The following is a 72,089-nucleotide window of genomic DNA, read 5'->3' as shown; positions in this document are numbered from 1 at the left end:
AATAAATATAAAAGTTTATTTCTTCACTTATGTAGAACTTGATTTGTTTGTTTAATTAATTACACATCTTAATATAATATCCTGCATGAAATGAATTCATGATATTCAATAGATAGGTTTGCCATTAGCCATTAAATATAAAATATTTATTTTCTTTTGTACATTCCGCTATGAATATTTTTAATCTGTGAATTGTATAAATACTAATACTACTATTACGGAGAGTGGAGATGTTACAAGCTACCATTATACTATAAACTATAAATCAAGATGGCTTTCACGAGTGAAACCGTTTTGACCAGTGGTTATCTCAGACCTTTTATTATTGTGCTAACTGCTTATAAACAGTCGTTTAGATTGTTACTGTTATTTCTGAATTTAATGGTAACGTGGAATCACTATTTCTGGGAAAAGAAAATCGTGTTCAATTTAGTTCTTATGAAATGGTTCCAACGTTCACTCACCTTTCTCCGTATGTCTAATTTGCGAATCTCAAGTGCTAAGTGTTTTACCTAAGTGTTTATTTTGTGGGTCTATTAAATTCAAGTTATTTACTGCAAAACACATATGTATATAGGTTTTAACCCATTGAGCCCCGAAAGGCCCGATCGGACCACGACAAAATAGATTTTCTATTGTGTCTGTGATTCCGGGGGCTGAGTTATATATTATAATTTTCAATGTGTTCGTCAGATGTACTTATGACAAGCAAATTTTGCATTAAAATAACGAATACATAATTACTAATATAGATTTCTGTAGGTTGCTTTCGACCGGTTTTGGTAATTCTATTTTGATTTTATAATGAAGTTTATTGATTGATTAAAAACTAGAAATGATTCGTTTTATTATTTAATAAGTTTAAGCGTTTAAAGATAATGTATAACTTTCGCTTTCGAAGTTACGTTCAGTTTCAGGAACGTTCGCTTTATTATGATTATGCCAAAAACGTATTTTTATTACTGCTCAGAATAAATTAGTAGAATGGCCTTGGTGTTATAAAAATGATATAACTATGTTAATAGATAATTAAATAGGTGGCTAATATGATGTTGCGTGAAAGTAAAATGCAGGCATGTAGATAAATCCTAGGAACCTAGGAGCTATAATATTGTTTGTAAACTTATGTTAGATAACCATAACAAGTAGCTACCAATTCTTTGCCCTTACGAACTGAAGGTTTAAAAAATAATGTCTCAATAAATTTAAATTTTATGCGTAATGTATGTCACACGCTTTTACGTGAAGTAAACTTGTAGGTTGTATACGTAACACGCATAATATGGACAATGGGACTGATACGTATTCGGAATAATTATATCATTTTATTACATAAGAACTTCAGATGGTTTTAAATTTAACGGTTTCTTTTATTGAGAGATTATAAGCTTTGTATAATTTTATTAAACTAAATACTTATAAGGAAGGAAACTTGCGCTAAAAATATCTACTAATTTTCGCAAGAAAGAAATTTGCAGCTCTACTTTTTATTTTTTTACGAACACGACACAACCTATTATGTTTCTAAAATAACATATTACACAACAAAGTGTTTTTGCGCTCGTTATTTCACTTTCGACAATATTGCTCACAAATTATGTGTCTGTGCACAATGGATAACAACAAAAAATTTAAAGTTCACACACGTTATGTTTCTTTTATATTTAGAGACTTGTATAATATAATAATCGACAATAATCATCTATGAATACAAAACGGGAAAATTAGTAATAAATTTTCTTGGTTTTTAATACTTAACTTAACTACTAGACTTGTTAATAATTGAGCTAAGATTAATTAAAAAACTAAAATATTTTTCCGCTTTCTAAAGAATGCCACGTATTAATGTTACCAGTTATCATGCTGTACCCACACTTAGGAAAAAAGTTTAAGCGAATCAAAACAATATCTCGTCATTAATTGTTTAGAATTATTTGTGTATTTTCTACATGTTTTGCCCTATATTCCGTATCATATACCTACAGTGTTTATGTTTAGCCTCTAATAACACACATATTAGATTATATCTTTGATTTCTCAATAGAGCCGGCCAAGCGAATCAATCACATTTAAGTATAGGTGTACCTAATAATTAAATTGGTATTACTCACAGACATATTATATTACTTTTCAATTGGTGTGATTGCAGTCTGATGGGAGCATAATATGTAGGATGGGAAGTTATCTTTGTTATTTTTAAACGGCAATTAATTTTAAAGTTTGTGTTTGCAATGTTAACATTGGAATTGTAGTTTTATATTTGACTGTAGTCTGTAGTGGTGTGAAATTGTTTTTTGTGAAGATAAGTTTCGGAATATAAATTATTGTTGAACACTCCTTCCCGACATTATGTTAAAATAGTTATGCATTAATTATTATTATTTTTCTTATACTGTTCTTTTATATTGTATTAATATGATATAAATCACATTCCAGAAATAACCGGCGACCTCAAGACGCGACGCCTGGCTGAGCACGCATCCTGACAAAGGCTTTTGCTAAAAAATATACCTACACATTAGCAATGCCAAAGGAAATCCAGCTTTAATTATACAATTTTATTATATTATCTTGTCATTAAATACATTATTTTATACGACCTTTGAAGTGCATTGTTATTTTATTCGATATAATTTACATTGAATAAAACAAAGTCGCCCTCCACATCTACCTGTACCTTTGTAAGTCTTCATCTAAACCACGCAACGGATTTTGATGTGGTTTTCACCATTAGATAGCATATTTCTCAAGGAATGCTTAATAATAAATACAACAGCGAAGTGATTAGTGAGGGCGGTGGCTTATAATTTATTTATATTGTATTATAGGTAGCTGCACGCCGTCGCTTATATTACTGTAAACTATATAATATTATATTAATGTATGTATTATACTACGGAACCCTGGCATTGTACGGGCACAGTTAAATTTATGATCGCAAGTACCAAGGACTGCGACTATTTATCCTACTGACACTATTTATTTTATTCTTACTAATTATCCTCATTAGTAGTAATTGCAGTAGCATTTAGAACTTTTAAACATTTTCTAGGTACTAAAATTATTACCCTCGTATTCCATATAACAAGACGATTTCTTACGACTTCCCACGGATTTAAAAATAAACGCCCAATGCCCATTCGTAATATAAGGACTTTCATTTATCATAACATAATGTAACACTATATTTAGTAATGGTATTATGAACTTGAATCAAAGAAATACATGTATGTTCTCTCGCTTTACAAGATAAAGGTAAGATTATAGTGAAAGGCGTAGCGGAGGCGGGAGCGGACCGAAAATATATTTTAAGTAAGTTCTTAGAAAACAAAGAAAATTTAACTCCACGTTCACGTAGTGATTAATGAATAACGTACGTAAATAATTTATTTCTTCCTGATATCTTGTATGAATCTACACACTTATTTACGAGATTTATCCAAGCTGATCATTTTAAATTAGTGTAGGTTATTTAATTTAAACAGTTTATGTGACACTCATGTTGATGAAGCAAACTTCGAGAACCCTCCTAAAGCAACTTTTGAATTGAGATAATTATGTAGTACCTACATTTCGACAGTCGCATAACGCATTGTCGGGGTCATCGCTGTCGCTGCCTGTGAACGCAGCCAAAGCCTACTGTCTAGTGTCTACAAGCAGCTCTAATGAACATAAACATGCCGCATGTCAAACTAAACATATTGTTTGCTTTTCGGCTGTTCGGGAAAGTTAACAATGACTCTCTTTAAATTACGGCTTAGGATACAAAATATGATAGCGATAGATTAGATATTATTAAATAAATTAAAACGACGCTCTTTTGCTTTCAAAATGTAACTAAAATTTGCTTTCATTTTTTTAAGTGAAACTTATTTAGGTGCGTTGAGAGTAAAATTTCGCGCAACGCTTCGCCTCATGGCAATACTCCATGGAGTAAGGCGACGATTTTGTATCTTTGAATCTTGCCAAAGAAGTTGCACTTCTGACACGTGTGCTCGGCACACATGCTGTATTTATTTTAACAATGTATCTTAAATCATCTACAGCGTTAACTCTTTTTAAACTCCGAATAAAAAGCATAGGTATTTAGATAACTTCAAAGTAAGTAAACAGTAAACACAATACATGAAAAAATTCTTCACCTTACAGTGCCAGTTCACCAAAAGCAGCCATTTCATTAGCATCACAATGGCCATTCCTGTTTCGTTTGACAATCTTTGTTATATCTCCTTGGGTGGTCTAATGGTATTTCTGAGTGTTTGCTTTATGAGTTCATTCTTTAATCTTTACATGTGTATTTGATATCTATTGTTATAAGATAAATATGACATTATAAAAAAGATTGAATTTGGTATATTTATTTACTTTGAAAATTCTACTACATGTATCTATACTATCTAGTCGTACTAAAAATGGCAAAAACATACAAAATAACACATGAAACATTTGAAAAAGCATGCAAAAATAATTATATCCATATTTTAATAACATTTAATCATCATTTTATATGTTAGTAGTAGTATGTAGTTTGTTTATTTAAAATTATACTATAAAACAATCAAGACATTGCAATATGTTGCAAAATTCATGAAAATGCTGAAACGGTGATATCCAGAAAATGGTATTAATATATGTGTGTATGCATATTCATCTTTATTTATTCTGAACTGTTATTTAGTCTATAGGTACTCTATATAACCTAATTTTAATTTATTACGGTTTTTCATATTCTGATAAAGAAGATATTACAGTAGTTAGGTATGAGTTCTTTCTCCAAGCTTAGCAGTTAGCACGTCCTCATAAAAAACAAGCAATTCTACGAATTATCTTAATATATATAAATCTCGTGTCACAATGTTTGTCCTCAATGGACTCCTAAACCACTTAACCGATTATAATAAAATTCGCACACCATATGCAGTTCGATCCAACTTGAGAGATAGGATAGTTTAAACATGTAGGTACCACGGGCGAAGCCGGGGCGAACCACTAGTATTTTTATATGAACTTTATTCACTTCTAAACACCCTTAAAGCAAATTTTTCAAAATTTCTCATATCTTTAAATTACAATATTAAACATTATACGACATTCTCGATACTCAAACGAGTAAGTTAGATAAAGCACAGTTTCGCAAACCGTCGAGTCTGATCTACATTGTTCGGAATTTCGCTCAGCTGGAGCCGGGACCCGTTCTAGATGAAATTACATTATCTTTGGGTAATTGTCAATAAACTGAGACCTGAATAGACTTCAAACTACGAGAAACTAATTAAAGCCTGCAAAAACTGTAATAATGCTCTGTGAGTCTATTCAATTTTACATTACACATACACATTACCTACAGCAAATTTCTGTATACATAGTAATGACAAATGACTTTATAGATAGGAATGATATGAGCAATAGTTTCACTGCTTCTCCATCATTCAAACTTACACGCTTTACCTCTATGTAGTCCGAAGTCGATTGACTTTCACGAAAAAAGCTTCATAAATCGTGACGCATGATTTAATATCACTAAAAATACAACTACTACACTATACATCGATTACATAGTAAACCTTTTTATAGTATAAATGACCCAATTCTTAGTACTCATATTGAACTATCAGTATAACAATTAAATGAAGTGCATAATCGGCAGAGCAAAACCGATCGCTTGGTCGCGGTGTCGGCTTCGAACATAGAGCTATTAGACAACTGATTGAACTAACTGCGTGGGAACCTTGTAAATAGACCGATGGGAGATGTAATTCTCCTCCGGTAGATGATCATAAAAGAAAACGCATGAGTTGTAGTGATTATATATCGTACCTACTACGTTCTTCGTACCTAGTACTATGGGATAGCATGAAATTCTTATTGTGGACTAAAAGTTCGATTTTTTCCAAACTTCTGTCAACGTGCAGAATTTTTCTATTTTTTTTTTCGTGATCTTACCTATCCTTATTTACATGCTAACAAAATATAAAACATAACATTATTGTATTTATCAGGAAAGAGAGTTATAATTTGAATTAAAATTTTTATTTGTACCTATTGGTTTTAAAATATAAGTTTGTACACCTTTAACTTGAGTCATATGAAACGTATGAAATAATTTAAATTATTTTAATAATAATCCATACTAATATTATAAATGCGAAAGTAACTCTGTCTGTCTGTCTGTTACTCAATCACGCCTAAACTACTGAACCAATTTGCATGAAATTTGGTATGGAGATATTTTGATACCCGAGAAAGGATAGGCTACCTTTTATTGCGAAATATGTACCACGGGCGAAGCCGGGGCGGACCTCTAGTAATAGATAAATGTACGTCCGCGTCGGTCAATAAAGATCACGACCTGCAATGTCAGAATATTATCGTTTATTCACTCGTGTTTATTGAAAGGATAAGCAAAACCTTTCAAACTTGATAACTAATGCAGTTTGATTAAAACAGTAATTTAATTATGTTCCAAAGTAGAATTGCCTGCATTTACATATTATACAAGGACATATCTGTAAGTAGTCTAAAGGAGAATGACCACGGGTGGCATCGGTAAAATTTTAGTTGTATATATATATTGTTAATTCCTATTTGTATTTATAATGATCATATGTATCACTATTAAGTCTTAATTATACCGGATAAATTGAAATAATAGTAAAAGTTTGTGTTTTGAAACATGTATGACGTATGGAATCGGTAAAATACTAGTTGTGTCTCGTGTTCGTGATATTGTTAATTCCTATTTGTATTTATAATGATCATATTTATCACTATTAAGTCGTAATTATACCGAATAAATAGAAATAAAAGTAAAAGTTTTTGTTTTGACACATACATATCTATCTCTTTTGCAAGCGTCATGTCATAGTTTCTGTTTGAAATGAATGTATTCGACGCATTGTTCGACGTTATTTATTTTGAAATAATGTTTATTACGATATTACGATTTACTTTTCACATTTGTCTTGTAAATTAAAATATTATCTATAGTTTAAACTCGATAAAGTATTTTTTTTAAGTGTTGAATAAAACTATTGTTTTATTTTTATAGTCGCGAACTGCGGCTTATTTACATAAAAACTTTAATTGTTTCTAAAAGTACTAACATCAAGCTTTAAATTGAGCTATATTTCATCTTGACACAATAAGTTTGATTGCGATACCAAGTGCCATAGTCACTTGGGCAATCTCCTTTCAATAAAGCCATTTCGGTGCAACATATTTTTTTGCATATATTTACTGGAAGTATTGTGAACTCTTAATAAATTGATTACCATACATAGGTAGTAACTGTCTATACATAATACTTATCACATAAAACTGCCAAGATTTAAGCCAATGAAAAATGAATAAAGTCTAGAATAATTTTCTAGAAAATAAACAAATTGTTCAAAAGATAAGAGTGTAGGACGTAGGTAATTAATCAATTATCACATTATCGCCTTGAACATGATATTGTACTTTGAAATATCCAATTATCTACATCACACTTTGATATTTATAATCGGAACCTTGTAAATGACTAAAATTCATGCAAATAGTATTGAACTTTCAGCGCTTATTGAGTAGTTATATTATTAACTAGCTTCCGCCCGCGACTCCGTCCGCGCGGAAAAATTAAGAAAAATTAAGATTTTTTTTTTCTACGCATTTTTCCGGGATAAAAAGTATCCTATTTTATGCCCAGGATAATAAGGAATAATTATACCAAGTCTCATCGAAATCGAACCGTTAGTTTTCACGTGATGCTGAACATACAGACAGACAGACAGACAGACAGACAAAAATTTTTTAATCACATATTTGGGCTTGGTATCGATCCAGTAACACCCCCTGCTATTGATTTTTTCAATATTTTCAATGTACAGAATTGACCCTTCTACAGATTTATTATATGTATGTATAGATTAGTACATAATATGTAGACCGTACTTCATATAATACATAAGGAAAAACAATTGACAATTAATATCAACAGAATATATCGAATTGACCAAGTTTTAATACTTAAATTAAGGTTTACTGAATGTTGATGCTTTTATTTTTGCTATTTTTTTATCGTTTTTATTTTTATGAAATATGACACCACAAACAACCATAAACGACATTATATGCAATAAATTATTTCATGGTCATTTAAGAAAAATTCGAGATCCTCAATAAACACTAAAGTCAGCTTGTTATTTGTTACATTCGTAAGGAGGATATAGTTAAGTCTAGTGTTGCCCAAATTCAGTCTTGGTCTTGCAGTCTTGGTCTTGCGTCTTGCGTTTTTGCAAGACCAAGACCAAGAACAAGACCGCGTATTTTTAGCAAGACCAAGACCAAGACTGACCGTGCAAGACTTGAGCAAGAACAAGACTTAGCCTGCAAGACTCTTGCGTCTTGCAGCTAGGAATTAGCGCTATTTCACTGAGTAGTTAGGTGTAACAGTTCGGTGTATAATGTATAACTAGGTAGGTACGCTTAGGAATTCTATGAGACGCAAAAAACTGTATCAAAGAATATGAAAAACTGAACCTATGCGCATTACTACCATAAACATAGCGAATAAAAAAAATATCTATTAAAATCAAACTGAGTGCATGCATAGTTATGTTTTAACCATCGGCACTTTGATAATGCGACAACAAAGGTTTTGTACTTACTTCTCAAAGAAATTTGCCGCTTTTCGGAAGTACATGGTTATGATACATGTACTTCCGAAAAACTTGGCGGCTTCTTTTGAAATCTAAAACAATCGTGGCCGCCACGCCGAAATCATAACATTTGACACTATTTGATTGCCGCCATAGGGCGTAGGTATACTCATGCAAAATAATTTCGAATTTTTTTAAGCGTACCTACAGGTGTTCCATAGAATAAATAAGTTTCAGAGTGCTTAGAATGAAAATGAATACATTATACTGATCACGCAAGTAGTATTATGATTAGGATAAAATGGTAAGGATAGGTAGTAGATGTCATATTAATTCATTCTAGTAAGTATATATTATAATATTGATTACTTGTATGTTTTTTTTTTATTCAAATAAATGATAAATCGTAAAACTCTTTTATTAAATTTCTTATAAGTTGAGGGTTCAATCTCTTTCTAAACAGATAAGTATTGTTCTTTAAAATACAGTCAAGTTATTGTAATTAATTTGTTTTTTACATGTTTTAGCAAATGTAAGCTTAAATGAAAAAAAAATCAAATGTTTAAATCATAAATGTTTATTAAGAAACAGTTAATTCCATGGAAAACGACATATAGGTCAGTTGATTTTTCGAATTTCTTATCAAATCTTCAGTTATTTATTAATCTGCTTGATCTTTACTATGGCTATGTTAATTCAAGCTCACAATGTTCCAATTCTAATACGTTTTTCTAAGACTTAAAGTAAACTTTAATAAATAGTAATAGACTAATAGGTAATTGCAAGACTTGCAAGACTCTTGCTGCAAGACCAAGACCAAGACCAAGACTGGGAGCGCAAGACCAAGACCAAGACCAAGACCAGATGTATTGGCGCAAGACCAAGACCAAGACTGGCTAAGTCTCGTCTTGTTCTTGCATTTGGGCAACACTAGTTAAGTCTATTTTCAGTTTCATGAAACACTGTAACATTTAGGGCCGATTTTTCAATCCTTGGTTAAAACTTATTCGTTGAATAACGTATTTAACTACCATTTCAAATATGTATTCTAATTACCTGTATTTGACAATGTGGTGACATTTTAATAATATCGTTGAATACTTTATTGGACAGATAAGTTTTAACCAAGGATTGAAAAATCGGCCCTTAATTATATAAAAATACTACTTTATAGGCACTTAAATTAAATCAACTGAATTGTTTTGTTTTACACTACATAATTGACAATTTAATTGGACTACATTTATATTACTGCCATTAATTGATTAAACATTTACTTTAACTTAACAGTTTATTATCTTCAAATTGAAATCACACTCTACGCAGTTTACCGTAACAAAAAATTTATTTTTCAAGTAAAAGAACCCCTAGCTGTTAGTAAAGTAACCTTGAGATTGGACACTGTCATGTCATTTCGCAAGGTGTCACGTGAAGGTCGAAGGAATAGGGTCAGAAAGGGCTGGTGAGGGGCGCGCCGACCCATTTCCTCGCCCATTGCAGTACTGCGTCTTTGCCGCCCTTTAGAATTTGTATTTAGGTTGCTGTATATTATAATTTGGTTGTGGAAATATCAAATGTTAATGGGTCAAGTATTCTTATATGTTTGATAATGAATGTACAAAATGTTGTGTATTAGATATGACTAATAGCTGAAAGTCAATTGGGAAGTTTCTTTCCGTCTCTTCTCTGCAGAATCTGTATTGATTTGATTCAAAAGTCCTGCTGCAGGAAGTCTAATTGAATAAATAAATACTTAATCAGATTATATTGTAGATAGCTACTTACTTATAATCGTGAACTAATTATTTAATATTTACCTATATTTTGGGCAAGATGAAGGTTAGTCAACATATTATGCTCATCAGTTTTTATTTTTATTTAATTCTAGATCATCTTAGACTAATCCAATTGCAAATTATTATAAATAAAAAGAGCCATAGTTAATACTATTATATTTTAAACAAGACACATTATTATGTATGTATATAAGCAAAGAGGTCACTGGCTAGTGTATAAGTTTAAGTAAGTAATTAATCTAATTATTTCCGTCTACAATTATGATTTAAACATAAAATCATTATGTCATATTGCGCAGCTTAACGTGGAATATTATAATATGACTTCATTACTTCATTACTTGAGTTTTAATTAAATGTTATGTAAATCCAGGCACTGAATCACAGACTGAATCATTATTTAAATGAATTTAAAACATAGGTAAGTCTGTTGTCTGCGATTACATTCGTATTTATATGTTTAAAAAATTAGCACCCTCACACAATAGCATTAAAAAATATAACTGCAAACTTTTTCTTCTAACCATTTGGAAGCTATTCATTTATAAATTTAGGATTAGAGTTCGATTCTAACGATTCTTACGTATCAAAAGGCAAAACTATATTTATCTGAGTATAATATTTTGGGGTCACATTGCTTGTAACATATTATTTAATAGATACATTACGGTATATACGGTAATAATACGGTAGTCCTTCTAGAACAAACCTTGGTACAAAATCATTTTATTATAATATTCTTCGGTCTTGGATACGAAGCCTTTCATCTTATAGAGTTGAACCATTAATTTTCAGACGAGTTGCAATTATGATAGTCGTTGAACAATAAAGAAAGTGCGAATAAAAAGTGGTCGCGAAACGGTAAGAGTGCAAACCTGTTCTCTACTAAAGGTATTGTGTATTGTGAAGTACAACATAAGATAAATATGACGCGATATAAATATATGAATTTTATTGCGCAGCGTAATTTCAATTTACAACCAAATTACCAAACAATCTTAAAACATTATATAACTATGTCCTTTAGTAAATTATGTAAGTACTAAGTGTGGTAAGAGATTTTGCTAAAGCTATATACTAGCTTACCGCCCGCGGCTTCACCCGCTTTCTCTGACGATTTGAGATTTAAACTATCCTATCTCTCAAGTTGGATCGAACTGCACATGGTGTGCGAATTTTATTATAATCGGTTAAGTGGTTTAGGAGTCCATTGAGGACAAACATTGTGACACGAGATTTATATATATTAAGATGTACTATAAGTACAATACTACAATATGTAGTAGTAGTGAGTCTGTGTTTTAAAAATAACGTTTACCTACATGTAGAGATGTCGAGGCTCTACCCAATATTCTGCTCGCTTTATTATATCCGCCATTGTGTTGATAAAAAAAGCTTAAAATTTTTCATGGTTTATTGTTATTCACAATGATTCGACAATCTAATATAATCTGTCTTGGAATTACGAACTAACGGTTTTCAGTTTTCACAATAGCATTCGTAGTTAAAGACGTCGTAAACATTAACTATTGTTGCATCCGTTTAATCTTTTTTCTAAGGTATCTTCAATAAATTCTTTAAATTCTCCTTTTTGTTTCAATAAAATTGTATTGAATTGTGATTTATACTAATAGTCTTCATCTTGATTGCGATGTTTTAATATACAGGGTGACTTGTTATAAGCATTGAGTTACTATGTACTACGTAGTATCTCAATGCTTGTAGGTGTAATATAGTTTTAGAGGGATCAAAGTATTATTTATCATTTGAAGTAAAAAGAAAGGAAAAATAACGTAGCCTTAACTTATTAGTTTCAGAAATGTTTGAAATTTTAACTTTTTTTTTATTTGCCAAATTCTTCGGTAAAATGATAAAAAGTAATAGAAACGTTTTAAATGTTTTTGTTTTAAGTTTTTATAAAATATGGTACTCGCTACACAAATGAAACTACAGTTGAAATCTGTAAATAACGCAAATGTATGAATAACAATGATTACATTTATTACATGTCTGTTATTAGCGAGGAGATTATTACGATCGTTACACTTTTTCAGAGTGAATGTGTGTCGGCGCACGCAATTTTAATTGAGATGTTATTAAGAAAATAAGCAATTACTGTTTATTATCAAATGCACTCGACTCTTGAGGAAATATTTTTAATGTACATAAGTAATAGGTAAGTATATCATATCATCCCAAAGAATGTAATTTTTTAAATAAAAATGTACCTAATGGTTTCTCTAATATTGCGATATATTATCTATTCAATATGTAAATTATAAATATAAGGCGATAACTTAAAACTAATTTAATATATAACAAAAAGAAAAGATTAGTAGAGAATCTATCCTGAAAACAAAAAAAGCAAAAGTTAGTTGACACTGCAGTCTGCATTATAATCCTTGTAAGGTCTTTCTCATCCGTTCCATCAACAAAATTTTACTAATCACAGACAATACCGCGGTATGAACTAGTTAAAAATTTATAACCAGAATATTTTATATTGACCAGTTGATACAAAATTGAGTCAAGTAAAGTATTTTTATATTTCACGAACCGGATGTGTTGGTGCAGTGAAATTGGAGCCAATTTCGGAAAGTGCAAATATTTATTGTAATAATTCGCGTAAGCTTTATGTAACTGTGCTGGCGATGCTATAAAAATGTGTAAATAAAGTACCTACACTTATTTTAGTATAGTAATTATAATTTAAAATTTTGGTTCAATGTTTTCTAAATTTTTGTCACATTCTATTTAAATGAATTCACTTTTATTAATTATTGTCGATTATGTAAAAAATGCGTGTTATTTGATGTGTCAATGAATCATAAGAATTCGCAGTATCAGTGAAAGTATAGGTTTAATCATCCTTAGTTTACAATGGTTGTGATAATTTTAAATAGCCCCGTGTGGCATTGCACATGATAAAACGTATTATGTTTAAAAAAATATAACATGCATTATATTTTAAGCTGTATCTCTATAATAATAAACTTGTGTATTTTAGGTACTAGGTATTTACACAACAAACGCAAACAATCACTGTAGAATCAGTTGTCATCATACATAATAAATTATATACTAATATTACAAGTGTAGAAAACAGAATTTCCACAGATAAATCAATTTCCCGTCTCCGAGCGGTGATGGTACGTCACACGAGTGGATTGTCACCAACCGTTATGTGGTGACGACTGACGACACGACCAACGGATTGCTTTTGTTCACGAGATTTCATTACATAGGTCTATTAATGGGTTACCTATCTTAAGGCCGTGTACGCGGTCCGTGCGCTGTTTGGCTCAAATATGTGATTTTTCAAACCAGATTGTCCATCAACCACTTATCTTACAAACATATGAATTACTAATAATTTTAGGAAATTTTATTGTCTATATAGTTAGTTAAGAGTTTTTTTCAATTAATACAGTATTTGTGAATACCATCAAGATAACTGAGCCGATGATTACTTGATTTCACTTTTAGTGTCAATTTCGAAGCTAAAAATATCTGAAATTGCTGACAGATCTAACACACATTTTTTTTAACTAACTGCAAAAATCCTTATGAAAATAGTTAGTTAAAAGATTTTTTTATTTTGGACTCCTAACTTACGAAATTAAAATCCGAACAATGTGAATTTTTTTAGAAATTATAGTCGACAAAATGATTATTTTCACCAAGATATTTGACTTAGTTGAATATAATTTATACATATTGCAATAAAAGAACGTATTACTTATAAGATAAAATTTAAAAAATCAACTAAGGTACCTCTATTATTTTTCTACAATTTTTTTTAAAGTACTATAAAACACTGCGCGCGACCCGATTAAAATCAGTCGGCAGCGAGCCTTTCCAGAGAGAGGACATGTTGCTCGGCGCTCTCCTGTGGACCTATGCTGTTCATAGTAAAAGGATAGCGCAAGCCGCGATCTATCGTAATAGATCGCGGAGATTTTGACTTGCGTTAAATTGAATAAGCCCTCTTAATCTCGAATTTTAATATTCCGAATATTATAATCCAGAAAACGTTTGGACATTTTTTCATAACCCCGAATTTTAAAATTTCGAAGTTATATTTGCCATATAATCGCAACTCCGAATTTCATTTGCCCATTTCTTCATTTGTACGACGTTTTACAATCCAGACGAATGAGTTCCAGACGTACGAAATCTAAATGCACAAAATGCAGATGACCGTAATCCATATGCACGAAAGCCAGATTTTTTAAACACAAATTTTTGAAATACAGTTAATTGATATCCAGACAAACAATGTCCAGATTTTTGAAATTCAAATAAATGATATCCAGAAAAACGAAATCCTAACCTACTGAACCTACTGAAATGATTTTAACACTTAATCCTTTCTGTAATGGGCAAATAAAACAATAGCGAATCGGTTCTGGCACTCGCCGGCCGCTGCCGCGGCACGCTCGCTTCGCTCGCTCGGCTCGTGCGTTGTTTATGAAAGTCAAACCTAACCTAACCTACTGAATCGAATTTGACACTTAAACCTTTCTGTAGTGGGCAAGTTAAATAACAGCGAGTCGGTTCTGGCACTCGCCGGCCGCTACCGCGGCACGCTCGCTTCGCTCGCTCGGCTCGTGCGTGGGGATCGCAGTTCAAACCTAACCTAACCTACTGAGTCGAATTTGACACTTAAACCTATCTGTAATGGGCAAGTAAAACAATAAATTTACTTACTGACAATGTTTATTTTCAGTCGATAATAAAGGTATAATCACGATTGTTGGGAAATCAAATAAAAAGATTATGAAAATCTGGCAATAGTTTAACTGTTATACGATTATATGGGAACCAAATAAAAAGATTATGAAAATTTGGCAATAGTTTATTTGGAAAATGGTACGATGGGTATCAAAAAAAAGTATTCTGAGAATCTGGTATAATGAGATCTGGATTATGAGAATACGGGAAACAAAAAAATACTTTTTAAAAATCTGGTTTTGGTGCATCTGGAAATTGATTCATCTGGGAAATTAAAAAAGGAATTTTAAAAATTTGTCATTCATTACATCTGTCTTTTAAAAGTTCTAACAACCGTTTTCGGGGTTTTAAGATTCGGGTAATAGAAATTCGAGTTTTTAATAGGTTACCCTATTAATGATAATACTTACCTGCTATTGGTATGTCTTAATTAAATGGTAAGCTTAATGATTATTCATTATTATAGACCAATTATGACGTTGGATATTATCTATACTTACTCTTACGAAAACAATTCAGACTTACCCTTGCAAGTTCTTATATTTAGGTATCGTTTGACCAATAAGTAATAACCCCGCAACAGGGCTTATAATAACCAAAATATATTAAATAACAAACATAATATTATGTAGGTACTTACTTATACTTACTGAATAGTACCGCTAACAAACATAGAGCCAAAACTCGATTAAATCGTAGACGGTAGAGCACGGACGAAGCCAGCCATTACAGCGCGATTTCAATCTTTAACAAAATGTGCTTTTTTCAATGCCTTACCATAATTTTTCGACTCGATAATTTTTCACAAAAAAAATACAATGGGTAAACTAATAATTTGAGAATTATTCATACTTATATGGTTATTTTGTCTATAGATACGATTTTTTTCAATTTTTATTCTAGAATGAACAAAGACCACACTTGAAACTTATCCCCAAAATCGAGGGCAAAACAAACTTATTATTATGTGTACCTATTAGACCGCGTCGTTTAACTTGGATGACGACGGAGTATATAACATTATGTTACATTGAAGTGTTTTATCCTTGTTTCATGTTACAAACTATTTTGTAATTATAATTTTCATAAGATAAAGTATAAGTGATGAGATCAAACATATGAGAGAAAAAAGATGATGAGAGAAAACAATAACAAAATAAATACAGAACATCCTCCTTTTTTGAAGACGGTTGGAAATTCAGTCCAGTAAAGTATGAAGAATACGTGGTACTTGTATTTAGCTAAATCTACATTTACCATTAGCTTCACTTCACATCATGATATTTATTAATTAGCTTTTCATCTAATTGAAGAATGATTCATTTCAATAATACATGACAGTGCATTAGTATGATTGAAGTCGGGCGCGGCGGGGCGCGCTTCGCTTCCGAACTAAGGAGATTACCTCAAGGCTTTATTGGCTTCTTGTTCTAATACTTAAGTCTTAATAAGCCCTACTCGGATTTGGGACATTTGTCAATGTATAGATTAATCTGGTGTAAGGGCACGCTTTCGAATTTTAATTAAAATTACGTGCTAGAAAAAGCCTACATTCCTAATTCATATAAAAGCGATCTGCGAGTAGGTAATAGTCGATATAAAACAGAGATAATGGTCGATATTAGTTTAAGATAAACATCTGTTTTTCAAATACATATTACTACAGATTAGGAGGAATTTTTCTATCTATAATCTATATACAGGGAAACTCTGTTGCCTAATTTTTTGATAAACGCAATCTTGATATGTGCTGGGCTCGGTCACCACATCATTTATTATTGCAATGACGATTTTCGTGGACGGAAATTACTGTTTTATCCATAATATAAATTATAATTTTCAAATACTATGTGTTGAGACATCACGCCTTCTAAACGATTGAATCAAATTAAAAATGGTTTTATATGATTTTCCTACATCTATTTATCGACTATAAAAATATGCTCAGTATGTTTGATAAGCCGTTGTAATTGGAATTTAAAAATTTACATTTTATTGATACAATATTGTATTATCAATAAAAATATTGGTGTAAGCGATTCCTTGGCAAACATCGTTATCAGCTGCTGACATCACTGAGTCACTCTTATCACTGATAACAGACGATCACCTGCTATTGCTGATAACAGCGCTATTTCTTTGTTTAGTTTTTAATGTAATAAATATATGTTATATGTATTGATTTATTTTAAGAGTAATTCTAATAAGAGAGTGTCGTAGTCGTAGTCAGATTAAGATAGTTAATATATTTTAGGATATGAGATTATTGGAGAGGTTGTCTGTTTTAATGATCGACTTTAACGGGAACATGTGTTTGTGTCCTCCACCAGACAGCAGACTAATACCACGTCATCCACCTAATGCTTTATTACCAGTATAGTACTAAATACTCTGGTAATAGGTATATTATTATCTGTTACTTTTTTTTATTTTTATACTTCGAGTTCAAGACATAGCGGTCAGCGGATTATCTACAGATTACTTTCTAGTTTAGCACTTTTACTGATCAAGACTTAACTTATGTATAGGTATCTATACTTAACTTATCTATACTAATATTATAAAGCTGAAGAGTTTGTTTTTTGTGTGTTTGTTTGAACGCGCTAATCTCAGAAACTACTGGTCCCATTTGAAAAATTCTTTCGGTGTAAGATAGCCCATTCAAGAAGGCTATAGAATATATACATAATATCATCATTCATCACGCTAAGACCAACAGGTAAGGAGCGGAGCCATGCGGGTGAAACCGTTGAGCGCAGCTAGTTATTATTAAAGCTTATAATGTTTTTTGAATAAACGATGAAGTAGGTACATGTATAATGTTTATAATTTATATTATAATCGTTGAAGGCTAAATACTCGTGACCTATTTCCAATAATCTCGTCCAATCTCAGCTAAATTCAATTCCAATAAAGAGCTCTATTTATAATCATATTTATACACCTGCTAAACGTATCTTACAGTTAACATGTTTTGTACCGTTTTACTCGGTATAAAACTGTTAATAATCGGGATAGAATGTAGTATTTTTCTAAGATGGATAAAGAATTTAAAACTTACAATCTTCTATAATCTGAGCTCAGAATATGTAAAGTGTGATAGTTTCATCCTTAGGTGATAATTTATTTTATTTCTTTATAGACACCTGTTTTGTTCTCGTACTATCTAGCCCTTTGTATACCAATAACATAAAATGTATAATAACCTAAAATTCACGTTAAAAACATTTATCCATATTTACAAAGTTCAAAACTCCGTGGATGTGAAAAAATCTGCATCCGCAACACCCCTGTTACAAACTTTTTATGAACAACACGTTTCCATTCATGCAATACGGAGTGCAATTAGCAATTGCACTTCGACCGAGTCATATCATTTGACTACAATTACGTTCGATTCACCTAATATGACATAATTAATAAGGCCAATAATATAATAACGTTCAATAATAGCTGATTACATCAAGTCAATAATAACCAATGTCCAGGAACAAAGGATTTGTATAAACATTTCCCGATATAATTTAAGTTTTAACCTTTGAGGAAATCCGACGGAAAATGTTTGTGTATTTCATAAGTTAAAGATATTTTCTCAATAATTGTTAGTAATCAGCGGTTCTGACCTTACGATTAATGATTATGGATTTTTAAACGAGGATCTGATGAAATTGTAAGTGGATAATTTGTTTGTTTATTGTTATTGTAATTTGTAATTGAGTACAAAATTATATGTCCGCTACTTCGTTCGCACGGCAATAAGTTAAATCAAAGAAATGTATGACAAGAAATGTTGATGGTCCCACGGATTATAAAATACTAGCTGTGCTCTGCGGTTTTACCCGCATTGCTAAGCTCCTATTGGTCTTAGCGTGATGATATAAAGCCTCCTGATGAGATGAGATAAAATTCCTCGATAAATGGGATTTCTAACACTGAAATAATTTTTGAAATCGGACCAGTAGTTCCTGAGGTAAGCGCGTTCAAATAAACAAACTCTTCAGCTTTATAATATTAGTATAGATTAACATTTTTATGGCAATCTATCTTCAATTACATGAAGTGCACACGATCGAAGCCGCGGGAGAAAGCAAATACTTAGTACATAAACCACAAGGCTGGAAAAGTGCCGTTTAGTTTATGTCACATGTCATCGAACTTTGCTGTTAACACGACTTCCATCACGATATTAGTTTACTTTGAGCTGTAAGTACTTAAGTAATAAGAATTAACAACTTATTACTTAGGTATGTTCTTTAAACTGGTCCAGTGTCAAAATTATTTAAAAAAACATCTTCAACTCGTGGAAAATAACCCAATACTGTGAATAGATTGTAAAAGTTATTAAGAAGTTATGCCTAAAGATATACCTATAACCTTAAAAAGAAGCAGTTTGAAATAAAAAAAAAAACAAAGCCGCTTTAGAACAGCCAGTGTTTCAGAAGTTATGAATTATTAATGTGACCGTCAAAATCTAGACCTTGCATAATAATATCTCATTTACATTTTTACGCCTTTTATTTTCCTTTAGAAATTATGGAAACAACAGATTAGGTACTACGTCAAAGAAGTTTTATTTAGATAATGTATTCAAGTTATTCATTCCAGTATTTACCTTTTTTTTTTTTTTTTTTTTTTAGTGGGGAAATCCTCCAAAGATACCCACGGCCCCCGGGGAAGGTGCCGTGGGTTATGTCGGATTCTTACCGACTAAAACCCCACTGTGTTCCGTCGAGCCGCTTTAATGAGGGGGCCGCGGGTATTTGTTAGAATTCTTCCGCAACCCCCTCGGCATTCCAGTATTTACCTACTATTCAACATTAATAGGTGTGTCATAATATGTTATTTATAAGTATAATATATTATATTCATTAAGTGAAAGATGCTTTATTGAAAAATTGAAAAGTTTAAGGAAAAAGCAACAACAAAAAATTGGACCATTCAACAGATAAAAATATAATATACTTATAAGTAGAGAAATTCATGTTAAAACGCCTCTGTACAGGAGGTAAATAGCATTCTGTCTAGTTCACATAGTCGTTGACCGAGACAAATAAATTGATACTAATTAAATTATAGTTCACGCATACCTTCTGGCGATACTACAACTTCTAGCATATTTAGTATTTACATATTGTATCGTTAACCATTTGCGAGTGCTTCGTTATGCTCAAATGACTTCCAGGGTCATTTTTCAATGTAAAATATTCTTCATTATATTTCAATTTTCATATATGAACGTTCGCTGAATACATGTAAATTATACTATAGGTAAAGGTTAGAGAGAAAAATAAAGACGTGATTTCGTATAAAAATCTGTTAGGTATTCAAATGTTCCCTCAGTAAACAAATGTTGAATCACACGAAACTAATTGCAAAGGGTTATTGTAAATTTGCCACAAAGTTAATTCGTCACGTTTTTAAAACTCCATACATTGAAAGTAAATTCGTCACATGCCTTAAAAAGTATGTGTAAGTTCGTCACAGGTATATTCGGGTTATTGTAAATTTGCCACAAGTAGTAAAGTACCGCCAGCAAGCAAGGCAAGTGAATTATACCTTTCAGCCTGCGATGAAACCAGCAATATAATGATTTTCATTTTAATATTACAGTCATCATTCACATAAGGTAAATTCATCAATAACATAAGGTAAATTCATTATTGAGTCAAATTGATATGCGCTTTTTAAAAGTTTGAAATGATTTTTTATATATTAGAATTTTTATTTTTATGGAAAACGAAAGTTGACTTATAAAAATAATTAATGTGATTTTAACTGTGATTTATTAATTGTCATGATCATGAAACGCGCTAGTCTGTTTGAGTTTTGATTTTTATTTGCTTTGTGTTTTTCTAATATTATAGGATATGATTTAAGTAAAGTAAGAGCAATATCTTTACTTGTTAAAATAAAAGAATAATATTTTATCCTTATTTTTATAGGATTGTTATAAATATTGTAGAGCCGCTTTTAGTTCATTGCATTTTAAAAATATTTATAGAGAGAACTGTGATTTTTACGATTACCTATGTAGAATAATATAGATGTTAAGTAATATTTTTTATAACTGTTGTATATTTTTAGAACATTCAGGGTGTAAGTGACAGTCTTTCGAAAACTTTGACCATGGACTCAGGTCATCTTTCTGAGCAACTTTCCCAAAGAAACCATATTGCGGAAATGAAAAAAAAAATTCGGCTTCCCATACAAAATTTTCGAGTGAGATGCTAATTTTGTATGGGAGGTTGAAATTTTTTTTTCATTTCCACAATATTATGCTTTCTATGAGAAAATTGCTCAGAATGATTCCATGGTTAAAGTTTTCGGGAGGCTGTCCCTTACACCCTGTATACAAAATAGGTGAAAAATATTTTATCCTTATTTTTATACGATTGTGATAAATATTAGTTATAGTGAAGTGAAGTCCCATGTCCCCAAGTGGGGTAAGGGGCAGATGCATTACACATCTGTTTCACTGATCGATTTTCTTTAGGGACAAGTAGGTGATCAGCCTTCTGTGTCCTGCCAGACCGAGACATTTTTTTTTTCTTCGTCTCCACCGGGAATCGAACCCAGGACCCCTCGGTTTTACGCTCACGCGTCAACCACTGTACCAAGGAGGCAGTCTAATTAGTTATAGAGCCGCTCTCATTTCATTACATTTTAAAAATATTTATAGAGAGAACTGTGATTTTTTACCATTACCTATGTAGAATAATGTAGATATTAGATATTTATTAAGTAATACTCTTTATAACTGCTGTGAATTTTTAGAACATATACAAAATAGATGTTCCTTGGTTTTTAGCAAAATTTATCTTTGTTATGCTTTTCCTTATGTTTTTACAAAGTCCATCGCCATCCAATTTGACTGTGATTTTTTTACATGTAAGGTTGAAAATCTAAAACTGATTAAGAAATAAACATTTTAAATTAATTTATTGTTTAATTTTTTTGCTATCTGTACTTAAAATAACGATGTGACGAATTTACAATACTTGATATTAAATCGTGACGAATTAACTTTAAAAAAATAAAAGTGTGGCAAATTTACACATACTTTTTTAGGTGACGAATTAACTTTGTGGCAAATTTACAATAACCCATTGCAAAAAGCCTGTATAGCCCCATTTAAGCGTGGCATATAAATATAAGTACCTACACATACTCGAAAAAACTTAACCTTCTAGTGGAGTCAGGTAATAAACCTGACAGACTAGTACAATTTCTATTTTAATCTTTATAAGACAAACTATCGCGTTCATAATCCTAATACACAATATTGTGAATCCCAGTTTTTACGGATTATGGCAGTAAAGTGTAGAGGTGTTACAAAGCTATTGAACTGATTTTGTTGAAATTCGATAGTTATATAGATTACAGGTAAGATTAAAAAATAAGCTTATTTTACAGCGTAGTATACACATGGTATAAATACCTAGAGTTGAATATTAATTGCTGATATAAAACATAATATTTCTTATTTTCTTAATTAGGTGTAGAAGTTGTTTTTTTCCATACAATTGTAAGTAAAAATAAGAAGTGCATCGCTGATTAATCATAATTTTTGTCTATATTTATTATAAGTTCTTCAACGCTATAAGTCCTACATAGGTAATTCAATTAGGTATTAGGTACATGCCTGCATTAATCTGTAAGATGTCTGTATTAAACCAATCTGTATTAAACCAGTTTGTGTGAAAAAACCATGCCTATATATTATATCCTGCATATATAGCCAGGCAACATAGCCAGGCATATCTTACGTCACTATCATTATGAATTCTCTACAAGTTGAGTGACATTTAGCAGCGGCCACACTAACCTTAAGGAGCAGGCGCTCCGGGCGGCCGTGACGAAGGGTTGCCTTTGTTATGTAAGACCACAGATAATATATATATACACACGATGAACTTTCCGTGTTAAGTGATACCACTAAACTGTGACTAAACAGTGTAAAAACATTCTTAACTGTGCTACTAGGCACTATACTTTTAAAAAATTCAATTCATTCACATTCTATTATTAATACAACTATATTATGAATTAAACGATAGAGCCCATTTTTGAGCTTTCGATAACCTATACCAATATTATAAAGCTGAAGAGTTTGCATGAGCCCATTTATCGAGGAAGGCTATAGGCAATATAATTATCATCACGCTAAGACCTACAGGAGCGGAGCAATGCGGGTGAAACCGCGGAGCAGAGCTAGTAATTAATATGGATACCGATTTTTGAAAATTTATATTCAAATAGATTATGATGTGGCAGAGATGATATTTATTATTTTTATTCAGTTGCTAACTTTCCGTACAAACTAAAAAACTTACTTGATAAGCTTTAATTAAGATATGCTTCGTCTTACTATCACAATATGGATTCAAAATACTATTCAGGTTCCATATACATACAAATCAGATACATACAAAATATGCCAAATGCACAATTCCCCGTGGGTATTATCGTATGAATGACGCGATTATTATATTGACGCAATACACGATAAACAAAATCATATACAATATCATTTTTAGCTAGGTATTTATTTATGTATAATAATTTAGCCAGGACTTTTTATAAAGTTTAGAAGGACTGATTCACTAATTGGAATTTAATCGATAAGATTTATAGGCAAATTTTTAAACAATATGAAAAACTAAATTGATACTGAAATTCCACGACTTCACGTTTGAAACTTGATAGGTACCTAATATTATCAGTAAAATAACTACATACTCCTTGATACAGTTATGCTAAAATAAACAATAATACCAATTGCACATTGTTTCTAACACCAAACTGTGTCCTCAGTTAAATTAATATAACTAGGTAACTATGTATATTCAAGAAAATGCCTATTTTAGTGACGAATTTTCCATCAATAAGAAATTGTTTGCACGTAGAAAACAGCATACATAATTATATTGTAACCTTCGTTCTGTTTTGGATTTTCCTTAGCAGGTTCTAATGACGTAATTGCAGTCACGATTAAGCGCTTACTTTAAAGTATATATTAAACTTAATTTAATTGTATTCAATCAGAAATCAAATAGAAACTGTTTCTTCAATCAAGGAAGAATACATTATGTAAATACCATCATCGGCTACTTATTTTAATACACTTAACTTATCACATAATTATCCAACAAAATCGTCTGGTAAGCCAATATCTTTAGAGACTACCTATCAGTAAATAAATGAAATTAATGCAAGAACTGATAATTTTTTTTTCCTAATGTTTAATTATTAATGCTGCAAAGTGCACATATGTGGTTGTACACTTGTACGTTGGCCTACTGTTTGTGTTTTCTTTAGATTAATTAGTGACATAATTATATTAGTCTAAAGAAGATATGTTATAAATTATTTTCTTTTCAGCTAGAAGATCATCAGCTGCATCATCCCATTATAAGGGTCAGCTTTAAGCAATGATCATCAAACAACAGCCTTATCCGACGACACATTAATTTGGAACGATTAATTGACCGTAAATACTTCGAAACATTGTTAATCGTCTGTAATCAGGCCGATAAAATAGCCGTAATAATGGAACCTTATCGACGGATATTGATCGAGAACTGAGATAACAATGCAATTTGCTTTCAGACAATGGCAGCTTTTAACGTTCATCATAAAATAATAATAAACATTTTTGAGGCATGATATTTATACTAACAGTAACATTACTTACCTAAAGACTAAAAATGCGCATGAGCCGTAGTACTTCCAGTATTGTTATAATATTTTGTAAGTTTTATTCAATAAATCTAGCTGTAAAGTGTGGCGTCAACAATCACTTCAAAACAAGTGATCTACAAAATGTCTCGAGTGTTTTGTTAGTATCGTCTAGGAATGCATGTACTTAATAGATAACTAGCTGGAGCCCGCGGCTTCACTTGCACGATATTAGAATCCCTATAGATTATCTCGTATCGGTCCAATTATAGGTACTTTTAGTGTTAAAGAATAAAGAACATCTACCAACCAACCAGAACAAACAGACACTTTTACTATGTGATATGTATAAGTCGATAATTAATATGTATTAGTAGGATTATCTGCAGCCCACGGCTTAGCTCGTGTTAAAAATAGAAAAGCTATAAACTATTTATTTACGATTTGAAAATTTAGAAACATAATATGACCACGTTTGACAAGAGCCACCTAAGGAGTTTTGTCAGGATATGTGTCCTTTGCTAGTGGAAATTTAGATGTGGATGATGTGCAATGAAAATTAAATATTAAATATCTATCTTACAAATACGTATTTTAATTTTTTAAAAAATCATAGACCAGTGATATTACATACCCAGAAATTCTATGATTAAGAAATGTATGTTGCACCCTAAGTATTTGCAAATATAGTCCTTAAAAATGCGATTAGTAAATGCATATATTAATTCAGAAAAGGCTTGAATATCGATTTGTTACTATATTAAGATCTAGTTGTACATTTGATATGAGATAAATCTTCACCGGACCATATGAACACCCAATATTGAGAGCAAGGCAAACCGCCTGACATTACATATCTATACTGAAAACATATATTTATTCCACTTGTGTTACTTTTTACTTGTTATATAATATGATTATAGGTAGGTACATACTTTAAGAGGATTATGTATTCGATGTATAACTAAGTATAATAATAATATGTAAATTGGACTAACTTGATTTTTTATCTTGCTACGGTGCGCAACATATATCACAGGCCACAGCATAATATTATAATATTATTTTATTGAGAATCTGAATATATTAATTCCGTATACATTTAAATTTTTTATTGTTTGTATTTTTGCTTTTTTTAATTCAGTCTTATCGCACGGGTAAAAAGATAGGTCAGTAAATAATTAATGTTTATAATCGCAATAAAATTGAATGTTAATAATGTTTATAAACATAGGAGTTATATTAAAAATTGTGTCTGCGATGCGCACTCGTTGAACTCGGCTGCTCGAGATAAATGATAAATTGGATAACGGTTGCAATATTGTATTTTTAAGATATTTAAGATTGTAAATCTGGGTTATTCAGTATGAATAATAGATCGTGTTTGTTATCTATGTATTTTTTTATTTCTAAATATATTTAAAACTGAGTAAATATGTTAAGTGAATTAATTATTTCAGATTTAATATTAAGTAGCTAGATAAATTCACATGCTTACATATTAGGGTGTATTACGAAGATTTAAAAGTGAATGAATACATATTATTTCCACATACCATCAGTTGTAAATTGTAGAATTAAATTTACAGTGCATCATTTTTATAAAAATATTCTATTTTTACTTTTATGGCATTTGTGCTTCAAAAATCGATAATCACGATACAACATAATGTTATAATACAACATTCGCAATAATGCATTTTTGAATACAGTATTTAGTAAATTTTCTGTTCGCGTAGGTCTGTTTTTTTATATAGGTACCTATATTGATGTTAAGTGACGAGTACTTTTATTGAACAATATTTTTTCCTCAATAAGGCCCTGATAAAAATGCATATAAATATAAACATCCTAATAACCTTGGACCTATATTTGTTCTGCAATAAAATTGATTTGAATAGATGTAAAAACTTAATAACCGTGACGTCATCGGTGATGTTCCCCAACTCTTTATTATGAGTGGCACGTTACAAGTCACATTGGCTCACAAAGCGCTAATTATATTATTTTATATTCGGTTAATGTTCGCATTGTTATTCCAAACGAGCAAACAATGCTCTTGGCGCTATTTGCAATCAAAACAAACAAAAATTTGACGTAGTAAATTAGCGTAGAGGATTTGTAGTAATTATACTATACTATAGAGATGTATGTCTATAGTTGACATAAATATGTAAAATATTGATTGATATGTAATAAAGGGCGGTAATGATTTTATTAAAAAACATATTTGAATATTTGATTCAGGTATTACTTAAATATACTTTTATGAAAATTAAAGATCTATTTTGTCGCCTCTTTCCATTTAAAATAGCTAATAGTACTTATATCTAAATTAAAGATGATATTATCTATGCCACGAACGAAATTTGTTGTTGAAATAGGTAAATAGTAAAAACCTAAACAGTAATATATTCAAATGGAATTGTACATCCAAGTATTGTTTAGTGTGTCGGCTTTTAACGCTACAAACCTGATAAAACCACACAACGAGCGAAGCCGAGGTATCAATTACAGTAACATGAGGACACTGTGGTATTGAAAAGAGAAAGCATTTCTTTATTGACAACATTTTTATTGCGATAACCCTACATATAAATTATAATTATACTACATTTTGTAAATATCGAATTTGTAAACATTTTCAAACAATAATTATTATGCAATGTTATTTAGGCATTTTATCACAAAGACGACTGTACGAGCCTCGCAAGCGATAAATATTAAAATTATGTTAGCCAGCTGACTGTAGACTTAGCGATACAGTCGGTTTTTTATTTGGTTCAAGACATTTATAGACGAGTATTTAGCTGTATTAGAATAACATTAAAAAGGAATAACAACTTTATTATAGTTCTAGATAGTTTAATGATTGTTTTTAGAACTGAAGCACAATTCGTAAAGCTTTTATATTTAATATTTTGATGAATTATGTAACTAATATAAATGGTAAAATAAATACTCGTCTACAAATCTTTCGAAAACGTATTATTTATCTTATTGTCAACATAATTGTACATAAACTAGCGCTTCGTTGTAACAGCGCCATTGCATTTAATTTTGATCTACTTTCCCTCTTAACGCAATACAACGTTTTCAGAGATTTACAATATCGATAAGGATTACTTCATTTATTTATACAATTATATAGAATCCATTCAAATTTCTTAAAAAATATATGCAATCTTGTATTTTAATTTATAGAATTTTAATATACTTCAACAATAATTACCTATTTCTCGAACTGTATCTGGCATTGATAAGATACTGACTTGATTAAACGACCGTCACGTTTATTTTTATCAATCTGTTTGTTTTTTACATTAATTCGATATTATAATAATCATTTCAATAACATTTAGTGACTGTATCACTGATAAAATATTATTAGTTATATTAATAATTCATAAATATACAATATACAAAAGATAGAGTTGCCATCGACGAATGAACGATTTATAATAGAACATAAATTGTCATTGATAAAAAAGTATTAAAACTTGTGCTACACGCTACATAAAATAAGGCACTCTATTTCAACGATCAACGTTTTTTCGTATTAATACACTAATTTACAAGTAAATTCATTGGCTAAGAATTTTTTTTTATTAGCGAGGCCTAGAACACGCGCTTATATCTAAGTATATAGAATTTTATAAATAGGAAACTTTAAGTACTTTGCATCATCTTTTAGAAAAATGTGTTTTTGAAACAAATATCATTAGTGTGTATAAGAATAAAATAGTTGGAAATAAGAGTGAACATATAAGAGTTCAAAATAAGATTAGTCTTAGAGAAGGTCATACATGAAACGTGAAAGTATGTCGCAATTGAATAATGAATTATGCATAACAATCACGCATCTGAGTGCAATCAGGCAACATTGGACTGCCATCGCTTATTGAAGACATGTGATAAAAGATGAAAGAAAGCAAATGATTTACCTACAACGTATTCAATAAACTACATCAAAATTATAAAGCGTGATTTGTGGCGAAACGGAATTGATAGACATATACATGGAAATATTAAAGGGGTAGAAATTTGTTTCAAAAACTTTTGAAATAGTTTTTATTATACAAAGCGAGCGTATCAAGGTCACAGCTATTCTTACATTTCCCAATTTCCCACGACGATTGAGGCTTCTCTTCACTTGCTAACGCTAAGACGCATTGCGCCGGGAAAGCTTCTTAAAAACCTCTTGAATACACTAGAAATACTAAACAATGGGATGAAACTATCTCACACCATATGCCGCGCGTATCGGCTTTCCAGCATATTAATAGACGTTACGGATAACCATCATTTGCATTGTTCGCGGAGAAAATTAATTGCTTCACAATCGATTGGCCGAAAAAATGAGAAATCGAACTGTTTCACTCGGGCACAGACCGTTAGGATGTTGGAGTTTAACGATCACGAAATGCCAACTGGCGTCCGTTACACTGTCCACATGACGCGCTTTGCATGCGAGCTCACCCACCACACGTTTCCAGTCCACCGATTTTTATTTACGATGCAGTTTTGGCATCACACGCTTTAACCGTACATCCCGGCGATTTAGGCCGCGCCCGCTTCTTGCTTTTGTTGAATCATGGATTCCCATTGGGCTATCAGGCGCGTCGAGCTCGGAGCTAAGAACTCTTGTCCTGGACTCAACTCGCACAGCTCCGCCAACGATTTCGCCGGCTTCAAGCTACCGAGAGAGTCGTGCCCGGAACTATTTCTCGGAGATGGCGACCTTAGATCTTCATTCAATGCCTCGTATAATTCGCCTATCGATTTTGTCGCTTTCAATTTTCCCGGCATCGGGATTTCTTCATCCTCTGATTCCGAAGTCGTTTCATTATCACTGAGCTCTAAATCGAACGGCTTTTGTTTCTTTCTCATTTTCTTTAATTCGTGTTCCCTATTTTTCATCTCTTGGAGCTCCTTTTGTATTTTTTCTTCGACTGGAACGTAACCTTTTCTCACTGGTTTGCCCTCAGGCGTGCGGGTTATAGCCGCAGGTGCGACGGCGGGCACGATTGGAACGATCGGCGCCGGTGGAAAGGGCGTAGTTACAAGCGCGGTAGGGGATGTTGGAGCGCCAGGCGAGGTAGCTGGCATTTTACCCTTACTTGCGATAAACCTTTGCATCAAGCCTTTTGTCCCATTTTGAGGCGTAAATCTACGCGTGTAGCCGTTTGTATTCAGGAGCGCGGGCGTAGTAGGAGGTGACGGTGCTATAGGCCCTAGTAGATGTGAAGTGGACACAGCTCTATTTAAAGTTTTCCCAGGTTTATCGATGCCATTGCCATTGACGTGGCCGTTTTGTTTGTTTACATCAATGGTGGACTCTGACAGGAGCCTATTTATTCTGAAATGGCCCTCCTTGAACTCCCTTTCCCTCTCCGTGACTTCAATGATTTCTCTCTGGATCCTGGAGAGGGGATCCTCTTTCAGCAACGACTGGAAAAATGAAAGACATATTTTAACTCGCACCACAAAAGTATTTACATGACAAACGTGACTGTGCTATCTTAATTGTGCAATATTGCCGTATATGCTATATTTTATTGCGCGTGTGTCTCGATACCTACTGGTCGGCTCTGACCTTACAATGTGACACAGATTTGTAAAAACGTGATCATTTTTATGAAGTCAATGTATTTCGTATTCACTCTGCACACTACAAGCACAGTCTATATATATGAAAATATATTTATACTGTGCTACAAGTAAGTACCTATAAGATAAATATTAAATATAGGTACCTATGTAGTTTTTAGTTAGTATTCAATATTATGCAGTTAGGTAGGCTAGGTATTCTTACAGCGAAAATTTAATTATTATGTACCTATTGAATATGGTAATAAACTTCTTAAACTGTATTTAATTTATGATTCATATAGTGATTCATAGTGATTAATAAAATTAAGTTTGTCTGAGAACAGATGTAGGTATTTGTGATTACACAGCTTGTATTTTGCCTTCAATGTTTTAAAACGTAACTACAATACATCAATATGAAATTCAGGCATGTGAGTAGGTATATAATATTATGTAAAGAAAAGCGCTTACAACTACTTAAAGTTCCGGTAAATTATAGAGGTCATACTTAAGAATGTGCTAAGTTCACATCCACTCGCTTTCTTACGTTCTTAAGAAGTCTTACAGTTTACTGTTGTTTTTATCAAACATATACACTAAGATATAAGAAAGATTAATATAGTTTGTTCATTGTGGATATAGAGCATATAACAATATAAGTTTCAAGTGCGTATACCTATGTGATAAATTGATTAGGTCGATAGCATATTAGTTAATACATTCAGATAAGACAATACCCACTCATTTGTTATTGCAAGAACGTTCGATTCCAATAAAAATGAACAATATCGAAGATAATATATCGAGGGGCTTATCAGATGTATAACAGTACTTTAATCTCGGCGGAACGACGCCAGACCGTGGAAGTGACCTCGTAAAAGCTCTCTTTGGACCCCGGTGTACATTCCAAAACTTTATTCAGCACGTAATTATAGCAGAAACGAGACTACGCGTCGTGTAAACTGTATCCCGAGCCATCGACCTACGAACTCGCGATCAAAGGATCTACTGACCACCATCTAGAGCAGCGAGCACATTCCAACAAGACCACAAGAGATACTCACTTCACCCATATTTGAATGTAACAATCCGAAAACAGGAAACTGAATTGGCACAAAACTTCACTTTACACACACATGACGGTACCGACACCTGCCACGATTTTAAGTAGATTGCTGCTTACAAACGAACGCGTCTGTCACGTCGTGCGGGCTAACGTCCTCTGCCGCCTCTGCGGCGTGTGCCGTGCGCGTATCACCGTCAGCCGTCTAATTAGCGCGAGTGAGAGGATTACTTACCTGTGGAAAAGAGAAAGGTGTACAAATATTACTCGCGGGATTTATAAAGCTTGGAACTGTCAAGAGCAGATTTATATTTTATACTCACGTGTCGCTGTGATGGCTCAATAATATTCTTTGTAAGGACTAAGGAGCAAGAAATAGTTTGTTTACTTCCTGATTTCAAATATGAAGTGCAGGCAATATCTTTGTTAAAATTTAATAAACCATTAAAATTTTACGAAAGGGAGTTAAGTTTTAAATTAAGTCTAGATCTACATTAGATTGAGTTATTTATTCCATTTTATAAATAAATAAATAAATAAATAAATAAAATATAAAGTTTCCGATCTAAAATAATGCTATACCCTTAAATAAAAGGGCTATAGGTACCTATGTATATTATGTAACATAAACAACTTTAGGCGAGACTTTAGGTACTTACCTGTGTACCTACTTACTTTCTGATTAGCTTAACCCTAGAACACTAACCTTATTTTTCGACGTTTAATACTAACCTTCGTCGTTTCGACTACGCTGTTTATTGGAGGGGATTTAAGGGTTTAATTAAAAAAAAATATTTGTAGTTATGTTTTATTTTAAGCATAATGTATTAATCTACATATAAAAATATTAAAATATTTATTTTAACATAGTTTTAATTCAAATAGTCATCAAAATGAGATCACAGTTTACACGCTTTATGAACATTCTTAATTTTTTTGAAAAATTCCGTACATATAATATATACCTCTAAATTGCTCGAAATAAACTATTAATTACAAAAATAATGTCTGGAAAATTAATTAAAAATATAATTTTGATAATAGCTTAGGATCTAAAACATTTGTGACACACATCAAGTTTGTGTTCCCCACACAACGATTTTTTGCACCTAGTGCACCTATTTTTGGTCTACCTTTGCTATACGGAGGGACATATAACATATATGTTTATTTTATTTTGTTATGGAGGTACATTAGCAGCATTACTTTGCTCAGTCTCATTTATAACTCTCACATTGTTTCTTCCTGGCATGTTTAAAATTTATGTGATTGAGTTCCGCAGAGTATCAGTAATGTCACCAGTAATTATACTTGAAAAACATTGAGGATCTAAAATATCTTGAAAAAAGCGTACAGGCCCACGTACTATATATCTATGTTCTTTGAAGGTCTTCTGCTTTGTGACCTTGACTGTTGTGATGACCATAATATGTGTTTGTCTTTACCACGAAGAATGGTACGCGATGGTCTTATAATCAAATCGCTAGGGTCAGTTGTAGTGCTAGGTGTCTCATCTTCAATAGAACGTGGGGAGATGTATTACTACTTGCCTCATAATCTTGATCTGGAAATTGCTCTTTATTGACAGTAGAAACTTCATCATCACCCTCCGTTTCATGCCTCTTCAGCCTCAATGTGGTCTTCAGGCTCTCTCGCAGATGAATTTTCCTCATCGCTTTCAACTTCTAAAAATAACGTATGAATCGTATCTAAAAAATAAAATAATAGGCACCATTATAAAAGATAAAATAACGTAATTTTAACTTAACTAAATAGTACGAAAAGTTACGTTAATACTAACCTTCGTCGATGTGACGAGCCATGGTTGCTGGAACAGCGCGTGTGGACCTTCCACGTACAAAGCACTACCGTCCATCGCAAGCGCAACGGGTTGGCTGAGATTAGCTGAAGTCAGAAAACCATACGGTCGCGCGCGTAAAAGTTATAGCGATTTTTTTGGTGACGCGTCGTCGAATCGACGAAGGGTAGTGATCTAGGGTTAACTTCTTTTTATTTTTAAAAACAGATGAAAATAATTTACAAACTACAATAAACATATCGCTTTACGAATGCCACGAGAATTTATACGATGCACAGAGCTGAATTTACCGACAAAAATAAACCTAGTTTTACCGACAGTTTTGAAATTTAAACACGGATTTCCGCGCTACTGATTTTGGAAGGGACTCCCTGTGGTCCGGACCCTTTTAATTTAACTTGTGACCGGAAAAGGATATATTCAAGGGATCAGGATACATCACATAAAAAGAAGCCACGTTAAATAATTATAATTTCGAGCAAGATTTCGTTGTTTCATTTCTTTTTTTCAAATTTATTAATGTTGTAACTACTTATGTAAGTAATATAAAAATTTAATTGTGAATGATAGATAATATAGCTTAAAATGTCAATATTTTCGATACCCAATCGATACCCATAATAATTAGTCTAAGATCCCACTGCAGGATTATTCGTTCATAGTTTTTTTGATGAAACCAAAATTTTATGTATATTTATTAGGAGAATATAAATATCAACTAGATTTCCAGTAAAAAATTGGCCGCAAGCATGTGATATATTAAGTATATATAAAAATTTTTTTTCATCAAAAAAACTACGAACGATGTAATCCTGTGACGGGATCTAGTACTATTTTGCCGATTTATTAATTTAACATTGTACTGAAAAATTATCAGAAATAATAATTCGTAAAAATTGCTATTATGTAGTTTAGCACACATATAGAGGGCAACTTGGATTAACACATAAGATAGTTTTTATCCCGGAAATCCCACGGGAATGAGAAATATGCGGGTTTTCCTTTGCAAACGCGGGCGAATTCGCGGGCGGAAATCTAGTATATAGGTATTATAAAGACGAAAGTTTGTAAGTATGGATGTATGGATGTTTGTTTCTCTTTCACGTAAAAACTACTGAACCGATTACAATGAAATTTAGCACACATATAGAGGGTAACTTGGATTAACACATAGGATAGTTTTTATCCCGGAAATCCCACGGGAACGGGAACTATGCGGGTTTTACTTTACAAACGCGGGCGAAGCCGCGGGCGGAAATCTAGTACAGAATATTTTTGCTAAGAATGGAAATAAGATTGATTTTATATCTGTTGGTAAATCTTAGTTTTAGATGTGTAATGAAAAATAATATAAATTATATTTGTAATATATTATATTTCTACAGAAAATTCATTTAAACTTAATAAATAATCAGTCTTAACTCGCCTATGTTTGTGCTATTGTGAATACTGTGTTTGAGATAGTTTTTAACGATGACTTCATATTAACATCCATATGACTGTTTTTCAAATGTCTTGATAAATCACTGGTTCGGTAGAAACCTTTGGAACAATGCTGACACACATAAGGGGTATGTTTTGAATGCTGTTTTAATAAATGGAATTCTAATCTAGGAGCCGTTGGGAAGGTTTTCATACAATCGCCTATTGAACATTTAAATTTATCTGTGTTTTCATGTTTGAAGAACATATGGTACTTCAATGCTCCCTTTACAGCAAAGGACATGTTGCAAGTGGGGCATGTGTAAGGCCTTTCCCCAGTATGCTTCCGTAAGTGCACCTCTAAATTGGAGAATGTTTTCAAACATATAGTGCACTGGCCTGATTTCTCTGAATGCACTCTTCTTATGTGCGTCTGCAGGTTGCCTTTCATGGAGAATGTCATGCCGCAAAAACTGCAAACATTCCTTTTCTCGTTTTTATGAAGGCTCATATGAACTCGCAAACTCGATTTTGTTTTCAAGGATTTATTACACAGATGACATGTGAATTTCCTCTCATCACTGTGGACACTCTGGTGTTTGACGACGAGATTGCGGTGCGCGAATTTCTTGTTGCAAATTGGACAAGCGTAGGGTTTCAAACCTGTGTGAGTGGTTTGGTGGCGGTTCCTTGAAGTCAATTGCTTGAACCGTTTCGGACAGTACATGCAAGCAAATGGCGTCTCATTTGTGTGAACTCGTATGTGCGTTATTATATCATTTTTACTAAAGAAGCTATTGCCACATTTTTCACAAGTGAATTTACGTTCTCTCACAGAATGATAAACATCAATGTGGCGTTTGAGATTCCCTTTGGAGGGGAATTTCGCGTCGCAGTGGTCACAGGCGAATGGTTTCTCTTTTGTGTGTACACGCATGTGTATTTCTAGAGCTGACTGACTTTTCGTCATAAGACCACAGACTACACATTGAGCTGGACCACCGTTGCTCTGTTTTTTACGAGTTTTTCTTACCGCTTTCTGTTCACTTTTTGACAGTTCTGTTGCATCGTTCTCTGTATTACTTATATCAGTCGTAGGTTCTAGCAATGGTTTGAAATCAAAATCATGTTCTGTGCAATGTCCCTCATCCAGAATGTCATCTAACTTTGTATCACAAAGGTTAACTTCTTCTTTTTCTATTTTTAATTCTATGGAAGAGAACAAATCAATCGGGCTAACGCAGCGTAAGGCTTTGTCCGAAGCCTCACATTTTAGAACAAATTGATACGACGAGTTAAGATCGATTGTACACTCCTCACATAACTTCGTCGGTAGACCATCTTCTTCTGATATCAATATATTTACTAAACGAGTAACTTTGTCACAATAACGTATTTCATTTGATTCATTTGTAAAAAGAGATGTTACGCCGGGTTTCTCAAGACAAATTCTGCAAATATTTTCCATTGTTTTGTACTGCAAACGGGTGGGTACGTCAAGCATCCGCAAAAACAATTTTCTTTGCCATCAAGGCGACTATTATATTGTACCTATTTTATTTCCCGCTTTAAACCAAAATTAAAGTTTTATTTTACAAGCATCAAGTTTTTTGTTATTGATTTATTTACGTCAAATGCCAATGTCATTTGAGTTGAGCATTTTGACGTAATTGTTTGTTGACACAAAACTGCGTTCACATATTTTTAGAGGGAAACCCATTTTAATTAGATTTGGATTAAATAAACACAAAAATATATAAACTTCTAAAGCGCTACAAAACAATGTTTAAATTGTCCACAAATGTGTTTGTAAAATTCTAGTCAAAAGAATTATTTCTTTTGAATAAACTAAGAAAAATCAAGGTTTTAGCAATCAATTTGGCATAAATTTAAGATGTATTCATACAAATTATCACTTTGCCGCTAACTGTGTACATAGATAGCTGCTAGTAATCAAAATTGAAAATATATTAAATAATTTCATATTAAAATGTACTAGCTGTTACCTGCGGCGTCACCCGCGTGTTAACCTTGCTAACCTATGTGCTATGTAATTATACAAAAACTGTAAGTTTGCACTAAATAAACAAACTTGACATTGGCTTATACATATTCATGAATATGCGATAACTTGGGTCATAATATTTAAAATTCGTCCATAAATTGCATTAACAAATTTTCTAAAATAAAAGACTTAAATGTTACCTAATCATTTATATTTGTTTTTATGTGTACCTAATTTATGTCTTACATAGTCACTTTTTCTATAAAATGCTCTAGAACACAAATCACAAGGGAATGGCTTTTCTATGGAATGAAATTTTGCCATGTGATAGTCAAGCATTTGTTTCACAGGGAATATTGCTTCACAGCCATCTTCTGCACATTTATATTTGTAGTCTTTGTGCTTGTAAGTTATGTGCAAAACTAAGCCTTTCTTATCAAAGAAGGAACTAGAACAATATTCACATTTTAATCCTCTGTAATCATTATGCTTCCACATGTGCATTTCTATATTGGATGCATGCTCGGAGCATATATTACAAAATCCTGATTGAGCAGAATGCTTGCGTTTGATGTGGACAACTAAATTGTTCTTTTGAAAGAACACTTTCTTGCACAGATCACAAACATACTCTGTGATTTTACTCTCATGTTGTCGTATACTATGTGTCTTTAAATTAAACTTATGCTTGAATTTCATATTGCAAACTACACAAGTGTAATTCTTTTCTCCACTGTGCACCTTGGTATGTACGGTTAATTCAGATTTGGTACAGAAATTCTTTTGACATAAACTGCATTTGTAAGGTCTTTCTCCTGTGTGTGTTCTTTTGTGTCGAGTTAATGACCCTAACTGTGAGAATTGGGCGGGACATAATTTACATGCATATGGAGTTTCGCCTGTATGTATGCGTGTGTGAGTTTGTAAACACTTTTTTGTGAAGAATCGCTTCCCACAATTTTCACAAATAAAATTACGAGTTCTACATTTGGTGTGATTAGTTTCTGTATGTCGTTTTAATCCTGCTGGATCTTTATATTTCTTATCGCAAAGGGAGCATTGAAAGGCACGCCTATCAGAATGTGCTCTCATGTGTGCCAATAATGCAGAATTATTTATACATGACTTGTCACAAGTCGGGCAATGAACTGGTCCTCGATAAGTGTTTACTTTTTTTCGGGATTTCTTCCTAATTCGTTTCACAGAATAGAGTATCTTTTCGCTCACAACAGATGTTTCCCTATTTTCTAATAAGGGGGAGTTAATCCTTTCATGGTCACTTGTATGCTCACTTTTGTATTCATATGAAATATTTGAATCCTCATCCTCAATCATTTTGATGTCATCGGCGTGTATCGTTAGCTCTAACGAGCGCAGTTTTTCATCTGCCGATTCGCATTGCAGTATAAAGTCATACGATTTGCATAGTTGAATATGACAAGTAGAACAAATTACTTTGGGGAGAGTATCATCCTCTTCAATATTAACTTTAGATTTATTACAGCAATACATTATTTTAGTGCTCGTTTTCAATTGTTCGTTATCGTCAAAAATATGGATCGTTCCTTCATTTTCACAACATAAGCGACATACTTTTGAGCGCATTTTGTTCGAGTTATTGAATAAATAAAATAGTATGTTTATTTAAAATAAAAAATTATTGAAAGAAACAATCACAGAGTACAATGTACATTGATGATTGAATATCAGTGTTTTGACTTGTGATTAAATGACATAAGTACACTGTACAATCCAAGACATCTGTCAAATGTCACATTGGCGATTTTTTTTTAACACAGAGTATATAAAAAAGAGGTACAAGTAATGATGCAATAGGGCGTATTCAGAAAGAAAGCTTGAAACTTATAAGCGCATATAAGCGCTTATCGGCGCTTGTCAGCGCTGGTAACCCGCGCAGGAAAATATATTATGAACATGACAAGCGCCGATAAGCGCTTATAAGTTTCAAGCTTTCTTTCTGAATACGCCCATAGGGAATATGATGATTTTTTTTATCCGTTAATTTACAACACAGAACACTAGTACTCCTAGCGGAGTGATTATTAGTGATTTACAACATTTAAATTTTGCAGCCAAAAAGTAATTAGAAGTATATTGTTTTAAAAAACCTCACTCAAATCGACAATTCAAAGAAGAACTGCTTTTTAAAAATTCTGTTTTTGAATAATTCCAATATTCTAGTTTCCTTCTAGTTTCTATCATTTTTTTTTTAGGTTGAAGAAGACACAGTTAACTACATGGCTGAGCCTCTTGCATCTGAACAACACAACATAATGTAGAATTAGATACCGGTTTGTCGTCAACTCAAGTTAACTTATAAAACACAGGGGTACACTTGTAAAGTACCTAGTTCGCAGTACACAACTCAGTACCTAGCTATAGTATAATATGTAGTGAGAACTAGTGAGAAGATAACATTGTATAGTAACAAGGCAATTCAAGAAAATACTAAAATACCTTTAAAATACAATATAATAATATGTAGAAAAGTGTTAATATTATATTATTATGTTTCTCTTCTCCATAATACTCGGGTACCACCAGAAGGACGGTACCCGGATCTTTGGAAGGCTTACGTGGGGACACGGATCCAACACGCAGAGGCCCTTTCGAGACTTTTAATGTGTTGTGGGACACCAGCCGCAGCCTGCCCATGACTGCACTATAGAAATACAGCCCTAGGCAGTCCGCGGCCGATGTAGGACTATTGCAGGGTATGGAAATTTTATAATTGGGCTATGGATTGGGAATTGGGATGCTAAATGGACTGGTACTGGGGACTATGGGAAACTATGGCACCTGCCTTTCTACTAAAAGAAAGTAAAAATATGTTGGCAGGTGGTACTCGCCCTCTCACTGTATGGGCCCCCGAAACAAGTCGCTGCAATAGTGCGACAAGGGGGCAACATATTGTGAGCAGCTAAGGGTGGAGAGGCGTCCCTGGAGTTTAAACTCCGATCACGCGCTCCCTGAGGGTCCAGCATCACGTGCCCACTCGCCACTTACGCTTCGCATCCACCCTTCGAGCTAAAAGCTCTCGCGACTCCACTCTGGCCGGCCGGTTAAGGCAAGCCAGAGGTGGGGGTCCTGTCCTCGTCAGGCTTCACTCCGACCGGCCGCGGCCGGTGAAGGCAAGCCGGAGATGAAGACAGGGGCCTCCCCCGGGAGCACTCGGTTCCCGCGGGGTCGCTACTCCCCGACACCCCGCCACAAGGTGTCCTGCGGGTTGACTGATTGCACGGGTGGAATATCTATTATCACGTAAACAATAGATATCCCAACCGTGGGCGATGGGGTCGTCACATCCCTACGCCCTTATTATTATTATTATTATTTCCTTTTAATATTTGTGCCAATTAATTCTTAATGAACGAAGTTTGGTGAAAATGAATACCAGGAATTCGAAATACGTGTGAAATAACAAAGAATACATTATTACATTATTACATATTATTATTTTTTATTATTGGGACTGTGCACGATTACAGCGCCAACTAGCGTCCACAACTTTGTGAGCTCTGTCACATTGACGTTTAGGCCGTATAGTGGTGAAAAAATATCGAAATGAAAAAATAACAAATATTTTCGACTAATAAATTGTTGTGATACCACGATTTGGGTGGAAAAAAGGTGTTGAAATTATTTTGGTCATTTAAATCAAATGAGGTAATTCCAAACAGTGTATTTAATTTTGATTGTGTCAGGGTTTGCTTACTTCATTTATAGTTGTAGTTTTACAGTAAAACAATAAGAAAAAGTTACTGTAATGGTTTCATTATATAACAGTAAATACATTTAAATGTACCTGTATCGCTTGTAATAAATTAAATATCGTTTTCAGATCGAAATGAGTATTGTTTTGAAGACCGGGTTTGTGAGTGTTACTCACAATATCAAATCCCAACCAAAAACTGAAATTAAAGGAAAGTTGTTGGTATTGCCTGGTCTATGTCCGAAATGTAGAAGAATTAAGAACAAAAGAAGGGCAGAGTTCGATAATTCACGCTCTCATCATAAGGCAAACATCTATTACGTTGCCACCTTACAAAACGGTTTTAAACGTGAATAGAGCACGAGTAGTCACTAGTGTTAAATGTAATTGTGTTTATCATCAAAGTGGTAAATGGTTTCATTGGTAATGTATATTAGCGGACTAATGCGATTAAATAATGAAATTAAAATGTATTTATGTAGAATCATTTTGCAATTGACAGATACATCTGATGACAGACCTTACATTATTTCTACTTTTGACCACCATGAGCGCTGCAATAGATTATGTTACCCCCACCTAATACTTCGCACCGCCATGCCACAGCGAATACCCATAACCCATCATAGGTGAATGATGATGTAATAGAGATAGTGGTTTAATTAATATGCAGGATGTATTTAAATAAAATAAAACAAAATTTAAATGTTGTTTTATAAAATAATTGTTTATTTTCCACCATTATTTGCTACATATACATTTAATGACCCAGGCTCCTAATATAGTTATAAAAAAAGAAAAATAGCATTACACCAAAAATCTGTACATGTACCTACATGTACAAATGTATTTGTCAATCAGATATTGTTTTCTACTTCTATTATATTTCCATTTTTTAATAGCAAAATCCTTGTGTGCAAGCAGAATAGAGCACAAATGTCTGAATTTTCCTCTATGTAGTCCCCATCTGGAGAAACACCTATGAGTATAATGAGTTCAAATACAACCCACTTTATTTTCTTTGTACTTATCCATTATTTTTTCAACTAAATAACATCATCTTCTAATAAGTCCATCAATAGTTTTCTCTAATTATTAATCAAAGTAACTGTATGAATCATGACCAAGGAAGTTTTACGCGCATGTTCATCGGCTTGGGGTTTTTTAATGGAAAGTCCGTGTCTTTTCTTAAAACCAAGAAACCAGTCCTCTCCAGGTATCCCATCTTTAAACGGAGTTTTAATTTTATTCTCAACCACGTATTGGGTAACCAATTCAATCACTTCCTTGCGCGTTAACCCAAACCCTGATCTTTCCATTACGTGGAGATTTTTCGCAAGCGTTTCTTCCACATCCGTCGGCAATGCAGTACACCTGCCTAAAGTTTTGGACTTTAAACCTTTGCGATCATTTACACGGTTAACAATTGTTGTTCTTGGTATATTATAAAGTTTTGATGCAGCGTATGCAGATATTGTTCCATTTTTTACTGCATTGACAGCCTCATTTAATTTATCATTATCATATCTGCATCTATTAGATTTTCTTATATAGTTTCGCGGCATGTTTTATCATAAATTCCTGTAACAGTCAAACAACAAGAAGTCAATACTTATTACCTTCTTATTACAATAATAATTAAACTTTAAAGAGAAAGAGACAAATCACATGAAATTTTATTAGTCTAGAATATTAGGGATATTAATATTATAAAAAGAAAATATTTAAACGTTTACCTATTTGTTTGTGATAATAATAATAATATTGTTTCAAAAACCAAAAAAAAAAATTAAAATTGTAGTAGTTAGGTACAGAACAGTCAGTCAGTTTTTTTCATTTTATCCACATATAATACTTAGGTAGTTAATTAAAAATTAATCAAAATGTTGGTCACTCCTCACACGGAGGAAGAGAAACGTATATTCCTCTTTCACCGTCAATAGCGAGCCTCTTACCCCAGCTATTGTTTTTGGAGGTTAGGATTTTCAAGCGAAAGAAACTCACATAGGTGATTAGTTGTTTCTTAACTAAAATGATTAATAAAAGAAATACTTACTTTTTTCTCCGTGTATCAGTATTTAAAATATTTCTAGCACTTTTATCACTAAAATATGGGTTCGGGTTCGCAAAAAAAAGCGCCAACTTGTGAGCAAGTACTATAGGGCGTTATCGCAACTGTCAAATTTGTTTACATTTTTTGTGACGTCTGTGCTTCGTAGCGACATCTAAAGCACGTCCAAGGAGAAGCGATACCAAATGTAAACAAACCACAGTCAAGGTCATTCGGAATAGCAGGGGTGCGTAACCTTTTTAAAGTTGGATTTAAATATATTTTTATTAAATATCCGGCAAATTGTAATAATACAAAAAAGGATAGTCTATTTTATAAATTTTATCATAATTTGAATTATTGTATAATGTAGATATGTAAATTAAATAACGCGAATAATAATAATTTTCTGAATCTGTGTATGGCAACACACTTGCCCCCTGTTACATAGGGATTTGAAACAAATCAGTCGAAATGTGAGTGTGTAATACCTCTGCCTGCCCCTTATGGAATACAAGCGTGATGATATTATGTTGCTTATGGAAACAAGAAAACAATTTTTTATTAATAACAATAATAATTTTAACAAATTAATAACAATAACAATAATTAAATAAACAACAAACAATAACAAAACTTTAACAAATAATTTGTATCACCACGAGCGCGTTACAAACAGAATAATTTTTTTTTAAATGGCCGGTCGAATGTTGGCGAACCCGACTTGACTTGTCATGTGAACAACCGGGAGAACGAGACATTACGGGTTTTTTCGCTGCTTTGTTGTGTCGGAGAAAACACGTGTCTCAGAGATTGTTTTTGTTTTTTATTATCCTATTATTTTTCTAGTGATACCAAACTTTTTGTTGTGTTTGTGCTGTTTGGGTAAGCAATAGAAAACTAATTTTCCTTTTGCAATATGGGTCCTGACCCTCCGGATCTTAATAAACCACCGGATTTACAGAGTGAGATGATGGAAGCAGAGTCTACGGGCCACAAAAGGCTCCGTTCCGATCACTCCTCTAAAGACTCTGACATTTTACCCTCGAAACGCCATATCCCTGATCACGACTATACTATCCCAGCCTCCCAAACTACCTATATTGACCCAATTCTTTTGAATCCCCCATCTTACACTGGCGAAGAGAGTGGACCATACATAGTATATGTATCTCGTACTGAGGAAGACCCTTCGGCTGGCCTAAGTATAAGACCCATTAAATTCGGTTCGTTCTTGTATAAACACCGTGTCCAGAATATAACTAAAGATGGTGTTAGACCTATAGGCCGTAATAAAATATCGGTACAATTTACTTCAGCAGCAGATGCAAATAATTTTCTTAATTTTTCAAGTTTAAAGGAAGCGAAATTTCAAGCCACTATTCCCTTGTTCCATATAACCCGTATGGGCATCGTCAAGGGAGTCCCTACTGAATGGTCAATGGAGGAATTTGTAAGTTACATAGACTTTCCAGGAGGACGTGGTAAGGTTTTAAAGGCGAGGCGTTTAAATAAAAAGCAGAAAATTGATGGAGTGACATCTTGGACACCGTCCCAATCTGTAGTCCTTACCTTTCAGGGGCAAACTATGCCCAATAAAATATACTGTCTATACACTGCCATGCCGGTTGAGGTTTATCAATTTCCGACAATCCAGTGTTTTAAGTGCTGTCGGTTCGGCCACGTTCGTGAGCAGTGTCGTTCCAAAGAACGCTGTTATCGGTGCACTCAAATGCATTCAGGTGATAGCTGTCCCAAAAAAGAAGTAGAGGCGTCCTGCCTCTACTGCTCTGGTAACCACTTCGCAACTGATAAAAGCTGCCCAGAGCAGGGTCGTCAAAAAGCGATTAAATTATTGATGGCGACTGAAGGTGTCTCATTTGAAGAGGCATCTAAATTGATTCCATCTTCGCGCAAAACATTTGCGGAAAACGTTAAGACCCATCCATCCACCATCCACTCAGTAACCCCTGAATCTCACCTCACATTATCAAGCCAACCTATCCCCACGGTTTCTTACAAAAAAACTGTAATGAGACCTCCCCGCCCCAGGGCTACTTTGGGAACCACTTATAATACAAGCGCTCATAACGCCATTGTTCGCGACGTTCCATCTTCCCTCCCCAATGGGTGCGCTTTAATTAATAATAATACCTCCTCATCCTCGGCGCCTTCGCGCAATGAAAAACTTTTAGATATGTGTCTATCATTTATTGAAAGTTTAATAAATGAATACCCCGAAAAATTACCGTCCAACGTTGCCTTAAGATTCTCCCGCTTTTCTTCCATACTGTCAAACCATGGATCTAGTGTTCCTCCAGTGGAATGCACAGAGTATTCGTCGCAAAAAACATGATCTGATAGAGTTAATTGCCTTGCATAAACCTGTTGTGGCTGCCATCGCGGAGACATGGTTAATTCCTGGTTCTCATTATTGGGTTCCGGGATTTTCTTGTTTGCGTGATGACAGGGATGACGGTTATGCTGGAAGTGCTCTACTTGTAAACCGATCGTTCCCATTCACCCAGATTCCTCTTCCGTCGCACGGGCGGTATTTCAACGCCGTCGCAGTGCGAGTCTTTGATATCTCCTTTTTATCTGTTTATATACCTCATCCTCATTCCAGTATCATCCCTGACCTATCGTTAATTATTTCCTCTCTCCCCCCTCCCGTGATAGTTATGGGAGACTTCAATGGCCACCATACTTCATGGGGATCTTATATGTGTGATACCTTTGGACGACTTTTAGTGGACCTCTTTGATGATCTAAATTTATGTATAATCAATGATTGTGCCCCTACTAGAAGAGTTCCCCCCATGCAAAATCCTAAAACTGTAGTCGACTTGAGTATTTGTTCATCTATACTAGCCTCCTCCCTTTCTTGCCACACCCTTCCCTCTACGTATGGTAGTGATCATTTCCCAATTCTCCTTTCCTGTTCCCGTTCTGTTCATATCCCCTCCTCCTCTTTTCCTCCCTTACTTAAATATAAATTAGAAAGCGCTGATTGGGACTCTTTTGCACTCAATCTTGATTCTAAAATAGCTAATCTACCAGAAATTCTTCGACAGAATTGTATGCTCTCATATAACTCCTTTGTTTCCTGTCTCCACTCTGCTGCTTCTGAAACCCTGCCTGTAAAGCGAACCCCCTCATCCTCTCCCAGAAAAATATCCCCTCCCTGGTGGGATCATGAATGTTCTGAGGTGATTACTGAGCGAAAGGTTGCCGAAGACAGGTACAATTCTAATATGAGTTTCGAAAATTTTATTATGTACAAACGAAATGCTGCTCATGCGAAACGATTTCTTTCCAAAAAAAAGAAACGAGGTTGGATACGATTCTGCGAGAGTTTATCACCTACTACACCTCCATCCATTGTCTGGAAAAATATTCGTAGATTCCGTGGTTCCCTTTCCTATGTCAACCCATCTTCCAATAATCCTGATCTTTGGCTCAATGATTTTATAAATAAATTAGCCCCTCCTTTTGTCCCTTCTGCGGATCTTATTCTCCGACCACCGTTTGATTTTATATGCAATAATAATGTTAATGGAATAGATAGCCAGTTTTCTAGCCAAGAGCTGGATACCGTGCTTGAAGGCCTAAAGGATTCGTCCCCAGGGCTAGATGGCATTCCCTATTCATTTTTAAGTAGATCTAATAGTTCAGCAAAGTCATATTTTCTCAATTTGATTAATTTATTTTATGAAACCGGTTCTACCCCTGATTCCTGGAAAACCCAACTCATCATCCCCATTTTAAAACCTGGTAAAGACCCGATTGATCCTAATTCTTATAGACCTATTGCACTTTCTTCCACATTAGCCAAAGTTATGGAACATTTAATAAAAAACCGACTGGAGTGGTACGTTGAGAGAAATAATCTCCTTGCTCGCTCTCAATTTGGGTTTAGGAAAGGCATGAGTGTTTTAGATAGCCTCAATATCCTTACCACTGACATACGCTTGGCATTTCAGCAAAAAGGATTCCTGGTGGGTGTGTTCCTTGATATTGTATCCGCGTATGATAACGTCCATCTTCCGGTACTCAGACATAAGCTGTCTCAGATGAGTATCCCTGCGAGGATGATACGTTTTATCATGAATCTTTTAACGACCAGATATATTCATGTGCGCGGCTCTTCTTCAAGTAGAGTTACATTTAAGGGCCTTCCCCAAGGATCAGTTTTGAGCCCAATCCTTTATTCAATTTACACGAATGATTTAGAAAAAATTGTTACTCCTTTTTGCGATATCTTACAGTATGCTGACGATATTGCATTATATGCTTCATCTGGCAATATGGATGGTGCCGCTGAGCGCCTTAATAGTGCAGTATCCAATTTAGAAGTCTGGATGAATGACCATGGTCTGTCTCTATCACCAGTTAAAAGTAATATTGTAGTATTCACCAAAAAACGTTCATTTTCTCCCCCTGTGGTGATTCTTGACAGTTCTGTAATTCCTGTGGTAAGTAAGGTCAAATTTTTAGGTGTTATGTTAGATCAAAAATTAAGTGGTATTGCACACATTGACTACATTGCACAAAAGTACGAAAAAAATATTAATGTGCTACGCTCTCTCGCTGGTGTGTGGTGGGGTTCCCATCCATATTGCCAGAAACTCGTTTATAATGCAATAATCCGGAGCCACCTAGATTATGCATCTTTTATTTTTGAGCCTTGTAATAAATCTGCATTGGTAAAACTAGATAGGATCCAATATAAATGTTTACGCCTCATACTTGGTGCGATGAAATCGTCTCCAGTTAACGCTCTCCAAGTAGAATCTGTGGATCCACCTCTGTTTCTTCGCCGACAGTATCTAGCCGATAAATACTTTTTTAAAATAACGCAGTACGCATCACTCATCAACCTCCTTAACAAGCTACAGAATCTATTACATTCTCTCACCTCTAATACTCTACGTTCGCCATCTGATTTCCCCTGTATCCTTAAAAGCCTTATTAAGTTTTATCGCCTTCCAGATCCTTCTTTTCAACTTAATAACCACCCTTTATATTTAACAAATTACAATGCTCTAGTTTTTAAGCCTTCCATCATTTTTAGTTGTGGTATAATTAAAAATTCCCCTGACGCAAATATCTCTTTCAATAGGCTCATTTCATCTCGTTGGCACGATTATAATTACTTCTATACTGATGCCTCTAAATCATCAAATTGGCTACCAGTTGGAGTAGCTGTGTGGCATTCAAACTCTAAAACAATACTGCAATATAAATGTCCTCCCCTTTCTTCTGTCTTCACTGGCGAGGCAACAGCTATTTTAGAAGCTATTAACTTCATCTACTCTCATAATCTTAAAAAATCTATCATCTTTACCGATTCTCTTAGTTGCCTTCAATCAATATCTTCGAACCCATTCCGTTCTAAATCAAATTTTCCAGTTATTCTTCAAATAAGATCTTGCCTTTTTAACTGCTATGAAAAAAACCTCAGCGTTTTATTAGTTTATATTCCAAGCCATTCAAATATCACTGGTAATGAGAAAGCCGACTCCCTAGCAAAAGCAGCTATGTCTAGTGATACCCTAGAACATTATTTAAACTATTCATACGATCTCCTTCCCCTTGCTAAGTCCCGCCTGGAAAGTATGTGGAACTCTCTGTGGAATAGCTCAAACAAAGCTAAATACTTTAGAGATATACAGCCCACGGTTCCCTGCAAGCCGTGGTTTTTCAAATTTATCAATATTAATAAATCTACAGTATCAACCATTTGCCGTCTTCGACTAGGCCATGCTTCCACCCCAGTGCACCTAGCAAAAATTCATGTTCGTGATAACGCCTTATGCGAGTGTGGCTTAGCCGAAGGTAACAATGATCATATATTTTTTGAGTGCCCTAAACGAAATTCCTCGCTTTTAGATCTCCTTCCCCCTGATGTTCCCCGTCCCACTAATTTTAAATGTTTATTGTGCTTGGTTCCCTCCTCATTTGTTAATGTTTTATCCAAATTTATCCACCTCAATAATCTTAAATTTTAATGCTTTGCTTTTGTATATGTCCTGTTTGGTTATCCAGGTAAGAATGATTCCTCATTTGAACTGCTCAATCTCTTCCGTGATTTTTCCTCAGCACAGAGTATCAAGTTGCTACCCTAAATCCGATCATTGAATTAAACGATCAATTTTGATTTGGGCGCACATGACACTTGACACTGGCAGAATCCGTCCATAATGGGATCGGGAAGGCCATAAACAAAAAAGAAGAAGAAGAAGAAGAAGAGACATTACGGCAACTGCACAAGATGGAAAGAGATAGATATTAGTTTGTCAACGCCACAGTTGTTTTTAAGGTGAATGACTTTTCGTATCGCTTCTCGTTGCTCTCCTTTACTCAAAATCGCTACGCTCATAGACCCAATGACGATACCTTTCTCACTTACACAAGAAAGAGAGCGAAAATACCATAACAAATGCATAAGACAAAGACACAAATACCCAATTTTTTGTCCCTTAGTGTGTAACCTGTTTTTCAAGATCCGCAACTTGAGTTGCGAAACAAACTTTGACAGTTCGTGCCTTCATCGTGCTTGGTGTTCGAATTTTGGATATTATTTAGTAAAAAATCGATACGAGTACATTGAAAAGACGGTGAAATTATCTTAATATAGACATCGAAGTAAATAGAATGGTGCGTTGTCGTGTTATTGCATGTATAAGCGATAGTGAGAAGAAAATTGCCGGTGTGTCTTTTCACGCGTAAGTACGACTTTATTGTCCTTATTTATAGTTTCTCAGTGATGATTATTTATACTTTAGCCTAAAGTAACAACAAGTCGCGTTAAAACAAGGAAAATATTAGCGTAATATCGATTTTTACATTCAATAACCTATAAACATCAACAAGTAAGTGTTGCCAGTGTCGGGAAAAATAATACCCCGATCACCAATAAAAAAATATTGATTTGACAATATGGCGAAACTCGAAAGTAAATGAATATGAAATCCCATAATAACCCAGTGTTTCGGGAAGACTTCGGCATCGAAAACATATTTTAATTTATTATTTCTCATAGTAATAATTGTGATTGACATAAAATTACACTTATAATTTTAGAGAACCTGAACTACCTGCGAGCATTAATTATTATTAACCTATGTTTATCGATTTGTTTCCAGATGATCCAGACCTACGTAATTAATGGATCGAAGTGGTAGAAAAGATTGGATTCTCACAAAATATTGTAAAATATGAACAAGCCAATGAAAAAGTAAGAAATGTGTTTCGTCATCAATAATTAATCTGCTTATATTTTTTGTATCTACTAAATTGATTATAAAGACAAAAGAAAAATCTCATAACTGGTTTTATTTAATTGCTCCTAAAAATATTTACCCTTTCCAAAACATCCGGGAGCTCGGATACTGTGGCAACATTCAACTTATACATTGACAAACTATCTTTGTCTCAGTCGCGGTTACAGAGTACCTTTGTCTATTAGCGTAGACAGAGTAACTAATAGACCCAATGACGATACCTTTCTCACTTACACAAGAAAGAGAGCGAAAATACCATAACAAATGCATAAGACAAAGACACAAATACCCAATTTTTTGTCCCTTAGTGTGTAACCTATTTTTCAAGATCCGCAACTTGAGTTGCGAAACAAACTTTGACAGTTCGTGCCTTCATCGTGCTTGGTGTTCGAATTTTGGATATTATTTAGTAAAAAATCGATACGAGTACATTGAAAAGACGGTGAAATTATCTTAATATAGACATCGAAGTAAATAGAATGGTGCGTTGTCGTGTTATTGCATGTATAAGCGATAGTGAGAAGAAAATTGCGGGTGTGTCTTTTCACGCGTAAGTACGACTTTATTGTCCTTATTTATAGTTTCTCAGTGATGATTATTTATACTTTAGCCTAAAGTAACAACAAGTCGCGTTAAAACAAGGAAACTATTAGCGTAATATCGATTTTTACATTCAATAACCTATAAACATCAACAAGTAAGTGTTGCCAGTGTCGGGAAAAATAATACCCCGATCATCAATAAAAAAATATTGATTTGACAATATGGCGAAACTCGAAAGTAAATGAATATGAAATCCCATAATAACCCAGTAATAACCCATAATAACCCAGCATCGAAAACATATTTTAATTTATTATTTCTCATAGTAATAATTGTGATTGACATAAAATTACACTTATAATTTTAGAGAACCTGAACTAACTGCGAGCATTAATTATTATTAACCTATGTTTATCGATTTGTTTCCAGATGATCCAGACCTACGTAATTAATGGATCGAAGTGGGAGAAAAGATTGGGTTCTCACAAAATATTGAAATATTGTAAAATATGAACAAGCCAATGAAAAAGTAAGAAATGTGTACACGAAATTAACATTGTTTCGTCATCAATAATCAATCTGCTTATATTTTTTTGTATCTACTAAATTGATTATAAAGACAAAAGAAAAATCTCGTAACTGGTTTTATTTAATTGCTCCTAAAAATATTTACCCTTTCCAAAACATCCGGGAGCTCGGATACTCATGGCAACATTCAACTTATACATTGACAAACTATCTTTGTCTCAGTCGCGGTTACAGAGTACCTTTGTCTATTAGTTTCTCTGTCTACGGCTCAAACTAATTCGCCTTCACTGTTTTATCGACGGAAAGTACATAGTCAATAGTATGAAACGCTTCGGTTCACCACTCACCAGGCCCTCTTCCCCTAGTAACCCTCTTACCCCACCTGACCACATAAATATATAAAGTTTATTGAAATATTGAAATGAAATATTTGAGACTAATTCGAGTTTCATGCATATTCCCTATTACAAAGTAGAAAAACTTTGTGAGATTATCGAAGTTTCTATGATGTCTCAGATATTTCAATAATTTTGACTATAGAGAATAAGATATCATCTGAAACAATTTTTTTATGCCACAAATGAAATATCCTCAGACTGTTTCAGACACAGTTTCCGATTTCCATGAAATGGGAAAAAGGTGAAGACTTATTCAAGCTAAAAAAAACGAGTGCTGGTTCTGAGGTTGGTTCGGATCACACAATATTATGATATTTTTAGCATTGAGGTATTACTTATTAGCTACGTACACGTCTATATAGTAGAGCCATTTTAATAGGCAACATTCACAGAAGATTACCCACAAGATTACCTCTCTCCGAAGATAAAATTGATAGACGTCAAATGTTGCTTAAGTGTTGAATTGGCTCGACTATAGTAGGTACATAGTAACTCAATGCATTTTAGACATTCTCTCAAAGAAAATCTTCAGTTTCTAATCTCAGTAGGTAATAGACGTTTTTCTTATAAGTAGTACTAGTAAGTACACATATCTTATAGGTCCTTAAATGTTTGTTTGTTAGGTATAATGGTATAACTTACTTTGAATCTTCTAAGGAAATACAGTATGCGTACCACCATTTGTTCCACCGTACTGTATACTATAGGTAGGTACCTATGTCGTGGCCATATCGTAGATTTGCTCGTGATTTGCTCATTTCATGAAATGATCGATCATTTCACGAAATGGTCGCATTTCATGAAATGGTTGATTGTCTATTGGCCACATCATGATGAGGTTTGAGCAGATCAATGAGAAGAAATCGGTTCTCGATATGGCCAACGAAACGCGCGGTTTTTTCATGAAATGATCAAAATTATTTGATCATATCGTAAAATAGTTACATTAATTATTGGTAGAGGCGCTGCAAGTGCTGTGTTTATGCGATAAGATGGCAGCCCCTGGCGAAAATTTTATTATACGCAGTTAAAAACTTCATGATTCGTTTAATTACAATATGAAGAAAGTCATAGCAAAGAATTAACGACGAAGAGGTTCGAGTACTATGGAAACTGCGGATAATTTATATTGAAGAAAATGCGTCTCAAATCCTATAACTATATTTATATATCCTACTATATTATTAAGTATAATTTTTTTCTTTTCTAAAAAGCGATTCGGTTCTGGCGTTGTTTATCAAAGTCTAACCTAACCTTACCTGTTTCTTGTTACAAAAATCCGTAGACAAAAAACGATTCGCTTCCGGCACTCGCCGGCCGCTGCCGCGGCACTAACTTGAATGACAATAAACAAATTCTTTAAATATTCTGAATTTTTTAAATATTTTATCGACTCCCTATATTTTATACGATCTGGCCAAATGTGGATCACAAAATCGTAAAACATTGACGATTTAACGATCTGACCAAACTGTATTGGCCACATCATGAAATGCGACCATTTCACGAAATGCTCAATCATTTCATGAAATGAGCATATCTACGATACTATCTACTATCAGAAAATGTATTAGGTATGCTCTAATAAGTCCCTAACTCACTGTTATTATCTATGAAGGAAGTTAACATTTTTGTTTGTCTTTTTTTTTTAAAGAATTTTTACCTCAGGCGAACACTGAATATTGAATTATATATAAAGAAAAAAAAAAAAACAATCCGTAGTAGATTACTTTTCTCAAATAATCTTCACTATTTTCATTTCTCTCAATTTTATTTAACTTTCTAAGGACTTGCTACCATAATCAATATCACAGAAAACATAGGTAAGCATTTCAGTATCAGTATCTTGACAGCCAACAAAACGTAAGTTGGTAATTAGTAATTATAGAGTAAGATCCCAGAGCGATAAGACATAACTTATTTTCTAAAAGATGAAACTTTAAGTTCTCAGTAGTGTCTCATGTACTTTGTATACCTGCGGGTTTGTGAAGTTTGCCCAGTGACACCTGGGCAGGTACCAGGTGAGAAAGGTGACTAAAAATAAGAGTTACTTTACTTAAATTTAGATGGCTGATTTTTAGATATATTTTATAGAATATCATTCTCAAATGGTATCGCAAGTATCAGACACTTTTCATGGACCAAAACTTTAGTCAGACGCTTTAAAGCTCCACCAAAAATAAATAAACTTTACTTATTTTTTAATGTCTGATTTTTTAATATGTTATCAACATAAGTATTACAAAATTATATTTAATCAGTCAGACAAATTGGAATGACCAAAAATCCACTAAACACAAAAAATATTCAGCCGTGAGTACGAACGCGAGAGCACTATATGAGCATGCGTGTCAGAGGGAAGAATGTAAATATTCCAAAAAGTACTTACTGCTTTCGATAAAATATTTCTGCATCTCTTTTCAAATAAAATGAATTTCAACATTAAGGTAATAATTAATAATTATTAAAATTAAAATAATTTATTGCATATATTCGGTAAATTATTTTTTAGCATAGAGCCTCCACCTTTTTGTTTTAGGATGAAAAAGAAAATAGTGTGACAGGCTTAGTGCTTGACAAAGTGGTAAAGTCACGTATCGATAAAAATACAATAATTATAATATCTATCTAAAAATTATTCGGCCGTGAGTACGAACGCGAGAGCATTATGCATGCGTTTCAGAGCGAGTGAGACGTCCATAGTAACACAATATTCAGATACATACAGTAAGGAAACTTCATACAAAACGTCCGAAATGGCTCACGCGCACAAGCAAGCGTGTTTACGAGTATCCTAAGGGTATTGAGGGGGATCGATAGTAGCGCGTGACACATCCACAGATTTTGAATAACAAAGATACGTAGTATAGAAAAAAGTTAAAAGTAATGTCAATTCACATTAAATAAATATCGATTGTTTCAGTTTGTAGCCCTTTCAATAAATATATTTGTACATACCGTATATAGTTATAAATAGTTATACCGTATAGTTAAAAAGAGACTATTTTTAAATTTCTATAGATAATATGGCAGCATGAGTTTTAAATTATGTTGACATATTTTCTCTCAAAATGATAGCTACAAATAGTCACTATTAGCCTATTAGGAGTCCAGTCTGTTTAAAGATCGCATCTATTTTTTACGCAATCTAGAAGAGAACAAAAATCTAAAAAAATGGAAACCTTAAAAAATATTGTTTAAATTTATGTGCATAATTGCGTAAATATTAGGGAAGAAAAAGATAGATATTATAATTATTGTATTTTTATCGATACGTGACTTTACCACTTTGTCAAGCACTAAGCCTGTCACACTATTTTCTTTTTCATCCTAAAACAAAAAGGTGGAGGTTCTATGCTAAAAAATAATTTACCGAATATATGCAATAAATTATTTTAATTTTAATAATTATTAATTATTACCTTAATGTTGAAATTCATTTTATTTGAAAAGAGATGCAGAAATATTTTATCGAAAGCAGTAAGTACTTTTTGGAATATTTACATTCTTCCCTCTGACACGCTTGCTCATATAGTGCTCTCGCGTTCGTACTCACGGCTGAATATTTTTTGTGTTTAGTGGATTTTTGGTCATTCCAATTTGTCTGACTGATTAAATATAATTTTGTAATAGTTATGTTGATAACATATTAAAAAATCAGACATTAAAAAATAAGTAAAGTTTATTTATTTTTGGCGGAGCTTTAAAGCGTCTGACAAAAGTTTTGGTCCATGAAAAGTGTCTGATACTTGCGATACCATTTGAGAATGATATTCTATAAAATATATCTAAAAATCAGCCATCTAAATTTAAGTAAAGTAACTCTTATTTTTAGTCACCTTTCTCACCTGGTACCTTCCCAGGTGTCACTGGGCAAACTTCACAAACACGCAGGTATACAAAGTACATGAGACACTACTGAGAACTTAAAGTTTCATCTTTTAGAAAATAAGTTATGTCTTATCGCTCTGGGATCTTGGACTATTACTAAAGATATCACACCTCACCAAAGCCATCGCTGTATAGGCTGTATACGACGAATAATCGTTCCAAAAATAAAAGATTATTGCATTAACTATTTATTTAATAGGTTTTACTTATCAAGTGTTTATCACAGTCCAAGAAGAAAGTAATTTAGAAAAAAAAGTATTATAACAGAAATAGAGAATGAAAAAATTTACAGAGAACAAATTGAGAAATAAAACAATAGATCGAATGTAGACTTTGCATATACATCTGTAATTGTCAACACAATGTGAAGAAATAACCATACAATAGTAACCATATTATAATGAAATCAATATAAAATAAATTGCACACTTCACAATCAAAAATAATTTTGATCCAGTCAAAACATCCGTAAAAGATAGCATTCTATATAACATTTAAAATAAAAATTAATGTTATTGAAATATAAATTATTCAATCAGTCAACAATTACACCTAAATAAGTTAACAGTGGTGTCCGTCAACTGGTCTCTTGCACAATAACATTAAACGCGGCTGTGTGATAGCATTACTGGCCTAGACTTGGAAAGCAATCAGTAATGATCTACATACTGCACTATTAACACCTGAATTGACGTTAAAGTAAAAACTTATTCGAAAAAAAAAGGCATAGACAATGAAATTAAAAAAAAAATAGAACGTCAAGTACATTTTGACATTGACAGGGTAATGCTATCGCGCGCCAAAATAACAACATACACACCACACAACAATAATTACTTACAATTGGCCCGAGCCCGAGCACTTAGGCCGTCGGTAATCTAATAAGCTCTGCTGACAGGCAGTGCTTGTGAAATCTACATCTAGCTAACTTACTAACGGCTAACCCAAACGAATGTTGCAAATTAGCACCAAAGAAATTCAGGACATAGCTTCACGCTTGCATACGCCATCATTATGAGCTCATCAAAAACAATAAATAAATGAAGAATACGTTTGGTTTATTTTCTGGAAAAAAAATTATAAAAAAATCAGCTCATAAAGATGGCGCATCACACTTTGATGTACACTCTCACTCTTATAAATATATTATTTTGTAAAATCACCGCCATAACAATAAAGGCGGATAGAGTCGATGTATCGCGTTCCATTATTTAATTGTATGTACAAACTCTTGAACGATGATTCGTGAACGTTTGCGAAAAAAGAATTAACTACACAATAATAAAACTTAATAAATAAATTAATGATTTATACAATAATATAAGCTCCCCATATACAAATTAAAGTGAATTTTACGCAGTGCAAAAATATAAAAATTAATATTGTCATATGCTTAATTGCTACAAAAATTACGCGTTTCGATAAACGGAATATGATTTAGAATTTTGTATGTAGTTGAATTGGATTTTGTTTAAAGCTATCTGTGACTATGTTATAACGCCCTGTATTCTGTCATATGCATGTACTATGTTATCTTTACTTATTACATTAACGGTGAATTGCACCCGTTAACATACATGGAGGATGTTATATCCGTCTCTTTTTTATTGTATTGCATATTATGAGACGGTTATTTATCTATCGAATATTTGTTCTAGAATATTGGCCATAAACTATATGTTTGGTTTGGTTGCGTTCCGCTTTAAGATGAGGTTCGAAGTTTAAAAATGAGACAAAAACAATTCTATATTGACTATGATTACCAAACGGAACGCAACCATAAATTGGTGTCACTTGTATAAATGACTATGACATTGTCATTCCTAACGTATACAAAACGAGCGCCATTTTTTAAGGTTAGGATAATAATCGTCGATTATCTCAAATAACTGATATTATGTGTTTTTTTTACGTCGTTTATTCACATTGGCGTTAGTAGGACGCAAGTTATATATTATGAATGTATCGATGCATTGTGACGGTTTTGCGACCCTTAAAAAGGTTTTATAATATAATATCATGTACTGCATTTAATCGAATAGTCTAAGCTCGAAATATACGTAGGCGAACGAGCGACTTAGCTTCCTTCACTAAATAATCTTAAAAGCTATACGCTAAATTTATATTACATAAATATTATAAATACATTTATTAAACTTACAAAATTTTCGAATTGAACAAGAAATAGTAACGAAGAAATTTCATTCTTGAAAATGGACTTGTAAATAAAAATAAAAAAGCAATGTTATCATAAAAAGGTTATTGGTCAATTGATGATGAAAAACGGATTTTTAACTGCATTGTTGTAAATCAATTTGATAATTAAGAATATGTTGATTTAAATATATTATTGCTCATCAACCAATAACATAAAAATTCAAACTCGTAAACATTGAAACAAAACTCCTAATTTTTTACCACAAACAAGTCGCTCAATTCCAAAACCAAATGTTGTCTATGTCCAAAAATTTAGTTATCTACGTCAATTCCGAACCGCTTACCCCGCTTCAAATTATAGAATTTTTTATCTATGTCATTTCCAACCAACCCCAACCCCCTTAATTGATAGCTTGTTCTGTCATTTGCAAGCATAGTGCGTCTAGGCTCGAGTAGTCATCGGGAGGGGGTAAATGTGGGGGTCGTAGTGTGGGGGGAAAAGGGGGGAAGGGCGGGTAGGAGTTGGACTTGCCGCGGGGGGGCGGGGGCATCCAGGGGCGACGGCCGCGGGTCGTTGATTGGGGGAGACGCCATCTGTGGGAGAAATATTGGTGTGAATACATTATTGACATGGATTTCGTCATGTGTCTATAGGTGTATAATATGATAACTGACTGACTGACTGGCTGGCTCCCAAAATACATTACTTGGGCCTGCCCAAAGGCAAATCCCTGGATTTGCCTGATGAATTTTAAAATTGCCTTATGTAAGAAGTCCGATTGACAAATGTTTCAAGTCCGTATCGATAACTTAAATCGATGTTTTTTAGGCAGGTTACCTCCCTACGAAGATAAACAATAAACAATATACTTTATTTCCAAAATATAAGATGCATAAAAATTGAAAACCCTTGCTCCCACACTAGGATTCCCTGTGTCGTGGGAACAAGTATCTTCCAGTGGTACATTTTATTCCTTATGCTAAGAAAATAATATAAAGATAAAATTCATAGACGTCAAATGTTGCCTATTAAATTGGCTCCACTATTAATGTACTTAACACACGTCTCCGATGCGTGCGTGTGTGTGCGTGTGTGTGTGGGCGTGTGCGTGCGTGCGTGTGGGCGTGTGCGTGTGGGCGCGTGTGTGTGTATGTGTGTGTGTGTGTGCCTCACCGTGGCTTGTTGCGTCGCAGCGCAGGCAGCTCGCTGACGTGGCGGAAGAACTGCCTGGGCGGCAGGCGGTGCCGCAGCCGCCGCAGCGCCGTCTGCAGCGAGCCTAACCGGAACGACTCGTGGTGCAGCGCCTACAATACAACACATATGTATATACAATTTATATATCGCCGTCCCCGGAGAATAAAATTAATAGACGTTTGTCATTATTTCGCCGAATCGTTTTTCCGAGAATATTATTTTAAAAGTTATTATCATATAAAGAGTAAAGAAACTCTTTCACTATACTATCTTTTTTTTCTAGTACGAATATGTTCTGGGAAAAAGCAGTGAATATTACTGTAATACATATCTTATAACTTTGTGGATAACAGGAGAAAAATTACAAAAAAAATTGTTTATTTGTATTAGGCTACGTAGGCTTCAAATATCTATATCTCTCTATATCGCATAACAATAAAACTATGGTAATGGCGATTATCATTTTATTCTCCGGAAACGGCGATATAACAAAACGAAATAACGTATTATTTATTCTATGCCGTCGTAACTAGGTAACGATGTTGAATTTTGTTTTGATGTTGCCTATTAAAATACTATAAACAACACAACTACATAATAAAAAATTCATTATGAATTAAGATGCCATCTGCCAATATAATTATGCCACACGCAACACAAACATTCATACAATTTATTTTATACTACACTGGTACTGCCGTTTGAACATCGCTGAGACAGCTGGGCAGTGAAACATTTATGAACCAACCAAATAACATTTATATTGTAGTACAAGTTCATTCGCCAAAATTATACATACATAAAGTAAAACATATTTAGTACTTCTAGCAGTAACACAAATACGTACCTTCTCCACCAGCCAACAATGCAGCGACATAGGGTCTAACATATCCAACTCTCCGTCGGTAGTGCTTACACTACTCTCGCCTGTCATACACTTGGACGCTGAAATATTACATAAAATATCTGTCATTTTTATTGCTAGCTATAGCAATAAAAAAAAATTAAACTATAATATATTATTTTATTTCCCATTAGGTATATGATTTAAACATCAACATTATTATTGAATGTTAACAGTAAACCACTAAAATCATTTCAACAGTTAGTTCTAACAACAGATATTAGAAGATTAGTTTTAAGTTTTGTATAAACTACATCACTGACATAATGAATGTTGACTCAAAAGTCCAGAAATAAAATAGAATAAAAAAAAAAACAGTTCTTCAAATTCATAACACACTAGCGGTCCGCCCCGGCTTCGCCCGTGGTACATATTTCGCAATAAAAGGTAGCCTATGTTCTTTCTCAGGGTCTAGAGATTGTCTGTGCCAAATTTCATCAATATCTGTCCAGTAGTTTATGCGTGAAAACCACACATAACATTAGTATAGTTATAGATTAACCTATAAAATTATCAACAATCTCACCAAGATCCAAAGCCTGCACCAGCCCAGCAGGTAGATCAGACCCTGGAGGCATCGGAGACAGCAACACCCCCCGGAGCTTCTCCAGCGCTCGCACCACACAACCAGCACTTGGATTTGATGCGAGTTCAGTTCGCACCGCCTCTAGGGTCGCTGGTCTGTCGTTTAGCTTCTTTATGGAGAGGAGTATCTTGTGCCGGGCACCTTTTGTTACGCCTGGAATTGTTTTATTCGTGTTATTCGGGTGGAAGTTGGCTGCTGGTAACAAGTTACAAAGATATAAAAGAGTAAATATTTAAAACATGTCATGTGCAAGTTGTGGTGTATGTGATATTTTGTTGTGACCCAGAAAAACTAAATAAACAGCAACATATTTTACTTCATTATGGTCATTATTATGTTAATATAAATTTATATATTGAAAAAAAAAAACACAAGATAAATAAACACTCACCTAATTTTTCTAAATATTTCTCATCTATCGCCATCATTTGCTCATAAGTTATATTGGTGAACAACCACACATACTTGTGCAGCCGCAAACTCTTCAACCACGCCCCTACGGTCGACATCCCAGGATGCTCTGTGTAATTGTTCGACCGCAAGTCATCCAACCTCGTCTCACTGCCCGTCGTCCCATACATAACACTAATCGGCCTCAATTGTCCTAAACTATGTTCACTCGATAACGAAAAACTCCTAGGTTTCTGTACAAATGGTTCGTCGCTCAAATTCTCCGCTGACGACGAGATTTGCAAGAAATTCGTCGACGGAGGCGTTAGACTATTCGATCTCTGCGATTTTTGATTGCCAATAGCTACGTCGAAATTCAATATGTCTCCTTCTAAACTAATATCGACGTCCCTTCCATTCTTGGAGAAGGACTCTTGTAACAAATCCGTATAGGACGGCGGGTCTACTGCATCAAGTATGCCTCTGAATTCTACATTCTTGCCGATGGTGCGTCTAAAAGCATTATTGGTGCTCCAAATATTTGTCTCGGGCAGTAGGCAGGGGTCTATCCGCTGCTGCCACACTGATTCTGTGTTTCTATTACCTGATATATGATTTTCTAGGTATCGTAACCATTGTGTTAACGTCCTGTAAAGGTAGGTTTACAAAACAATGTGAGATTTATGTAAGAGAGGTGAACATAAAAATTTTATTCACTCTTACAAAAAACTTTATTATGCAGGATATATTAAATTTAGCAAAAGATTTTAATTTTTTTTTACAATAATATGTGGTCAAAGTTTGACTTATTAGTTGAAAAATTTTAAGACTTGGTTTTATATTTTGAAATATCAATTTTAATGTGATAATAAGTAAACCTACACCGTATTATTTTAAATATGTAGTATAAAAAATATTAAAAAAAAAATTATGAATGCATATTTCTTTTTTAAAAAATGCAATAAGTATGACTAGTTAAATATAAATTTCCCTGATGATATAATCTGTCAATTATTGCATCAACTGGGTCATCAAATCATAAACAACCTCTCATTTTTTTTGTAGAAATTGATAACTGTGGTGCATAGTTCAAATAAATACTACAATTTGTTTCATGTTTTTGATAATGTACTGAATTATCTTTTTATCTTAATCTCAGCATGATTAAAATTATAAAATCAGCTCTTATTTTAAAGTTTGTTATCATTGCAAAAAAAAGAAACTAATCATAATCAAACATGAATTTTTATAGATTCAATTTGTCATTGTTTTCTGACTGACGGCTTGGCTTGGTTGGTAGTTACCCTTCCTTCCAAGCCAGAGGTTGTGGGTTCAATTCCCACCCAGGGCAAATATTTGTGTGATGAACATAGATGTTTGCTCTGTGTCTGGCTGTAAATTATCTATATAAGTATTTATTTAAAGTAATATATATAATGTATATGTATGTTTACGGTCTCCACAATACAAGCAAAAGCTTAGTATGGGATCAGATCATGCCGCGTGTGAAAACTGTCCTGGAATATTTATTTATTTTTAATTTACTACTTCAATACCTCTGGTCATTATGTGTAAGTGCGGGATGCACCAGCAGATATGACAGCAGCTGTCTACACAAGTCTGGTGCTATTGTTCTCCGCGGCGCGTCGACACAGCGCTGCACAAGTGCAGGTGCGGCACCCACATAAACATTCTTGGCTCGCTCATTGTCTGTTCGTAGCAGGGGCAATAGGGTCAGGAGTTGGCGGAGCCGTTCACTGTCTGTCGAACATTTGATTTTTTTGTTTATAATTATTTATTATGGATAATATATTATAATGCATTACAAACATATCTATTGTATAAATTTTAATAACTTGATTTTTCATAATTTATTTGTGAAGGTAAACAAAATTTTTTGTTCCTTCTGTACGGGCTAGCCATACATCCTGACTCAGCGCTTTACACGATCCTATTTCATTACGGTGACAAGAACATCTTCATTCGAATAAACTTTTTCAAGATTGTTGAAAAGATTTAGAAAAAATTAATTATGGAACATATATTTTACTGTTGCTATTGTAAGAAATTAATCAATAAGTTTTAGTATTTGCTATGAGATGTTAAATTTTTTAAGTTTTAATCTGATAATAAAATTGTCTCATTATTTTTGCCTCCTTCACTGCCTTTTCATTCTTTGGGATATTGATTTTAAGTCTTAAATCAATGCAATTGTATAAAGATAATAAAGGTTAGCTATCTGTTTCATACAATCTCCAATTATATTATGAAATTTTCTTCTCACTGGATTTTAGTGCAGTGTATGGATGAATAATTAATGAATATTTATTTTAAAAAAATACCTTCTTCATCGTCATCATTCGCTCTTGCCGCCAATAAGCTGGCTAAGAGCGTTTCGTCATTTGCGTCCCGTTCCAGGCGCTCGTCTTCTACATGGTTCTGCAGAGCGGCCTCCACAGTCCTCTGCACCAGCCGTAGCCCTGGCCAGGGCACCCTGCGGGCCAGCGCGCACGCGACCACCGTCCGCTCGCACGTGCCCCATTGCTCGAACACTCCTGCCACACCCCCCAGCTGCTCATAAAACGTGCCGTTCATCTCTATTGCAGCATATCACCGCAAAATATCAGTTTTGTTTGTGTTCCATACACGTCAGATATGTGACAGCTGATTGTGGAATTACTCCAGACCTGTATATATTTGACTTGTAACGGCGGCGGCAGCGGAATAGCCACGAGTACGACGTGGTACAGCGCGAAATTTTTGCTTTATATTTGTAGGTAGAACGAAAACATAACATTTATTCCGATTCGCGGATCAGTCAAATAATTTAATTTCCAAGATGGCTGTGCACAGATAACTAATTCATTTCTGTTTTAAAATACAGATGACATAAATGGCAATTTTGTGATGGTGTCTAAGGCCCAGGACTAAAATGTAAAAATGATACATACGTCTACCTATTATTTTATTTCAAGGTGGAATTTGAAATAACTACAAATTGCAAAAATAGTATTACCACATGTTTAATGTTTTTGCATACACTCTGTTCATAAATACTAGATGGCGCTGAATATAAAAAAGGTAAACGTTTTAAAAATTACTAGTTTTTTTTGAGTTTAAACTTTTAACGCTACTGAATCACGAAAACACTTTTCAATTTTTTATGTTCTATTCTTACCTATTCTGTAAAGTCGAGTAGGTAGGTAGTTTTTAATAGGGAGGTAATTAGTTACCTAAATAATTATTGTAACAAACAAACTAAAACCACATCTAGGCAAACACTCTATATATAATAATATAAGTTTAGATCACAAGATAATATTATAGCCATAATATAGATTCTCACTACATCTGCTATTTTCTGCAGGAAACTAGAAAATATAAAAAAAATCTAACATTACGCAAGAACAACCAGTAAAAAGATTTGTCGTCTTAAAGTCCCAAGCAAGAATTAGTGTAAAATCCAAGCTAGGTACATTAAACTTAAATAGTTTCGGCTTCTTGAATCCAAGACCACCGTGGAACATGGTCTTATTGTTGCGTCATTAAGGTTTAGGGACTTCTATAATTTGTTCGCATAAAAAATTTTGCGTGAAAAAATGAAAATAATTTACTAAGTACCTAAGTACATATTGCAATTTAAACATTTTGAGATTTTTACGTAGGTATTGGACCCAGTATATTAGTCCATGGTATTACTTAAACATTTTGTGTCAATTGAAACTTATTTTTTGAAAACCATAAACAGTTTATTGATTTTTAAAAGACAATAATTCGGAGTTCGGGCGTGTTGCGAATCTATTGCAAAGCATTTCAAATGCATAAATAATTAGCAACTTTCTCCTCTAAATAGGATCATTAAATAGAAACAATTAGAAATGTTTTGTTGCGTTCAATTTGTCACGCCGAAGAGTTGTAGAAATTGAACTAATTGTCGATACAACTGCAACGGGCCAACCCTTTGTCCCTGTTGCGAAAATGCGCCAACAATGCAAATTATACAATTTGCATACATTTCGTTGTAAAACTATTTCATTTTTTGAGAGAATACCGTTTTTACAATACCTTACCTACCATAGGTACTTTGGGATTCCTTGTTTGTGTAGGTCTGTGGTTAATTTTGTACAAAAAATGAAGAGAAATAAAAAAAAACATATTGTGTCATTCTTAATTATCTGTATCTAATACACATCTAATAATACTTGGTACCTTCTTGGTACCTACATAATAAAATGGTTATCTTCAAACAAGATTATGGAACTAGATTAGACATAGATATAAGTTGAAAATAAACCATGGACCGTTTATTTTAAAAATCTCGACCGTATGAAAAGGCTATCTATCATATTATGTCTATATCTGATTTCCCTTTTCTTAATTTATTTTATTGCTATCAGATAAAGGTATAAAATACATAAATTCTTCAAAATACCACATGGCGTATATTGCAAGAATTGCAGTAAGTAACCCTTTACTGCGGTATAGCGGTCCACATGACCATTTTGTATTGTTGACATTCGAAGATCGATGGTTTTAACTGTTCCCTTTAATTCTTGTTTGATATCCATTTTATACTTCCGTTATTGGTATTATATGGGAATAATGGACGTTTCAATTGTTGAAGCACAATAAATCAAGTTGTGGTTTTGAAACATCTTTATGTGGTTTGGAGTAACGGTTTATTTAGGCAATATTTTTGCACATTTATTAGGTACCGATGATATTTTATAGCGTGGTACATATTTCATTCTTTAAATATCGTAGCAGTAAACCGATATCGGATGCGTAGGCATAAATTACTAATCTCAGAATCAAACTCAAACCAATATTATAATGATTAAAGATGTTATGTAATAATTATAGGTATAGAAGTTGTTTTGTTGCTAAATACTCGTATAGCAGAAGTATTACTGGTTTACTCAACGTTACTGTGAAAATAAGTAAAACTTTGTTCTAAAAAATGTTATTCAGTAGTAATAGCTATTGCTAACGTTTAAATAGCACGATAATCTCATAGTTATTGCCAAATGTGTCATACAAGGGTGAGCAAAAAATAAAAATTACTTCCCATAGATAATTGCATGTCCAGCATAACCATTCAAAAAGTGTACCGAAGCGTCATCAAGGAAGCAACTGTGATGTCCCCATTTGCGCGTATTGTGCGTTTCCGGTCGCCATTTTGAAATCTTTTCATAAATAAATAATGTCCAGTGGTGGTCTGTATTATACGACTGACAGCAACGGGTTAATAATGAAAATCATTTTAAGTGAGACGGATTTCTTTTATTAAAACGCAGTTTTGATGTTTCAATGATATGAATTATCTATGGTTTGTGTCATAATGCATCTTATTTATGCTGTGGAGGATTCAAACTGTCTTACAGTTAGTGTGCAATTTGTGTGACTACCCTTAAGTATACTTATATTAGGTATATCTACGAATTGCAAACAGTTATGACAAAATATATGTTTTATATAATTTAATGACTCTTCCATTAATTAACCAGTTAGGTACCTACCGTTTATAATATACCGAATAAAGACCTCTTCCATTTTTAAGTAGGTTAAAATCATATCTCATGGTAATTTTCGCGATTATTATGTCAAATAGAAACTCAATCAATAGGTACTGATCCAGCCGTTCTCGAAAGCAGAAAGTTGGTGATTATTTCCTATAACTTTTAATACTTACTTAAGTAAACAAGAAAACTTCGGCAATTTAGCTGTGATAGGATTAGGTATCATCAACTAAAATAAAATCGTTTGGTACTCGTCGATATTTTAATCTTCTTTTCATTTATAGCTTTCAGAATTTCTTTTGATTTCAAAGCAATTGTAAATGAACAGTTAATCCGCAATTTATTGTTAAGACAATAAAATATGGTAGGAACTGTTTATGGCGGGTGGGATTAAGCTGAGGCTGGGTGGGATTAGGGATTCCCTGGCGTTCCGGGAAATTGACGCTTCTATTGTCTATTGAAATTAATTGTGGATTTAATCTTGCTGTCCTGTGTTATTACATACAACTTTACTTTGTAAGGCAAATACTAGAACTAGATTATGGATTATTTTCTGTTTGAAGATTGGCGTCAAGTAAAGTAAAATAAAAAGCTTAGCTGTTGCATTTTTTATATCAACTTACCTACTAGGTATTTATTCAAATTGCAGTTATGATGGATTTCTACACGATTATCTACACTAATATTATAAATAGGAAAACTTTGTTTGTTTGATTGTAATGAATAAGCTCATAAAGTACTGGACCGATTTTAAAAATTCTTTCACCATTCGAAAGCAACATTATCCACGAGTAATATAGGCTATACTTATATTATCACGCTAAGACCAACAGGAGCGGAGCCACGCGGGTGAAACCTCGCGGCACAGCTAGTATATTCATAACATTTATACAAACTAGGTAGTTACTATAAGTAGATATGTACATTGTTTCAGTAGTTTACTACGGGAATAAACATAGCTACGAACACAACTGAAATTAGAAAATTAATATATGAACATTTCAGCATTTAATAAACGTACATTATAGTTTTAACCTTGGTTTTAACACAAATGCTTTATTTTCTTTAATTCAAACAATTCTTAAATATTATTGTGATGTAGAAAAAAAACGTTGACAGTTGAATGAGGAAGGGTTTTCGAAATAGCAGGCGCGTGGCACACCACCATAAAAACATGCAGGGAAAAATAACACTTATGATTAATAACAATGAGGAACAAAATGTTATAATGACATCATTGTAACAGCTGCCTGTAATTCTACACTGTTCATAATAATCGAAAAGATATCCGTGTTTGGATTTAATATTAGTTAAGTAGGCTAGAATATGTATGAAATAAGATACTTATGTAACCAGTGTTTATAGGTGTTTTTGAAAAAAATAACCAAGCAAATCATCATGTAAAATAGTGGTATTGAAGAATTCATTATCTCTTGACAGCAATACTGACGAAGAATAAAAGCTAAGGGACTTCATAATATTATAAAACTAGTAGGTACCTAACTATGCTTACCTAAATTAAATGAATTATTTTTCTTTATTGTATAAATTTTAAAATATTTACCCATGTTTAAAGTACCAGTCTCTATTTTAATTGAATAAAATGTATATATATACAATGTATCATATATACAAAGTATCATATATACAAAGTATCATAACAAACATAATTAGGTACCTTAAAACTGTAAACAAATTAATTAAAAATAACGTAAATAATACATTTCATAGATTATGTAATCCTTACATAACGACGCAAACCAAGTTTGTATTGCGGTCATAAATAACATCCCGTTCGATCCCGTTAAGGGATCAACCCTTCCACTTATTCCAGCCCCGCCCCCACTCGCCACAGGCCATTCATCAATTGAGTTTAAACATTTAGGGGAAGCGCACGAAAAATGGCTCTCTGGACACCTTACGCTGACGAGGCCTTAGACTTAACAAAACACAATAAACCTGAAAAGCCGCCAGATGTTTACCGATCCATTTCACCATTATCTCATAACACATACTACGAAGGCAGTTATGAACCGTATCGCGTTCCTACATCTCAAATATCTCCAGATTCTATTAAAAGCTGGAATCATACACAAGACTTCTACGACGCAGAATCTCTGTCAGATGATACAGAATACCAGGCGTTTGAGCGAGACGCGTTCCAGACTATGGCGGAGAAAAACGGCGGCAGTTTACTCGGCAATAATCCAAGGATGAAGCGAGCAGTCCAAAGTACTCAGGCGATGGATAACATGTACAGGAAGCAGAGGGAGAGGAATAATTTTGCAGCGAAACAGAGTAGAGACAGGCGGAAGCTGCGGGAGGTGCGTTTGGCGTTCCAAGTGACATTTCTGAAGAAGAAATTGGCGGAATTGAGAGCCAGGCTGGATGGGAGCGTGTGTGGACACTGCGACAGACAGTGTATGTGTTGATACTTAGAAGAATTGTGAACTTAATGAGCTTATTCTATAGGTATAACTTATAATCGAAACGGTATGCTAACCTAACATAATGTATTACGGAAGTTAAGTAGGTAGTTAGTCATTAGAAATTTCTTATTTTTGTGTTAATTTTGAAGTTTTGTGTTGTGTTTCGAAATGATAAATAATGATAATTGTATATTGCTAGAATTAAACGTACCTATAGTTTATGAATAAACTTTATAATGTAAAAATTGATTGAAAAGTGTTTATGAAATGTTAAATATAAGATAAAACAATAATAATTGTAAATAATATGAATAATAATAAAATGAGTATACTTAATTTTGTTGTTTCATGATATATACCTTACTTACCTCTTCATACTTATAAATCATACGATTAAAATGTGTAGGTAGGTACACCCCGTAAGATTAGACAGACTCCTAGTTTCTTCTTTCTTGTAACTTTTAATTGTTTATTAGATATGTGAGATGGTATAAAATTTAATTATCTATAAAACAATATACTTATAACATATTACCTATTTATAACGCTACTGCGCGAAATTCAAAATCTGTTTGTACAAAATACGCGCGCGCGTGTACGCGCGTCGAAGGCGTGGCCTGCGTTTGCGCAACATACCTACAAAAACGCTCAACCAATAGCAACTTTACGCTTGATATACTTAATATCATGAGTGAAATCGAATACATAAAAAGCGTAATGAAAGCAATAATACACACCCCAGCATTTTAGGGTTGAAGCATACGCAAGCGTTGCTTGCAATTTATAAATAGACCGTACATGGGATAATTAATTATCCATATTTTTCATATATTTTTATTGTTTTTCTATACGGTTAAAGCAGTGTAGAATATAAATGCTATATAATATTTATCTGCATATAAATATATCATGCTACATAAATTTATCAGATTTTATTTTATGTCGGGACCGGAAAAAAAATTGTCTATGACGCTCGGGCTCGTCTAGATGCAGCTTTTTGATGGAGTAAATGAGTAATCTAAAACTAATTTTAATACTTCTTTTGTTGAAGATACATGTTGTTTTATAGTCTATATAAAAGTAAGTCGGGTCAGTTACAATTACCTAGGTATAATTCAAGAGAGATTGAACCTACGGGCTGGCCGGATTTTAATGACGGATTCGGTTCTGGATGTTAGGTATAATTATCTGAAAAACGCTATGTACCTACTTAGCGTATTTTTTTCGTTCAATGATGCGGTATCAACTCCATCTACCCACAGAAGTGCATGAGCATCTAAATATGGTCACGTGTCCAAAGATAATAGATAAGGGTGATTATACAAAAATGGGGTAACTTTTAAGGATATTTTGTTTACTATATTTTTTATATCAGATTATTACAAATTAGGGTGTATGTGATAGCTAATCTAATGAATATATTGTTCCAAATCGGGCCAGCCACTTTTTTAAGTAGATTGTGAGATATTTTAAATTTTCTGGATTTGGCCTCCAGGGGACTGACAAGGCTAACATAGTACTGATAAAAACACAATTTTGTAATATTCTCAAAGAAATTCAATGAAAATTACTACAAATCTCTCAGTTTTAATAATGACACATGTCTTTTAAGTATTAAAATCACTTAGTTACCTTTTAAAAATGATAATTTATAATATATTGTGATACTGGGAAAAAACAATGTCTCAATTTTCAAAACAGCCTTCTGACATTTAACGCAACGTGAATATTCTTACTCTCTTACTTAACTTACTACTTTGACTTAGTTTTAACTTTTACTTAATATTTCAAGTAATTCACAAACAATAGAAACAAAAAAAACGGCCAAGTGCGAGTTGGACTCCTAAAAAACCTATTTTTTATTATGTTTGTAACTTAAAATTTACACTTTTAACAATTTTTCCTTTATTTGTGTTATACGACGTTGCTTTTTACCATATTTAAAGACTGTATACACGGCAAGCATCCTGTGTATTTTTTTATTCCCTTGCGAATATATAATTTTGCGGAAATTTGCAGTATTCACGGATGTAGGTATCTTTTAATTGCGTTGCGTTATAAGTTTCATTTTTTTACAGCCCCAAGGGTTCTTAATGTTGAGTATTCAATATAAATTTCAGATTGATACCTCCACGCGCTTCAAAAAAACGTCTTAACAGACAAACGGACAACAAAGTGATCCTATAAGGGTTCTGTTTTTTCCTTTTGAGGTTCGGAGCCCTAAAAATCTAACATTATTTATGTTAAAAGTACTAATTTTCATAAAATGGTTCATGGTTTTTAACCAAAGGCTTGAATGAAAGTCTCATCTGAGTTTTCATAAGAGCCTTTTGACATTTTTATAATGTTATTAAAATAATTAACTTTTACGTTATTTTGAGGTAATTTTACTTCACAATATTATACGTTTACGTATTTATCTAATAAATACATATAACAAGCTATGCCCTGAAAGCATCAAAATCAATAATTAAAATAAAATAAGATCTTTTAAATAAAATTATTAGTAGTTTGTTTCAATAGCTCTTTTCTTTGCTACTCTTTTTTATATGTTTCTTCCCTAGTCTAATTCAGTTTCTTTTAGCGTGGCGCATGATGTTTTAAACTGAAATATCAAATAGAAATGCTTATACCAATAGCAATCAAGATAAAAGTTCTCAAAAACGATAGAATCATCAGTACTATGGGGTCGCGTCAGTCCACTGGCGCGATATCTGACATAGGACTGATGCCAGCGGATTGATAAAAAGGGACTTAATATGAGATTATAATCACAAATTATGTTTTTTTGCCTTATCTCTAATATCAACAAATTATATTTTTACAAATCATACTTAACCATGTATGAATGTAATTAAAAATCAGTTTAACAATAAAATAACGACTCACCATAGGACTGAAATGTTGACTGGCGCAGCACGAATTTAGAGGACAAACACAACCCTAGCGCTGGTACAGTTATGACGGCCATCAAAATATGGGATGCACAAGTAACTTCATTACCAACATTAATATTTAGACAGGGATTTGACCTCGAATTGGTGATATTTAGCGAGAATTTCAAATTTAAAAAACACACAACGGACTGACCAATAAAAACGATGACAAAGTTTATTTTTATTTTTTAAATAAAATGTTAAACATTTCGTTATGAAAGTTATACTATATAATACTATGTATATCAAAGATTGTCCTGAATTAGTAAGTTTTCTCTAATCAATGATAATGTTTATAAAATAGTCACTTGATTGTTGGTTTTCGGAGTTGTGACATGCCAAAGTACTGATTATTTAAGTATTAATTTTGTTTTTTTATCAATTTGTATTTTAAATAAAGAAGTGAAAGTGAGTGACCAAATAAAGGACGCTTTATTGTTTTAAAATAAATTGTTATTTGATTAAAATATAGTAAGACTTTGTATAAATTGGCTGGTGACATTGAGTTACCCCATTTTTGTATAATGACCCATAACAATAAAGGATTGTCATCAGGCAACACATGTCTTCGCACCTTGACGCGTGGCGATGATGCTATCTTAACCATAATACCACAATTATAATAAACTGATTGTTTTTTTAGGAAATAGAGCATTGGTGGGATGTTCCTTTGTTAAGTGGTTTGATTGATAAGAAAAAGTAGGTAGGTAACTAGTAACAATGCGATAAATTATTGGATATTTGCATATTTTGATTTTTGGTACAGGTATGATTGGGTATAGGTAATCAACATCATCCC

At 33.3% G+C, this 72,089-nt stretch overlaps 5 protein-coding genes and 3 long non-coding RNA genes across 8 annotated transcripts; 2 read left to right on the top strand and 6 right to left on the bottom strand.

Moving 5' to 3' along the window:
* Positions 1-27,835: 27,835 nt before the first annotated feature.
* LOC123697151 lies at positions 27,836-31,690 on the bottom strand. The gene is made up of 2 exons (XM_045643575.1): positions 31,501-31,690; positions 27,836-30,295 (listed from the first exon to the last, which is right to left on the bottom strand). The coding sequence occupies exons 1-2, from the start codon at positions 31,507-31,509 to the stop codon at positions 29,405-29,407; spliced, it is 900 nt and encodes a 299-aa protein (XP_045499531.1). The 5' UTR covers positions 31,510-31,690; the 3' UTR covers positions 27,836-29,404.
* A 603-nt stretch (positions 31,691-32,293) lies between these two features.
* Positions 32,294-33,497, bottom strand: LOC123697169. Its single transcript, XR_006752199.1, has 2 exons — positions 33,301-33,497; positions 32,294-33,208 (listed from the first exon to the last, which is right to left on the bottom strand). It is a non-coding gene; the product is annotated as an uncharacterized LOC123697169 (long non-coding RNA).
* A 1,178-nt stretch (positions 33,498-34,675) lies between these two features.
* LOC123697148 (gastrula zinc finger protein XlCGF57.1-like) lies at positions 34,676-36,480 on the bottom strand. Its single transcript, XM_045643572.1, has one exon. It carries the CDS (start codon positions 36,242-36,244, stop codon positions 34,745-34,747), a length of 1,500 nt encoding a protein of 499 aa, XP_045499528.1. The 5' UTR covers positions 36,245-36,480; the 3' UTR covers positions 34,676-34,744.
* Positions 36,481-36,939: 459 nt separating this feature from the next.
* LOC123697150 (zinc finger protein 501-like) lies at positions 36,940-38,466 on the bottom strand. Its single transcript, XM_045643574.1, has one exon. It carries the CDS (start codon positions 38,348-38,350, stop codon positions 36,950-36,952), a length of 1,401 nt encoding a protein of 466 aa, XP_045499530.1. The 5' UTR covers positions 38,351-38,466; the 3' UTR covers positions 36,940-36,949.
* A 1,779-nt stretch (positions 38,467-40,245) lies between these two features.
* LOC123697166 lies at positions 40,246-41,184 on the top strand. Its single transcript, XR_006752197.1, has 2 exons — positions 40,246-40,432; positions 40,608-41,184. It is a non-coding gene; the product is annotated as an uncharacterized LOC123697166 (long non-coding RNA).
* Positions 41,185-42,867, bottom strand: LOC123697167. Its single transcript, XR_006752198.1, has 2 exons — positions 42,535-42,867; positions 41,185-42,059 (listed from the first exon to the last, which is right to left on the bottom strand). It is a non-coding gene; the product is annotated as an uncharacterized LOC123697167 (long non-coding RNA).
* Positions 42,868-55,494: 12,627 nt separating this feature from the next.
* Positions 55,495-63,258, bottom strand: LOC123697147 (protein Smaug). Its single transcript, XM_045643571.1, has 7 exons — positions 62,749-63,258; positions 61,963-62,167; positions 60,408-61,054; positions 59,957-60,169; positions 59,374-59,471; positions 58,506-58,636; positions 55,495-57,925 (listed from the first exon to the last, which is right to left on the bottom strand). The coding sequence occupies exons 1-7, from the start codon at positions 62,999-63,001 to the stop codon at positions 57,733-57,735; spliced, it is 1,740 nt and encodes a 579-aa protein (XP_045499527.1). The 5' UTR covers positions 63,002-63,258; the 3' UTR covers positions 55,495-57,732.
* A 4,546-nt stretch (positions 63,259-67,804) lies between these two features.
* Positions 67,805-68,357, top strand: LOC123697611 (protein giant-like). Its single transcript, XM_045644154.1, has one exon. It carries the CDS (start codon positions 67,827-67,829, stop codon positions 68,355-68,357), a length of 531 nt encoding a protein of 176 aa, XP_045500110.1. The 5' UTR covers positions 67,805-67,826.
* Positions 68,358-72,089: the final 3,732 nt, after the last annotated feature.

Source organism: Colias croceus, chromosome 14 (genome assembly GCF_905220415.1).
Source record: "Colias croceus chromosome 14, ilColCroc2.1".
Taxonomy (NCBI): domain Eukaryota; kingdom Metazoa; phylum Arthropoda; class Insecta; order Lepidoptera; family Pieridae; genus Colias; species Colias croceus.
This window is presented reverse-complemented; position numbering and strand designations above follow the sequence as displayed.

Coding starts and splice junctions, on each gene's coding strand:
- LOC123697148 (XM_045643572.1), bottom strand. CDS start 36,244: ATGCTTGACGTACCCACCCGTTTGCAGTACAAAACAATGGAAAATATT.
- LOC123697150 (XM_045643574.1), bottom strand. CDS start 38,350: ATGCGCTCAAAAGTATGTCGCTTATGTTGTGAAAATGAAGGAACGATC.
- LOC123697147 (XM_045643571.1), bottom strand. CDS start 63,001: ATGAACGGCACGTTTTATGAGCAGCTGGGGGGTGTGGCAGGAGTGTTC. Junction 59,472..59,956: donor GGTGCAGGCTTTGGATCTTG/GTGAGATTGTTG, acceptor GTAATATTTCAG/CGTCCAAGTGTATGACAGGC. Junction 58,637..59,373: donor ATTGTTGGCTGGTGGAGAAG/GTACGTATTTGT, acceptor GTTGTATTGTAG/GCGCTGCACCACGAGTCGTT.
- LOC123697611 (XM_045644154.1), top strand. CDS start 67,827: ATGGCTCTCTGGACACCTTACGCTGACGAGGCCTTAGACTTAACAAAA.